The 66385-nt window shown below is 41.2% G+C and overlaps 5 protein-coding genes across 5 annotated transcripts; 3 read left to right on the forward strand and 2 right to left on the reverse strand.

The window, feature by feature from the left end:
* Positions 1 to 1673: 1673 nt before the first annotated feature.
* Positions 1674 to 3725, forward strand: sox17 (SRY-box transcription factor 17). Its single transcript, XM_070852870.1, has 2 exons — positions 1674 to 2134; positions 2517 to 3725. Exons 1-2 carry the CDS (start codon positions 1837 to 1839, stop codon positions 3419 to 3421), a joined length of 1203 nt encoding a protein of 400 aa, XP_070708971.1. The 5' UTR covers positions 1674 to 1836; the 3' UTR covers positions 3422 to 3725.
* Positions 3726 to 19226: 15501 nt separating this feature from the next.
* Positions 19227 to 20612, forward strand: LOC139221421 (oxygen-regulated protein 1-like). Its single transcript, XM_070853347.1, has 2 exons — positions 19227 to 19859; positions 20442 to 20612. Exons 1-2 carry the CDS (start codon positions 19227 to 19229, stop codon positions 20610 to 20612), a joined length of 804 nt encoding a protein of 267 aa, XP_070709448.1.
* Positions 20613 to 21063: 451 nt separating this feature from the next.
* Positions 21064 to 27687, forward strand: LOC139221423 (uro-adherence factor A-like). The gene is made up of 3 exons (XM_070853349.1): positions 21064 to 23140; positions 23192 to 25776; positions 25879 to 27687. The coding sequence occupies exons 1-3, from the start codon at positions 21064 to 21066 to the stop codon at positions 27685 to 27687; spliced, it is 6471 nt and encodes a 2156-aa protein (XP_070709450.1).
* A 1533-nt stretch (positions 27688 to 29220) lies between these two features.
* LOC139221424 (uro-adherence factor A-like) lies at positions 29221 to 42049 on the reverse strand. The gene is made up of 10 exons (XM_070853350.1): positions 42022 to 42049; positions 34580 to 41309; positions 34088 to 34181; positions 33589 to 33670; positions 33393 to 33501; positions 32951 to 33082; positions 32203 to 32292; positions 31582 to 31725; positions 30782 to 30966; positions 29221 to 30690 (listed from the first exon to the last, which is right to left on the reverse strand). Exons 2-10 carry the CDS (start codon positions 41306 to 41308, stop codon positions 30522 to 30524), a joined length of 7734 nt encoding a protein of 2577 aa, XP_070709451.1. The 5' UTR covers position 41309; positions 42022 to 42049; the 3' UTR covers positions 29221 to 30521.
* A 1101-nt stretch (positions 42050 to 43150) lies between these two features.
* vps41 (VPS41 subunit of HOPS complex) lies at positions 43151 to 59752 on the reverse strand. Its single transcript, XM_070853043.1, has 28 exons — positions 59589 to 59752; positions 59204 to 59242; positions 55541 to 55648; positions 54018 to 54095; positions 52696 to 52770; positions 51656 to 51718; positions 51465 to 51530; positions 49668 to 49787; positions 49429 to 49575; positions 49267 to 49333; positions 48564 to 48661; positions 48338 to 48467; positions 48088 to 48203; positions 47872 to 47990; positions 47282 to 47363; positions 47044 to 47136; positions 46819 to 46946; positions 46550 to 46694; positions 46318 to 46359; positions 46183 to 46233; positions 45956 to 46093; positions 45811 to 45865; positions 45240 to 45380; positions 44994 to 45130; positions 44315 to 44414; positions 44180 to 44224; positions 44005 to 44084; positions 43151 to 43808 (listed from the first exon to the last, which is right to left on the reverse strand). The coding sequence occupies exons 1-28, from the start codon at positions 59607 to 59609 to the stop codon at positions 43728 to 43730; spliced, it is 2565 nt and encodes an 854-aa protein (XP_070709144.1). The 5' UTR covers positions 59610 to 59752; the 3' UTR covers positions 43151 to 43727.
* Positions 59753 to 66385: the final 6633 nt, after the last annotated feature.

A 66385-nucleotide genomic window follows, 5' to 3' on the forward strand; every position in this document is an offset into this window, starting at 1 on the left:
CAGCCGCTTTTGACGTGTCAGAGGGACCGTAACCCACAGCGAGATGGGAACAGTCGGAGAAAAGACGGGGCTGACAGGTTGAGGTCTGCTGGCTCTGATAAGAAACCCTCCAGCCTGAGGGTGATGTTTGGATTTCTGGCCACAAACAGGGGCTTCATTTTCTGCTACATAAACACTCCAAGTCTGGGTATTTGAGGTGCAACAGGTTGCTTTAACCTTTCCCCCCATGTATCTCCATCCTGGTCTGGTACAGCTGCTCCAAAAACAAGGAAACACATTCTCACACATTTCTGTAGCTTGCACGTGTGCCACAGAGTTAATAGAGTTTATATTTGACCACCGGCTGACGTCATCTACACATACTCCATGATGTATGATTGCTGCCCGCTGAAGCAGTCTGAACATTTCACCTCAAACTCACAGTAATAGTACATGTTATTTTTGGATAAAACATTTTCTTTGTACAGTGAATTGGCTTTATTTAAACTTTTATCAACTTAAGACGTGGATTATAAAGCACACAATGAAGTGAATGAGCATCTAATGAAGTGTAAAACATTTGATTGAGACATAATAGTTCAGATGTTTTGAGTGAAATGCACCTTAAAGTTTATGTAAGTTGGTGAAAGAGGTATAATAGTTGGGATTGTTCTGAACAAGCTGTCTTATTTTTAGTCATCACAGACTTGGCTTTATTCCCACTGTGTCCCTGGATTATGTCATTCCTGTAAAAATAAGTGATGACAAAGATATTCCGTTTTTTCCACACATCATGTGTTCCCTTCATAAATGTGATACTGGAAAAAAAAGTCATCTTGAGTGTTTTACGCCCTCAAGTTAATTAATCAGGTGATTGTTTGGCTCATCGTCCCACACCGACGTCTAGTCTGGTAAAGACAGTGAATCCACTCGAGAAACTGTTTTGACATTTGCCTGAAACACCAGTATCACAACATTTTACAGGTTTTGTGTCAGAGACCATGTGTGACGGGTGTTTATTTAAGCTTCCTCCGCTCTTATTGATTCCACCTTTAGGACATTTAAGTCCTCAATTAACGCCTTTTGTTCGGCGCTTCTTCATTAGGCTGCAATCAGATACAGTCGTCCATCCATTGAGGCGATCGTGCGTAAAAGTTGCGAATAATGGAGCCATTGACTCCACGCGTAAACCTGATATTCACGATTTTAACGCAGTTAAGCGCCCAATACACAGACCGACCATCAAGTGGTGTCTGAGCATTAGTGTCAGTCTAATGCAAGGGTGAGAAATAAAACTGGACCTCGGGGCTGTCCAAATAAACGTTATTGTGGATTAAAGAGTGCATCAGTTTCACCTCTTTGGCTCCAAAAGTAAAACATGCCCATTTTTAAATCTTGCACTAAAGCCTTGTCTCATATTTTACTGTTTATTCTCGCTATGAAGTTAATTTTAATCTAAACTGTGTTCATACGAGCATAAATTCTTATCATTTACACTTTTACATCACTCTTAAATCTCGCAGCGTTTCTCCTCAGAGGGTCTCTGCTCTTCAAACAAGGGTCGGAGGCGGGGTACTCGAAACTTTTTTACACCTTTGCAGTAGTGGGCACTCCCACCACATGGTGATTGGCTGGCTGTGAGTTTATAGCGCACCAACCTTCCCATCCAGCGCTGAGTAGTCGGAACCGTTCAGCCCAGGCGACTTCTTGAAGTGGCAAATGGATGTGACTAATTATTTTTCCATTCCAGCGTGAAAACCAGCCGTGTAAAGTCCTTTTCATCTGTCTGTAGGCTGTTCTCAGTAGTCGCCTCTGCGGGCTGTCCGGTGGCTCTCCAAATCTCCCAGCTGGACAGAGATGAGCAGTCCCGATGCGGGTTACGCCAGCGACGATCAGACCCAGGCAAGGTGTGCGATGTCAGTCATGATGCCTGGAATGGGACACTGCCAGTGGGCCGACCCTCTCAGTCCTCTTGGGGACACCAAAGTGAAAAACGAGCCGTGCGCCTCCAGCTCCGGCAGCCAGAATCGCGGGAAGAGCGAGCCGCGGATCCGACGGCCCATGAACGCGTTTATGGTCTGGGCGAAGGATGAGCGTAAGAGACTGGCGCAGCAAAACCCGGACCTGCACAACGCGGAGCTGAGCAAAATGTTGGGTAGGTGATTTTTATACTTCATCTAATCGAGCTCATGTTGTTCAGCTGCTTGCTGATCTGTACAGGTTATCATAGAGTGATTCACACGTTATCATTTTCCTCATTACTGTTGAATTCTATGTTCTTCTTTTAGTTTAATGTTTCTATTCTGCTCAGAAACACATGAATGGTTATTTCTCAATCAGTGCAGTGAGAGTTCAGGCAGCAGGCGATGTTACTCTGTTATTAAAAGTTACTGTGTACTGAGTTAAGCTGCACATGCAACCTCCAAAACCTGTCCCTGCCCCCTAAAATGGCAACAAGCTATTTTTGTGTGCATCACCAGGCCGCTTACAGTATGTGCTGACATATCACTGATGTGCGCTCTCCTCTTGACCTGCAGGGAAATCGTGGAAAGCCCTTCCTGTCACAGAAAAGCAGCCCTTTGTGGAGGAGGCCGAGCGGCTGCGGGTTCAGCACATGCAGGATCACCCCAACTACAAGTACCGGCCCCGGCGGCGGAAGCAGGTGAAGAGGATTAAGAGGCTGGACTCCGGCTTTCTAGTTCATGGCGTGTCCGATCACCAGGCCCCGAACATGTCCGGGGACGGCAGAGTGTGCGTGGAGAGTCTGGGCCTGGGCTACCACGAGCATGGCTTCCAGCTTCCTCCCCAGCCGCTCAGCCACTACAGAGATGCTCAGGCTCTCGGGGGCCCCTCTTATGAAACCTACAGCCTCCCAACGCCTGACACCTCTCCTCTGGACGCTGTAGAGTCAGACTCCATGTTCTTCCCTCCACATTCACAAGAGGACTGCCACATGATGCCTGCATATGCGTACCACTCCCAGGCGGCAGAGTACCAGCCCCAGGACACCCTCTCCAACCACCACAGCAACGCCATCCTGCACCGACACGCTGCCTCTGCTCCAGAGCAGCCCCCCCAGTCTGCCGCCCTTCCCCCTTCCTACATGGGATGCCCCAACCCTCTGGCCATGTATTACACCCAGCACTGCAGCCCCAGCCACCCCAAGCGGCATCCCGGTGGGGCAGGACAGCTCTCCCCCCCTCCTGACTCCCACCCTCACTCAGCAGACAGCGTGGAGCAGATGCACCACTCTGAGCTGCTGGCCGAGGTGGACCGCAGCGAGTTCGAGCAGTATTTGAGTTCCTCTTCGGCGCGTGTGGACATGACAGGCTTGCCGTACGGGCCACATGAGGCTGGCATGCAAGGACCCGAAAGCCTCATATCATCGGTGCTGTCAGACGCCAGCACAGCTGTGTATTACTGTAGCTACAACAACTCCTAACCTCCTGCCCGGCTCGTTACCCTGCTGCAAGGACACATGATCTGACCTCAAATCTCTGTTGCTAAATTTGAACAAAAAAGTTTTTCTTTTCTTTTTTTTTTTTTTTTTACAAGCACAGAAGGCCCATGAGATTTTAAAATGAAGCTTTGGAGAAGACTGTTGTACTGTATCTGTCTCAGAAAAGCCATAGAATATTTTAACACGAACACTGGTTTTAACTTTTGTCGTCCTCCCTCGCAGGGATATGAATTCAATATGTGATAATAAATATTGTACAGTCACTATTTTAATGTTTATGTATATACTGAAGGTGTTTTTTATACTTTTTGCACTTTTGAAAAATAAATTTTTTTGCAAATAGACTCATCCTTTCTTGTATTTATTATTTCACATTAATTGACATGTCAGACACTGCACAGAGCTTTCTTTTGTTACAATGCAGGCTCATTTTAAGCACATTATTTTCTATTTTAGGACATGTTTGACTTTCTAAATCACCTAACAGCAGCCACTACTGATTGGTCAGTGATTTTATAATGAAAAAAATTAAAATGATTATAGAACAAATTCACTTTGCAGATGTTTTTCCTCATGGTACAACATTCCCACTGCCTCCGTAGTACATGGCACTATCTCTGTTGGTTTTTCCCATTCCAACGTGGAGCTGAATGGGCTCCCAGCAGCAGCGGTGGCTCACCTGGAAGCAGGGCGGCGACCCGGCTTCCTGGCCCGGACAGAGGAGGTAATCTCAGTGTCTGCGTTACACATGGCGCCTTGTTTTCGCAGCATGGTAGCGCAGTTTATGCTCCGGACATCCTGCCTGCAAATGATTTAGTCTCTTCTGATTAATGGTAGGGGCCATTAAAATTCACTGCGGTCTGCTGCGCCTCTGTTAAACAATGGCGACAACTTATTTTGTGCATTTTCACAGCTGAACATAAGATATAATTCAATATTCATCCTCCAGCTATGCATGATAACATAGCAGTGACATCAGGTTTTATTTCTGTGGGTATACTGATATACCCTGTGACATATTTATCCACTAACGCCAGTCTGGTGCCTCATCATACATCACATTTACCAGGTAAAAACCATTAAGAGGTCAAATCAAACCTTGAGAATAAATTGTAGTATTTATAGCCAAGAAAGAGTCCCATTTTATGAATAGACATTTCCCTATTTTAAAAGGAAGAGGTTCTTCTGTGAGGGGTCAATCACCCTGACCTCGCCATCCATTTTTAGCACTTCAGAGGAAACATGTTTCAGAGGTGTATATGTTCATGCGCTTTGTTCATGCTGAATGTTTTTAAATATTCTCCTATGTAGGAGAAGTACAGGCTGAACCTCAAGGTAAATATCGCTGCTTCTTCCCACGGTCGTAATAATGATGTCAGCTCTTGTTGAAATCAAGAAAATGTAAAGCAAGTGATCAATTACTTTGTCTTATTTATGTCCAAACAGCTTCCAAGTTTTTACTCCAAACAATGATCTGTGTCTGATGTGCGTTAGCTGTTGTTAGGACTTCCCTCGCACACAAACTGATGTATTTCCCTTCGGGCCGTGCATTACAATCCACTGTAATTGGTGTGAATGTGTTTAAATTCAGACTGCAGCTGAGTGGCAGGTTGATCCTCCCTGTTGTTACAGCTAATGGGTGCATAACAACAGGCTCAGGCCACGATCCCCGGGGCATCAACAGAGTGGGTGGGGGTCACCTGCGCAGACTTAGGGAGAGGCAGACCCCCCATGTCAGCCGTGATATTATCTCCGCACGCTAATTGATCTGGGCTAATTGACGAGGAAGAGCACACCAGGTGAATACCTTTAAGACACAGGAAGATGTTAGATGCAAAAAATGTAATATGTTGTACAAAATATTTTGAGACTGTTTGTGTTTAATTACTTTTATTTTAATATTTAAATGTTACAAACATGTGTCACATTTTAGGGCAAACTGAAATCATATTTTGTACCTGCTTAAGTGCAGATATGTGAAAATACAAAGGGACTAAAGCACCATATATAAGAAACTATACGAATGATGTAACTAAATAATATAAAATGTGCAGCTTCTAAACTCATAAACATTATATGAAGAAAGTTCATATATGCCATGGAAATGTTTCCACAGATTTTTATCGACATATACCATACAATTACTGTATGTTTTGCATATGGTAGTTTAGTCACATATATATGTTGTTGGCCAAATGGTTTATATATTATATTCATGTCTAATACAAATCCTATTGTTAATAGTGCAAAAAAAAAGGCTATAATGATGTCAGACACACAAACTTGCATGTTTATATACAAAATATACAATGTGTAATGCACATTTCCTACAATATAACTCAGACCTTTTCATATAAAACCACACAAATTGGATTAATTCTGTGTGTCTGTGTTTGTCATTTACATTTGAACCAAGATGTTTCCATGTAAAAGCAAGAAACTCAGTGAGAGCAGAGAGAGCACAGCCCAAAGCTCAGGAAATCAGGCTTTCATGGTGTTCCCATTGCTGCAGCAGAGTGTGCATTTGTTTGTGTGTCTGTGTGTGTGCATGCAGGTGTGTGTTTGTGTGTGTGTGTGCGTGTGTGTGTGTGTCCTGAGGCCTCGCTGCCAGCAGTCTGCAGAGAGCCACTCAGAGATTACAGCAGGGCGGCCGGCTACATTAACACAGCAGCACTTAATCATGGCACTGCGCTAATCTCATCTCAGGTAGCTGCCTTTCACAAACGCAGCTTCATTTACCCACACAGCCAGCTGCAATGTACTTCAGTCAGCCTCCACTAGCCCATCAATATCAGCTTTATTTGACCAGCGGGTACAAACATAGTGAAGCTCAGTTAGAGTGTTTATTGGTCATTATAATGTCACGTTAGCTGTGGTTGAATGTACTGACCGTACAAATAATGTACCTGCTCTTTATGAGCTGAATCCAGGTGAACGCAATTATGAGTAATTAATTTCTCTTTCTCTTAACTTTACAATGAGAAACAAGGTGAGCAAATAAAAAGTCATTTTAAAGAGTGAATATAATAATACAAGTACAGTGCTGAAAAATTATTTAGGAAAAGCAGCTGAAAGAAAATAAATAGATAATAATAAGGCTCCCTTTATGATGGGTTTATAGAGTGTAACTAATGGACTAATGCGTAAATGGTTAATAAAGACGTCTGTTATGATCTGTGAAAACTCCTTTTGACCGAATGGACCACACGACCTTCTGGAAAATGGCTGCAAAGGATCAGGACAACAATCCATTTATCAACAAGCACTTAATAATGACTTACAAATATCTATTTCCAAAGACAGAGAATAAAAACTGGCAAAAGGAATTTTCCACTGTCCTTCAACTCCAAATTTGCTCCCTTTAATGGTTTATAACTCAGCTATGGATAAATAAATGATTAAATAAATGATTAACCATTCATGAAGCCATTAGTTACAACTAATTATTTGTAAACAGATTCATCAATAAAAAAAATATGATTGCCACGCTAAATCTAAATATTAAACACCTTCAGCAAAAGAAATGCAATAGCAAAAGTGAGTATATTGAGTGATTATTCATGTATTCTTTGCATTAATGCCAACAAATACACAACTGACTTACACCTTGTCTTAAGTTACTATGACAACAAAACACACATGCTCATAAAACAACCTCAATATCTGCATCTGTGTTTGCAAAGTGTTTGGTTTCATCCTAAATGCCACCCAGTAATGCACGCACATAAATAAAAACGCTCTCTGCAAACCCGCAGAGGGCAAGATTCCCTCGTCCAGCTTCAGAGGCAGACGCAGAGAGGCTGCGAGGGCCCAAACTGATTAAGTCATTGATAGCAGATTGCAAATACAGCATGTGAGACAGCTGCAGGAGAGGGTGTGCCCCTCGTCTAAAGCAGGGCTGGTTGTTAGTAATCCCAGGCATATGCTGTCCCTCTCTGGCCTGCTTTTATGGTCTCTGCCTGTCACACCACCGTCCAGTTGTGCTCCCACTATATATAGTGGATCCAGTCAATCTCCACTCAACGGTGTGACTCAATAGTTTATTCTTCTTTTGATTCCAGCTCTGTTTGTGCCACTAGTACAGTTATAAATAGTTGTAATAAAATGAGCAGGTACAACCACTTGTACCTGCACCAAGATGTCAGCTGCTGTGAGCGATTTAGAGATTATTCACAAATGGTTTTTGAAGTATTTCTATTTTGCACGGCTGCAGCGGTACGGTAACAAAAAGGAGCCACACATTTTAACAGCTTTGCATCAATAGTTGTTTTGGATTTCTGATGGAAAATGTTATCTCGTGCACCCTAAAGACCCTTTGGTGAGTCCACGCAGGAAGGCATTTAGTTTTACTTTAAAGTCCAGTCAGTTTGTAATTTAGTTGGTTACTTATTGATCTCTATCTGTCATGTAAAATGTTTCCTCTCCGATGATTTACAAATAAAATCTGCTGCAAAAGAACTCATTAGAAATTGAGGACATTTTAAAAAACAAATGCAGCCACACAATCAAAAACTGAGCGATAAAACATAAAATCAACATCACCAGCCTTATCTAAAACACAAACTGACCCATTTTAATAGTTAATCAAATGTACTTGGACATGACACAAAACACATAGAAATCATTGGGTTTTGGTTCAATTCTGCTTCATATAAAGCTCTACACTGTCGTCTTTAATCAGACAATATGTACGTCATATTGATTTGTACCAAACACCAAAAGACTGTCAGTACATTTAGTATAATTCATATGTCCTCTGAAATAACAAAATGATGCATTAGACAACAAGAGTTCTTTCTTTAATGAAAGGTTGCAACTATAAAAACACTTCTAATGTGTTCACACATATGTGAGGCCTATATGTGTGACTCACCTACAAACATTTAATCTAACTTTGAGAGTTAGAGCTGAGAGTTGAATTGAATTCACGTTTAATAGAAGACTTAATTTAACAAAGAAAAAGGATTCCATTGTGAATAAAAGTGTAAAGTTACATAGTAGATATGATAAACAGTTGCAACACTAATGAGTACAATAAGACAAAGAGAGGCTAGGGGTGATTATAAAATGGTTGCCTGGTGCCAGGGAACATTTTTCAAGCTGGCTGGCACATTTGTTTCACAGTCAGGAATTGAGTCAGGGAGCTGAATCAACTCCAGGCCTCTCCTGATCAGCTCAGCGCTCTCCGTTCTTTTGTTTGAATCCCCTTGTGGCATCCAGGACAATTTTTAGCTCGTGTCCAGGCGGGTAGTGAGTATAAGATGACTACATCAGCAGTCAGTTTCCTCTCTACTGTGTTTTTCTTTGGGAGGCTAAAAGGTGTTGGCTGAGTAAAGCCACACTTTGCTCTGTTTAAGTCTTGTGTCCTCTCATTACAGGATTCTCTGTAGGCTCTGGACCTCCCTTCTGAGGAAAACCATAAGGAAAGTGAGCAATGCTGTTGAGTGGCAAATAACACCGTGCATTGTGACTAAATACATGATTGTTAATGACTCACTTAAGTTCAAAGACATTACCACATGTATGTGCAACCATTGTGGAATACCAGACAGTTTAAATGTGAGTGCAAACATTGAAACCATTAGCTAAACCAAGAGTCATTGAAAATAATCAAAAACACAAAAACAAAGGCTAAAAGTAATTGATGAACAGCTAAATTCATTAGCTTAAGTAATAGGAAAATTGTAAAATGGCTAAAAGTGGTGAAACAGTTGAAATACTTTGCTAAAGTTATTGGGTGTTCTGTTGAAAAAGCTAGCAGTAGCTAACTAATGTTTGTGAAATAGCCAAATAGTGGTTGAAACAGTTTGCTCACATTCATGGAAATGGTTAAAAAGCTAAGATCCAGAAGTTACAGACACAAACCACAGACTGTATATCTTTGTCTTTGGTACCAACAGTTGCAATTAGCTCAAAGAAATGAATATTAGGTGAAATAGCTAATGGTTATCCAGCTGAAATTGAAGTTAAATATGTATACATGGTTGAATAAATTGGCGGTGTGAAATACTTGAGGCATGTCTGATTAAAAACGTTGGGAAACAGATTTATCTGATGAAAGAATAACACCCAATGAATTCAATGACAGTAGAAATACTCCGAGGCTCAGCTGAGGTGCAGTTCACAAGATAAATGTGGACCATTGTCTGTTTGGTGTTTTTTTCTTTCTGTGAATCTTCCCGAGAGCACCTGTCCCCACTTCCTCGTTCCATTGACTCCTGTTTGCTCCATCCATGAAAGATTGGCTGGGAACATCCTCTATCCGAGAGGAAGCCATGCTCCGTGAAATTCACACCACTCACACCATTTTGGGAATCACCGGTAGGACTTCCTAAAAAATAAAAATACATAAAAATATAGTCTAAATAAAGCGGGGAGAGGCCAGAGTGTCGTGACCTGGGTCAACCACCCTTTGTTGTCTCATTGTATTTGTGTGTGTGTGTGTGTGTGTGTGAGCAGCTGGCAGTTTTTTCTTTTCTTATTACTTATTACATCCAATAAAAACACTGCATTTGCTGTTTAGTAGATAAATGACATTAATGTCCAATTGTTGTTAACAGTTTCTCCACCTTTGGGTCAGGATGCCATGTGTTGTTAATAAGGGATAAGGGAAAGTACATTCATAAGATGAATCCACTGACATTTATTCAACATTTTTGATAAAATATTTAACTAAACCATCAATTCTGTGGGACCGTCATGCTTTTGAGTATAAAAAACAAACATTTGTCATCTTAAATTTACATGACAATTATGGGAATTTTCATACCAAAAGGTTGGGTCAGTATCTTATTTTTAGATAAATGTTTAAATTGAGTGAACCTACATGTCTAGACACTGTTTGGTGTTTGTCCTTTTCAATAACACAGTCGGTCTGAGAGCTGTCTCTTAAACAGGAAGTGTATTTGTGCTCATGTTATTGGATTATGAACTTCAAACAAATATCAAACACATTTCTACTGAAATAGCAAACAGTCTACTTCCAGTTCCCCAAAAGCTGACGGCGTGTTCCTCCCTCTGCAGGTCCTGTCTCCTCTCCGTGGACCTGGTGACGAATAACAATCAGCACAAGCTCGCAGAAGACGTTCACTCTTTACATTTATAAAAGTGAAACTCTGATTTAATGTCTTCTTAACCTGGAAGTTTGCTGGAGTGGTTTGGTTTTTCCTGATGCTGTGAAGACGTTAGTTGTACTGTTGGCTGTTGCCACCAGGGGTCAGCTGATCACAGGATTACATGAAGCTCAGTGAGAATAAACCTTTATCAGGTGTGAATTTGTAAAAAAAACTAATAATGCAACAACTGAGAAAGAATAATTATTTTTATACTATTTACTATTTACTACTATTTTTCTAATTATGTAAACTGTAATGTTTATTCTGTGTATGTATGTACACAATAAAACCCCACATAATTTAAAATAAAGTATATTATTACTTTAATTAGCCTTAGTGATTTTGTTACAGGTGTAAACCATCTGGCCCCGATGATACATAAAATACAGACATTTATATATATATATATAAAATAGCAATAGCAAATGTTAATCTATTATTTCTGATATGCTGGCTTATTGATGGAAACTAATTGACTGAAATATATCTAAAAAGTGATGTATAAAGTCTGATTTATCAACAAGCTGGATTACATTGACAGACCATTTAAATGGATCTCTTTCTTGCATTTTGACTAATTGTTATATAATGAGTAATTATTTAATATTAGGTCCCTTTCTTGGAATTCAATATTGTTCTGGTAGGAATCATTAAATGGACGTTTAGCAACCTTTTCTTCTTATCACTCCTACTTAACTTTTAAATTAAATTCAGTTGTAATTATATTTACACATGTTTTTTTATGAACTATAAAGCTGTGACTCCAGCTCCTTTCCTTCCCCTCTAATTACTGGAAACTATTTCTGTGCAAACATTGTTTAGATGTATGCAACGTGAGTAAAAACACTGAAGTAACAACTAGTAGTCCTTTGGGACAATCTAAGAAAGTCAGGTGCACGTGAGCCTGCTGTGCGTTCCATATGGATCCAGGTGAGGGGGTGAGGTGAAGCCCAGTAATCCCTGACAGAAGTCCTGCTGTTGTCACGCACAGCCGCGTATTTCAAGCCCTCTGCCTGCTCTCATTATTACTATTACATGTGGGGTGACACGTCACTGGTGCTCTGCAAGTCATCTTAAACACATGATTGTGTCGCAGTTACATAGCAGGTCCATCATAATGTCATAGTGTGTAATCATGTCGAGCAACAAGATGAGGCAGACAGGCATTTAAAATTTGTAGAAAATGAAATAATACTGAATATAATGTCATTTTAAATATACAGACTCATTCATAAGATTAATATTACAACAGCTTCTGCTATATGATGAACAAAGAGGAATGTTGAGCTTATTATTAAAAGGTGTTATTTAAAGCAGCCTTACAACATGACCAGGCTAATGTCATAATGTATCATATGTGGATTATGACATTTTCTGATGAACCAATAACATAATTATGTAATCATAGTATGCAGTTCACAATGCTCACCCTGCTTTACATTTTGTTTGTCTTTTGTTAGATCTATTTTTCACCCTTTGAGCTATAAACAATGATTATAGGCCCCCTCACAATTATTTTATTTTTATAAAATAAGTACATTACATGTACAACATTATTATGCAGTTACAAAGAGCTTGTGAGGCTCATATAACATATGTGCAGTAACCAATAATTATTTACAGGCAAAATCTTTCCAAATGAGTTATTACTCACTCACACATCCTCATGCTTTTCTAACGCATTTCTTCCTGCAGAGATCCTCTCCAGTGTTGCTATTTTATTAATACACTATCTGAAAAATTGAGTGGCGTGTGTGTATCTATGTGGGTGTGTGTACATATTGTGGCTGCTTCTGATTACTATCTGGTGACAGTCGATCTACAATGAGGAAGTGAGGACGACAGGCAATGCTGCGGTCTGTTAAATGTCTGTTTTTTAATGGATTTGTCATACAAATAGAGCAGTTGATAGAAATGTGGAGTGAACTCCTCCGAACACTGTAAAATGTCCTGCTTTTATACTCCAATGTTTTGCTGAATGCTGTATGAAAAAATAGAGGGAGGTAGTGATCATAAAATAAATTCTTGCACAGTGTTTTGTTAAAATTGTAATCTGTATTGATAATCTATACCATTTACCACGTCCCTTTATGGCTATGAAACTATGTCTGTACCCCAGACACAATATTGTTGATGATTTTTAATTTAAAAAATCCATAATATTAGCCTGAATATTTAACATGCAAATTATTGTGCCCTCAGATTAAAGTAGCTACAATGAGTTTTTAGATGACTGATACTGGGGCAGGGTTAGCAAAGAGACAAAAAAAAAAAAGGACAGTCATTCAACAAATCTGAAAGGATTCAAAACCAATTCTGAATGGGCCCTCTTCCTCCTAGAGACAGGTAGAGAATGTGTCTGTCAGATACATTACAAGATTTAGTTTTATATGAATTCAGATTGGTAGCTAACACAAAGCTAGCTAACACTTTGGCTAATGTCGGTTGAATGTAGCATAAAGTTAACTGAGTTAGTCGAGCAAAGCACGCCAGACCAAGATCTTTACGACGCTCAGTACCGGGAAACACTACCGCCAAAATCAACACAAAAGGAACATATGTATTGTAAATGGACTGTGAATGCTATATGAAAACATTCAACCAATCTCTGTGATCTTCCTGAAAGTAGTACCAATCTTTGAGAACTTAAAAGTGAATCAAAAGATTCCTGATTTGGCTGTAACTGTATATTAATCAGCAGTAGTTAAGTGCAATAATTAAATTAAATAAACAATTAAGTAAAATAATTGCAATAAAGTATAAACAGCACTATTCATCATATAATTTACACAAGATAACTATGATTTGGGTACTTTTCACCCCACTAGAATTCCCTCCAGTATATACAAACAATAGACACCATCTCCATTGAAATTGATGGAGTCAGTAACCTGTTTGTGAACCCTGAACAGCAGGAACACTGATCTTTAACAGCCCACAGAGACAAGTCAAACAGTGGGCGACTCAGATTCACCACATCCTTTTGTTGTTGGGTTGAGCGAAAGTCAAGGTCAGCTCAGTAAGTCTTAACTGGTGTGTGTGTGTGTGTGTGTGTGTGTTTGAGTCAGTCAGTGTATTTGAATAAAAGAGAGGGGAGAAATAATGACTACGTGCACATTCCTGTGTATATGCCCACTGCTAAGTGTGTGTGTGTGTGTGTGTGAATGTGTGTGTTCATACACAGCACAGTGCATGTGCTGTTCACAGCGTCTGGAAAGTCCATTTGTGCGGCGGTCAGGATGCCAGTGTCTCACACAGGGAGGCCGCCTGTCTCGCCCTCTCCACTCCACTCAACTCTGTCGCTCAGTGACTGACCCTTAATCAGAGGAAGGTTGTCTGATGCGAGCACAGACGGATAAATCACTCCTCACCCAGGGCTGCTATCTGGGACGCGCGCAGCCAGGTTGTCCCGTCAGTGGACTGGCCCTCCGCCCGGGCCCTCCAAAGCTAACAGCCATGTGGTATTGAGCCCTTTGGTGAGGAGGACCCTGCCTGCCACTGCCCTCTGGAGAATAATAGTCCACATTCTGCGCATATCAGTATTTATATTGCTGTTGAGAGGCTTGGTTGTTGATATAGTGTATCCTCACAATCTGCAGACGCTTGAAAAGACACTGACTTGACATATCAGTTTTTAATCTGCCATTGTATTCTGTCTTTGTTTCCTTCATATATTTATTTTTTCAGTTCACACTGTTTTGCTCCAGTAGCCTTTATGGTGCTGAAAACGTGCTGTGTTCTTATTGTCTACAAACTGTCCTGCCAATTTGACACAGACACTATTCTGGTAAAATAGGGGTTAAAAGAAAAGAAACAAAAAGATATGAATACAGTCTAACATGTTTGTATAGCTACAGATCAGTCTTAAAATACTGAAAGTGTCAAAATGTGGCTCAAGTAAAAGTAGCAAACATAGAATTAGCAGCAAAATGTAATCAAAGATCTGTTAGTAAATAAAGAATAATAGAATAAAGAATGGCCCCACTTACTATGTTACATCATAAACTACAGAACTTGATTATTATTACTGATGCATTAACATGTAAGCACATGTAAGTGTGGCATAAAATAAAAATAGTCAAATAGTCTCTTAAAAATTAATGTATGAATTAAACTAAGGCTAACCGCTAGCTCACTAAATAATGCTAGTTAACTGGTTAATAGAACATTTTAAAGCTCACAGTAACATGTGCCACAAGCAGCATGTAGTAATAATAGTGTTGTAAAACGGCTTCACAAGTTCGAGACTACTTTTTTTTTTAAATGAATTTAAACACGGCATAGTTGACTAAGATTAGCTGTAGTTAGCCATGATAGCTAGGTGCTACCAGGGTTATCCCTCATTTTACTACCTAATCTCACACGTGTAATATTATTCAAAGTTATGAAAATAAGGTGTATTTGGCCAATGCTGCTTAAAACACAACTTTATCGTTTATAAATGTTGTGTAAACATTTACCGGGTACTTTATAAAGAACACCACAAAGTACATGTCTTCAAATTGTGCTCGTGGACTTTCCAGCACTGACAGCAACAAACATCTCTTAATGTTTGCCGTTAAACCCTGAAAGCAGATGCTGCTAAGAGAGGAAAGAGGTTAAGAAAATGAAATATGTGAAAACAATGGCCGAGCCTCTGATTGTTAAAGAATTGTGGTCAGCTTGAGTGCAGCCTAATTGAATAATGGTCATATCAGTGAACGAGTGGGGGTGCGGAGTGATTTACCGCACAGAGGAGCGTGCTTATCTCTCCCTCTGTCCCATGCAGGAAACACTGGGATGTCACCAGGCAGATTAAAAGCTTGGCACAGCTGATACGGACCGCTCAAAATGGATGGGGTGGGGACCTCTGACTGCTGTGCGAGGGGTTTTGGAGGGGAGGGGACAGGCGGTGGTGTGACCTTATGAGTCCTGTTTGGCAGGGATTCATTCAAAACCTGGGAATTCCACTGGAAGTTACTGTTAGACGGGGAAAAAAAGAGCCTAACATAATGTAACTTGAATGGAATTTTGAATAGTAAGCATATTTTTCGATCAGCGTCTGCCAAGCCTCGTTTTTTGAGCGCACATGAAACTGACCTCAGAGGTTAAAATGGAATCTATCAATCATTACTGTATATACCAGAAAAAAATCTGGTGTTTTTGGATGCAAGAGAAGTTTAAAAGAGATGATATTTGCAGCATTAGTCTTACTGTTAATTGAAGTGAATGTTTAAAACTGTTGTTGGTCACAGTGCAGCTGTATAGTTATAATTGAATTCCTGACAGCTGCAATGCTTGGAAGTTTAACCAGTTCTTACAAGGGCTACAAAATGAGCTGCACATTTTATTCCAAATGCCACTACAGAGGCTAAACGTGGCCCAACATCAGAGCAAACTGCTCTTATTTACTATGCCAGCCACCGATGTTCTTCTGCCCTTTTAAGCAGGAGCTGACTGAGGCCGGCTGAGACTCGTTGCCTCTTGAATTGAGGCAATATAAGCAGACTGAAGAGAGGTGTTTGATGGGAACACAGGCAGACAGATCTGGAGGAGCAGCTGCATGGACGACGCTGGGCCAAATATAGACAGGGGACAAGGGCCAAAACATATCACACATTTTTTCCCATTAACAGCATAGGTTTGAATCTAACTTGGCGCCAATTAGTTGCAGTATAGACTTAAAAATAGAGCATGGCAGGGGTGACAATACACTCGGAACGCAGAGACAGATATCTCTGTCATGGCGGCGTGTGATTTCACATGTAATCATGTGAAGGAAAAATAACAGTATTCATATCACCAGCTGGTTCGTTATAACTGTGACGCGGAAGGTTATGTGACAAATGGAGCTTCAGACATTTGTTGCTATTACCTGTCAAGCTACTTTGAGTGCAGCGCTTCAGCTCAGGCCTATTTTCAGTCTGATTCGGGTGTGTTTGGCAGGATCTGTGCTGCTGTATCAGTGTGACCAGCCGTTTTTACCCGCTTGGTTTCAACATTTGCTTGGCTCTTATCTCTGGGGTGGAGGGCTGGAATGAGGGGCATGCAGGCTTCGGGCCTACCTGTTTACTCTGAGGGCTTCCTCCATTGTCCCCCCCCCCCCCAGCTTCCTTTGAAGGATTTTTCACATTTTTGTGCTCGTTGTTGTTTTGGGAACAGGTCATGGACTAGGCACATGGGAGCCTCCTGTGGCATTCCTGAATCTCTGTCTGGTCGGGCTCAGCAGGAATTCTTTCCTACAGCACATATCGTCTCTTTCATACACACCTGAGATATTTTTACAGCTGCAAACTAAACAGTATGACAGAGTGTCATCACTTTGTCCTTTTATACTGAGCTGAAACCCGATAACTTTTGTATATTCCTTTGATTCCTTACCTTCAGCCCCAGGTTTACTGAGGAATGAAGTTATCCCTTGTTGACTAATCCCTTTCACGACAGGAATAGACTCACTTCAGTCCAGTTTTGGTAGCTGTTACGCAACTCGTGATAGTTCACGGTTAGGCATATACATGACCGGCTAATACCCTCAGTAATACGGTTCAACCTAATCTACTGGGCTCCACTACCCTTCTAAATTTAATTGTATTGCTAGAATGAGTCCTGTTTTTTTTTTTTGTGGTGACTATAAAAGTCTCTAAGCGTGTTTGCTATTAAAGGAATGTCCACTTTATTTTTAAATTTCTTATTTTATACTAACATACACTGTATGTTTTCAGAACACACTGGGTCCAAGTAAATCTCCAAGGAAAAAACTAATGTACAAGACAAAAATTAATTTCTGACTTATTACATGATAATCAGTCTGATTTAAAGTTATTAAGATCACGGCTTTAATCGAAAACAAGTGCTCCTCTTGAAGGGTCCTGCTAGTGAAGGGTCCCTAATCTTATTATCTAACAAGGCCTTCAATGAGATTACAAGCCTGCATGAATATTACAACTGACACGGATTCACCATCTGCTGCCACCGGCGGAGAAAACGCAGCTCTCTTTGTGGTTCATATAATCTTCAACAGGTGCAATGTTCTTCTCTTATTTCAGAGTCAAATAAGAGCAAAACATAAATACAAAAACATTAAAATATGCTTTGATATATTATAGTGCAACAGGCCCAAATCACTCTCAGAAAACTTGTGTCGGTTTAATAGTAACTTCTCTTTCCCTCTTATATTCTCCAGTGACTCGACAGTGAGAGTGTGTGTGTTTTTACATTTTTGATTATGTTAATTTTATTGTTTCAATGTTTTTCCTTTTTTTATGTAGCAAAAGAAGCCCAATTGACAAAATATACGCAGGAAAAAACTTTTATACAAACGTGTTTCAGGCCTATTTAACATATAAAACATATAATTCAAATATTTCAGGTCTGTAGTCCACCTCTTCGCCCTGCTATGAGAGCTCTACATGCATCTGTGTGACACACCTTTCTGAAGAGGATTTCCATGCACTGCACTTGCAGTGGAGATTAACTTTAAGCAAAGATTAAGCAAATTAACCATGATGGTGCCTCCCGAAATAAACTGTTGCTGTGCAGTTAGTTCAACAGCAGTCATCATGTAGAGCATGGAATAACATCTCATGGATCCTTTCAAAACGGCTGGGAATTTCATGATGCCGACGTAGGTGAGTTCACTTAGAAGTACGGAAATTTTGTGCATTCGTTTGCTCACGGAGTTTAACTGGTTTACTGCCTCCAGTTATAATCTGTACTTATGTATTACACTTGCAGCATTAGAAATGCTACGACCATATTTTTTAACCACGTCGTTTTATTTTGTTAATGTTAATGATAATGGTAATATGTTGTCCTGACTATGAAAAAAATGTTGGACTGTTGACAAATAGGCCACTAATACTGCTACTACTAATAATAACACAAACTACTAATGCTAAATAATACATCTAAAATGTGTTTTTATTAACTTCTAAAATATTTTTTTTAATATCAGATTCAATAAAATTATTTAAGAATATTCTGTAATTTATCACTTAAGTTTTCATGTGAAATGCACAATAATTTATGTGGTAAAACATTGGGTGTCTAATTCTTGTTTCTGCAAACATTTCCATATTAAAAGCATAATACTGAAATGTGGTATAAGATTATTCTCAGATCTTAATTTGCTAAAAGAAAAACTGGGTGCAATAAAAACTTGTGAAAGAGAATAATCTGTAACACATTTCTGAATCCTGTGTGTTGCTCTACTGTTGTTGAAATCCAGGGAATCAAATAATTGAGGACGCCATTTGCGTGACACGTTTGCCAGAAGTGAGGTCACGTTACCTGATGGCAACAGTCATACAAAGTAAACAACATATGTCTCAGCTGTTTGTGTGTTGACCCAGTTGCATAAGTCCTATAATGTGCAAATGTCTTTTTTGACATTTTTATCTTCATAAAGTTTCTTCTTAGCATTATTGGTTACTGCATCATTTAAATAAGGAAAAAAAAAAATTTATATCTTTGAAGATTATTGTTTACTGTAAAAAGATTTTGTGTGTAGAAGCATTTTGAAAAACCTTTTCTCGCTCTTCGCCACTGATGATGTGAAGGAAACTTGAAAAACATCTTCATTCAACTGAGAATAACAAAGTGAAGAAAAACAGGACATCTCTATGTTTCCATTAAATGCCTAATTATTTACTTCCCTTTTCTCACCTTCCAGCCAATCAGAGATGATGAACGACATGGGATTTCGGAGGGTCCTCCCTGACCAGTCATCGGGGAGCGGACACACCTTTGGCACCCCCCGCCACCAAAGCATCATCGACCCTATTCCATCAAAGCGGGTCTGCTTCTACAAAAGTGGAGATCCTCAGTTTAATGGTCTACGCATGGTCATCAATAACCGCACCTTCAAAACATTTGATGCGCTCCTGGACAGTCTCTCTAAAAAGGTTCCCTTACCATTTGGGGTGAGGAACATCACCACCCCTCGGGGGGTTCATGCAATCTACTCTTTGAATGAACTGGAAGATGGGAAATCCTACATCTGCTCTGATAGCCGTAAGGTGAAACCTATCAACCTGGCACTGGCCAGGAAGAAGCTACCGCCGTGGTACAACGCCAGGCCTGTTAGTTCCCGCCGTCGGACGGTGCAGCAGGCCAGGTTCTTCCCCGGCCGGAGCATCCATAAACAGGAGTCGATGGCTGTGCGCACACCAAAGAGGCTACTTGTTTTTCGCAATGGGGACCCCACTGTAAAGCACACAGTGTTGCTTCACAAGAGGACTACGCCCACTTTTGAGTCCATCCTGGCATATATCTCAGAACTGATCCATTTTCATGTGGTGAAGTTACACACATCTGATGGCAGACGTGTGAGTGGCCTCTGTCAACCCAACACAAACAGCACAATTCATTTCTAAGAGGAAACTAGGATTTTACAAGCGATACAGATACAGCCTTACCTCACAAAACCATGACCATATTATTACACAACTGCTTTATATAATAAGACTATATTTCAACAGATACATAGATAGACATCTTATCATCTAAATATTTTAGAAACCCTTCATTGACATTGCCCTGTTAGAACATAATGCTAATATACATTTAAGGCTTTGGTAGCATCATTATTGACCCATTAAGAACGGGCTTGAGCCTGGCCTGTAAATAACTGTCACACGAAAAGAGAAAGCGCTAAGCTCCTTTAGCATCTTACCCTAATGCTACGTACATACTGAGGAAAGGCACTCTGGCCCACTGCACTGCCAGGCTCTGGGTCATGGATCTATTGTAAATTCAAGTGCCATTTTAAATTGTAGATTTAATCCAAACTTGTCATACATATACATGAATGTAATTATTTATAATAACACTCCCTAACCTGCATTCTACCCATTCTATCTTGTGCTAAAATGCCATTAGACTGATGAATCCTTTTCTGTCCACTGCAGGTGGATGGTCTCACAGGCTTGATAATGTGCTCTGGCACTGTAGTGGCTGCAGGCAGGGAGCCATTCAGGCCTGCAAACTACGACATACAGAGCTCACCAGCTCCAACAAAGCTGCCGACCAATCGAATGGGTGTCAGAAGACTAAAGGCTTTACACCGTAAGTTTACTTAATAATCAGTTGGTTTTTTATGGTTTTTATTTAGTTGATGAGAGCTTATATACTCATTGATAGAGCTGTATTCTTATGAAGCATAGAGTGTGTCTGCAGTAATCTACCTGCTCTCATGGGATGAAGGCTGGGAAAGTGCTGAGGCCATGATATTACGTATAATACCATAGATGACCTACATACGCCGTCGATGTGGCTGCTGGCTATTGTTCTTCATGAGCTGTGAATAGTTTTGCCATCTTCCTAACGTTTCATTTTTTCTCTTTCTTTTCCTTTCATGCTTCTGGGACTTCCTCTTCAACATTCCTGCCTATCCTCTTCAATCTTTGTCTGAAATCTTTGGATATTTCTATTTTATTTTTCAACATGAACCTTTTTTGTACCTGATTGGCTCTTTTGACTGACTGGACAGGCAAAAAGAAATTACTATCATATACCGCAAAGTCAAGAAAAATGTCCCCCTCATCTGAGAGGTACATCGTGAATCGAATCCATAACTCCATCGCAGAAACTTCATGTGACCTTCCCAGTTACCCCACAAACTCTGTTGACTTTGAGTCTGGTCATGTGCTGGAGTCAGTAACAGAAACTGAGCGGGACACCTGCCTCGGCGATGGCGCTGGAGGCCAGGACTGCTTGCTGCCCACAGAGGATGACATTGAGAAGTCCTTTCGAGTGAACCAAGACGGTAGCATGACAGTGGAGATGAGAGTGCGACTGACAATTAAGGAAGAGGAAACCATCCATTGGACGACCACTCTGACACGCTCAAGTGTGGCCAATCAGCTTAATCTGAACAGTTTACCGGAGCCTGAGGCAGAGGAGGAGAGCATGTCAAAATCAAACTCACCAGACTTACAAAGTCCTGCTGCCTCCATTAACTCCATACAAAGGGACAAAGCTGAGGATAACAATGACGAGGATCCACCATCGCTGGGCAATGGAGCTTTCAGTGAGAGTAGTAATGAAGAGGATGATCTAAACATACAGGCGGACATATTGTCCCCCAGGAGAGCTTCAACACCTGGGCACAAGCAAATTAGAAAAAAGCAAGCCTCTATGGAAAGCATACATTCAGTGACGGCAGAGGGGATTCAGGAAGGATTGGTTGGGTCTTACTACAGAGAGCAGCATGAACATAGAGCCGTGACAGAGCAGTACTGCATGGTCAGACAGAGTAGCACAAGACCGGTGCCCAAACCTAGACAACTTGGCTCTGTGGATGCCAGCAATATACACACCAGAAATGTATCCACATTCAAATCAGCAGGGCTGACTGAAATCCTACAGACTGAATCCAGCAGAGAGGAGGTCACTGAAACTGTCTTACACATATATGAACAGCAGACCTGCCAGGATAATTTCTTTGCAAACCTTTGTGCACAGTCTCCCCCTGGGATTCCTTTTTGCAGGCCAGCTACCTCAGGAACTGGACGACTCAGCTCCAATAATGAGTATGAACCCGAGCCCTGGAGGCCATCAACAGCTTCAGAGTCAATCAGCATCTGGAGAGCTGAGAGCATGTCAGTAACATCTGATTTAACTGTGCCCTCACTGATGACTCGTACAGTTCAAGCAACAAATGCAGAACAACGATTCCCGAAGTCCACTAAAGACAAAAACAACCCCCAAAAAAGAGAGGTCAATAAAGATAAAAGAGTATCCTCGAAACCCAAAGTGATCAACAAACGTGTTGGTCGGCTCATGTCACCAAGGAAAAGACAAAAAGAAAGTTCTGCAGAGGCAACAGAGAAACATAAGAAAGTGAAAACCTTCTCCAGTGCTGGTTTCATTAAGAAAATTTATGGGAATAAATCGAAATCACCAAAAAGCATGACAAAGCCGAAGACGGGATCAATACAAAATGGAGATGGGGATGTTACAGCGAACAGCTCAGAACAGTCGGTAGACACAAACAAATGTAATCTCAAAGACCCAAACACACCAGCAGCATTGAAAGAAAATACAGGTGAGAAAAGAAATTCTTTTGAGAAAAGCAGGCTGAATATTGATTCCAATGAAGAAAGCCAAATGCGGGGAATACTGATGCGGCAGACATCAGTGCATCAAGAGAAAAAGAGCGAGAACGCGTCCTGTGATGCCAGCGAAAACATGTCACTCCCGGCTTTTAACTCCTTCAGCTCTGCTACCAATGAATATGTGGAAAACTGGCTGGAGAAAGCCCATCTTCATGCCACAGCCTACCCAGATGAGGAGAGAAAAAAATTAGAAGGGGTTACTCTAGTGCAAACAGAAAATGTCAGGTGTGGAGAGTCTGAAAATGAGGAGACAGAAATAGAAACACACCAAACTCTCAAAACTGACCTGCTTCCGGAGAGCATGCCAGTGGCTTCAGTCAAACAGAGAATCCAGTCCTTTGAAAACAAATCATCAAGTCCATCATCTGAGAAAAAAACAGTCAATCAGCAAATCCTCCACAGCCATGAAGCCACTACAAACACAGAAGACTGCAAAAGATTAGGTCAAAATAATATAGCTGAGTTAAAGCCTCTCTTGAATCCTGAATCCTGTCCTGAAATAATTCCACCAGTTCAGAATGCCTCAACAGAAATGCCGTTAGGTAGTGAATTGGAAAATAACTCAAGTCCAATCAAAATCTTATTTCAAAAAGCAACATTTTCCAGTTCACTCTCAATGGAGCTGCTACCACCACCACCACCACCTGCTGAAAACACAGAGCTACCAAACACTGAATATTGCGAGATGGATGCATCTCCAGTGGCCAGCAGCCCATTATATAGGCTCTCATCAGCGAGCAGTCAAATGTCAGATAATCTTCCATTATCTATCAGTCCAACATCTGACAAGGTCATATTACCTACCGACCACACAACGGAAATGACAACATCAGTTCAGACTGACATTCCTTCCACGCTGGAGGAAGCACCATTACCAAGAACTCCATCTATTAAAAGGGCCCCTTTGGTCAGTAATACATCTCTTGACAGGAAAATGTCTCTCAGAAAGGCTTGTGTGGACAAATATACTTTATGTAGTGATGCCACATCAGACATTACTACATTATCTTCTCCCATCAACGCTGTGGGTGATAATGTACTGTCAGACGGCATCTGTCCAACAAGGACACAACAACCTGAGGAGACACAGCAATCAAACAACATCTCGAATTTGATAAATAGTCCGTTATGTTCTTCTGCGTCTCCTACTAGTTTAACATCTGAGGGGGGAGTGTCATCAGTCAGTATATCATCAAGCGATCTTCCACTTAAAGAGACAAAAACACGGCTTGCAACTCAAAAAGAGGCATCATCACCTAAACCCCTGGTGAAAAAAGTAAAACCTATGAGCAGCCCGTCTCCAGAGAGAAAACCCCAATCCAAGATATTCTCTCCTGAATCGACTCGTAATTCTCCCAAATTATCATCATTACGTAACCGCTCTCCTGATAAGACTATGTCACCAAACACAGGAATACGAAAGCTTGCAACGCCAAACGCAAGCCCCTCCACTGAGAGAAAGCAGCTTTATAAGCCTCAATCACAAAAGAGATCGTCTCCATATTCTCAGTCTCTGGACATGGTGTCACCGCCAGTCAGACACAAGTCTGGTAGAAAGCTGCTCTCAAGTAATCTTTCCTCAGACAACGCTTCAGAGCCCACAAATAAGACCCAAAGGAAACCATCATCTGAACGAAACCGCCACCAAACGCCACAGTCAATAAAATCAACACCTGATTTGGACCAAACACTAACTTGTAATGCTCTAATGCCACTGGAAGCTGATCAGAGTCATGAGGCAGATGATCTTATCACAGCAGATCAAGAGGAATCCAGGACAGAAACACAAATAATGTCGCAGCCATTAAACATCACAGATCAGCCAAACATGAGACCTGTGCTTGAGAAGATTTGCTACTCAATAAAGTCAATAAGACAAATCACACAGAATAAACGTCCGTCGTGTCTGGAGAAGTCCAACAGCCTGCCTGACTTCTCCTCTCATGTGGCCTCTACATTTGGCTCATCATCTAAAGCTCTCCTCGCTTTCCTGTCTGTCATGACCCTAAAGGAAGGCATCACAAACCGAAACATGGATGAGCTGAACGCAAACCACGTCAGCTGTGCCGAGGCTCTGAAAATGATCTATTCTCTCAAAGAAATAGCGAGCATCGAGGATTCCCACAGGTTAAACGTTAGCTTGTCAAATTTACAGCAATCCGCTTCCAAGCAGCTCCTGCAAAGTTGGAAGGGCTTTCAGGAACTCAGCGACAAGTGCAAGAGTCGCAGCTCAACACCCAATGATTCAGAGCTCGTGCTTGTAACTGAGGCTGGCCCTGACAACGACTGTGGCATTGATGAAAATGTTATTGATGAGCTCATGGAGGATCTTGACATGCCTGAGATGCTCAAGGAGGAATTGGCCTCTCTGTCAGCGGGTGTCAAAAGTGACAGTGACCGTAATAACGATGTCACGGATGTTACGCTAGATGAGAAAGCAAATGTTGATGTGAGTTACATCACTGAAAAATTCACAGACATTAACCAGCCAAAACAATCAAGTACTGGTGGTACAACAGAGACAGTGAAGCACAAAGACAGCCAGCGGGGGGAGGATGGAGTGGCCACATGTCCACCCGCTGAACCTAATAATGAACACACACCTGAAAAAAGGGAGCTTTACGCTCCAGCTCTGGAGGCAAACGTGAATGAAGTAGTCTGCAGCAAGAAAAATCTTGAACAAGACAGTTGTACCTCTGAGGTAGAGGAACAAGATGTGGAAGGTAATCGGCTGCAGACGCACAGTGAGGAGAGCGTGAGTATTCCAGAGAATGAGCTTACCCATGACGACGAATCAGGTTTAGAGCAGGAGGGGCAGAAGATGCCAAGTGCCAGTAAAGATTTAGAGCAGGAGGTGAGCTGTGAGAAAAGAGTTTCTAGCTCAGAAGCAGAAGAGCACGAAGAGATAGAACAGGAGATCGAAGAAAGCAACGACTTGTGTAACCCAGAAAGTCACTCTGAGGAGGAAGAGAACAAGAAACCAAGCTCCAATTACTACGTAGAGCTGAATGTAGGAAGGAAGGCAAGAATATCCAGCCCAGATATTCGAAACACGTCTAAGGAAGAGGAAGAGCAACCGGAGGCTGAATGTCGGGACCTGAGCGACAAAAGTGCTTCATCAAAACCTGTGAGTCAATCTAAGAAAACCAAAATTACACGTAACTCAGATGTGGATGAGGCATCTTCAGACGAAAAGAAGCAATATAAGAAACTCAAGGTTATCGTTGAGGAAGAGCAGGAGAGCGTAGACGAGGAAGAACATTTTGAAGATCCTCCAGATTACGGGAAACAAACAAAAAGAAGAGACTTTAGAGAGTTAAATGCTTTGATAGAAGAGACAGATGAGGACAAAGTCAGCTCAGATGATGAGGACCACCATGGTGATAAACCCCAAATCTGTGATCAGACAAAAAGCCAAAATACTATAGAAGCAGATCCAAGCAATTTGATAGAAAATCAGGATTCATATACAAAAAACAACAAAAGCAGTTTGACAAAGTCTGACAGTTTAGGAAAGCGTTATAGATTTAATGCTGATGAGGATAGTGGGAATGACCACAGCAGCTGTGAGGAACACGTAGAGGTTGAACAACCAAAGTTCGAAGATGAACTAATCAGCACCTCAATTGATGAGGATTTAAGCTACTTTGAGAAAGAATCCAGCTCAGAGGAGGAACATGCAGTTATGAGCAGATACATAGAAGAGAGCTGTGCAGAATACCAGGGAGCTCCGGCATTGGCAGCACAGTCTGAGGTTACAAAATGTGAAAAGGCTGCGGCTGAAGAAATATTATCCCAATCTGTCGCAGAGAGAGTAATTCTTTTGGAAAAGCAAGTTGCTGATGCCCGGAGGAAAAATAATACAACAGATAGTTCGACAATGAAACGCTTCTCACAGAGAAATGCCCCTCCTGAGTCGGAGGGTGAGGATTCTCCTTCTGATTTGCCCACATCTGGATCGGGTCTTAGCTCTCGATCGGCTCCTCAGTCATCGTTATCTTTCAGCTACGATTCCAGTGGCGTTATAACCACAGAGCCTGAAGGCAACAGGGTCAGAGCCATCAGGGAAATGTTCCTGGCAAAGAGTGCCACAGATACCCAGCACGGACATCGGCGTATCCAAAGTTCGAACACTAAGGAGCCATCCGAGTTAAGAGCCGAGACTTCAGCTAGTGCCGGGTATCAGTCTCAGACTTCAAGTGAGCGGTCCAGTGGTGAAGAGGATTCACCGCGGAAATCCATCACTAAAGGCTTTGTGAGGAGAACAATTGAAAGGCTGTATGGCAAGAAAGATGCTCCTGCTGATGAGGAACCGAGTGAAAGGCCTCTATCTGCGTCTAAAGAGAAAAAGAAGGAACATTCAAGCATTTTCTCTCCCTTCCACATAGCCCGGTCCTCTGTGTCTGAGTTGTCTTACTTCAATTCCACTGGTGCCCTGGACAGCTTGAGTGACGCAACACGATGCATAGCTTTCAATGCACAAGTCGGGCCTGAAGACACTGTCCCTTATGATAACGGCCAGTGGCTCCTTAGAGACAACACACTAATCAGAAAGTCTGTCTCAGACCCAGCCGGAATTAGCAAAACCTTCACAAACTCTCCTCAAGGCGAAGGGATGTGTGAGGATACTGAAGAGAACAACCCCAATTCAGTGTGCAGCACAAAGTCTGAAGTGGGAGATAAGAAGAAGTCGTCTTCAGGGAGGTGCACCTACTTCTCTTTGCCGCACGGCAGTGACTCAGACGCGTGTCAAGATGACCTGAGCACAGTTAGCAAGAGCAGCACAGCGGGAGACAGCATCACAGACGCAAAGGACAATTCAGAGGACACCAAAACGAGGAACGGCATGCTGCCTGCTGTTACTGACTTTAAGATGATGGATAACAAAGTGCACCCGCTGGTGGAGCTTCCACCTGATGGGGAGGTTGTAGTTGTGCAGCCTGGGAAAGGTCAGGGGGTTGTGAACAGACGGCTTCAAGAGCCTGATCTGTTGGACTTCCTGTACAATTTTTGTGGACAGAATTGCCCCATCCTGTGAGGACATTTCTTTTGGCTTTTTATCACAGCCACAAAACAAGGACTAAGGACTTTCTTTTGTCTAAAAACGTGTTCAACTGTTGGGCTACAGTATGATATGTTGTCTTTGGTGCCTACACTTTGATGTTGCCATAGCCTTGGCATAATACACTATCATATGTCAACTCATTTGAGCTAACTGTCGAATGTGTAACCGTGTGTGACAGATGCACACAGATTTTACTGCATATGTTAAGACCCTGTGATCAGTTTGTCAGTTTATGCTCCTTGTTTAAAGTAAAATTAGTGAGTGTTTTTGTCGTAACATCTTGATCGTGTATTTGCCATGCACCCTCCAGAGCAGCTCTTTTCTTCTTACAGGTTGTCTGCCAAGAGAACACATGCCCAGAGTATTACTGTAATCTTGTTTTAAAACTCTTAAAACAGATCAGGTACTCACAGATGTCAGGCAACAAGGCCAATCTCCACTGCACTGAGTGAACAGGTCAGTTTGTCCGGTCTGTTCAGGTCAAAACTGTGCTGTTTCTTTTCTTACGGTCAAAAAGCAACTGAATATGACAAAGGTTGTGTGCAGGTTGTAGAAATTGTCAGTAATTACTCAGTCGGATGCTTAAATGTTTTGTATATTGCGTGTCTAAAGTATACATAAGACATCAAGTGATTTTCACCACTAGCTTCTCACCATAGCTCACTACATATTTATCATAAACTAACCTTTGTAGGCAGGATAAATGGTTTAATGGTTTACAATGTGGCAGCTGTGACACTTTTGTCTCTTTAAATTGATGTGTAAGAATAAATTCATGTGTTTACAAATGCTGGTTTTTCTTTTACTTTGTAATGACCGTTAGTTACAGACTGAATTAAATCCAAATCAGCTCCATCAGTCCAAGATTGGAATAAACATACCGTGCTTTTAGTCTCACAGGAAAAATCAGATCGAGATGATCCCAGTGTCAGTAAAAGTCAGCAGGCCAAGGTGACTGCTGGAGATACCTTAGGAAGCTCGGCTCACTTGTTTTCTCCCGCTGATCAGTATCAGAGCTCTGAGGAGGAGCGGAGGCCTCTTGTTTTCTCACTCACTGCCTGAGGAAGTATCCATGTTGTTCTAAGGTTGTTTTGTTTCTCAGAAGTTGCCACCAAGTTAGCCCGTGTTGTGACAGGAGTGTCGAGGAATGCACTAAGAGCGGAGTGTTTACAGCTGCAACTACAAAGAGAAAACATGACAGCCAGACAAGTCCCACATTTGACACTTATCTCAAACATATGCGTTTATATATGCGATTAATAAGTGCAATTTTTATTGGCATTTAACATTTTGGAGATACTGAATAATCTTACATCAAAATAATGCATGGTGAAACCCTTTAGCACACAAACGATTACAGCAATGACCACTAGATGGCAGTGGTGACAAATACAACAATGTCAGACTGAAGAGGGTCTTCCATAGTTCAGGGGTTCAGCAGTAAGTTTAGAGCCCATAATCGCACAGTTACTGATTATTCTGGGAAGAAAACCGAGCGAGCCGAAATGTTTTAAATTGTTTATTATTTAAATAAATATTTACATAACAGCTTCGTATAAATCAAAGTTCTTTTTCTTACACGACACCTTTCTAAACTCAACTGTTTGACGAGAACGAAAGAGAAAATGAGGGATGGATCACGGTGATACTGTAAATCTGTGTTGAGAGGGGCAGAGGTTCATCTCAACCCCTCATGTTGATCACTGAGCAAATATTCCTGTTTGCAAACACAAAGGCTGAACCTGCGTGACATCAAGCAACACTCAAATACGGTTCGACACCTGAGCCTGAAAACCTTGCTCGTCCTTCATTATACGTTTTGTTATAGTATGCATAAATCTACATGATTATTTGATATACATTTTCATTTGTTGTTACTAAGGAATAGGAGGATGATACTCTACACTAACTCAATAAAAAGCCATAACCTATGGCGAGGGAAAAAGAAAAAAACAAATCAACATCTTAAGTCACACATTATTCATTCAGGCACAAACAAAGCAATAGACAGCCTTGGTGAAATTAAAAGACATCACTCGTACAGTATAGGCTACAATGCCCCGCTAAATGGTGTACAGTATATGGCTCAGCTTGGAAAACTAAACATTTCAGGCAAGGTGATCTAAGAAAATTAGAGCACACGATTAAATGCCCAAGCTACAGTTCTAACCCACATTGTTGTCCCTCAATTCACCTGCTTTAGGTGATCAGTTTGAAATGTTACATTAAAACATGACAGTGAAATCTAGGGGGCCAATGTGGAAAAAATGTCAACCTAAAACCGCCCAGTGGGAAACACACAGCATCTCTGTTAACGGTCAATAGATGGACATGATAAAACCCTTCAATGTACACATACTACATCGTGTAAATTACAAAAAAAAATCAAAAACAATGAGGACAAAACTCTAAAATAACCGTTTTATTTGATGCAGTCAGTCGATCTTATGCTTCTCAGGGATCAAAAGGAAAACAATGAAATGCTCTTTGTTTTCTATTGCTGTCAGGTCATGCATGTAAACTCTATATGTCTAATAAAACCAACTGTTAATTAAAAATGTATAAAGAAAATACTCTTTTTTCAAAATACTATTCAGGGAGGGATTAAAGGGTGAATTAATAACATTTTTCAACAACACCTCGTTGTTTTCATCCTGAGATTTAAAACCAATGTGTTTCCTCTCGTAGGAGTAATTTACAAGTTTGTTTTTTTTTTTAAATAAAAAAAGACACTGTTTAGTGACGGTGCATCCCGTTGGGTCAGAGAGCATCTCGGTTAAATCCATTGCTACCTTTCCTGAAGACTGTCATACTGCACCAGTTTTGGGCTGGGACGAGCGTGTCCCACTAACAAAGTTATAAACCAAAAACTGAGAGGTGCCAAAATAATGTGTGGCAAAGAGTTTCCCATCAGGAGTGGGGTCGGAGAAAGCGATCTCATCTTTGCTCAGGTAGGAACCGTACACAAAGTTGTTCCTGTGCAAGAGAACAAAGACAAGTTGAGTGTCGTTCGGTTTGTTGTGAGGTGATATAACATCAAATGGTGGCGGTCTGAAGGCACACTGACCTGAGGCTATCCAGCAGGCGTGAGGCGATGCCCTTGCGCCTCATCATACTGACGACCCAGATGCGGCTGATGCCACAGATGGCAGGCTCCGGTGTGGTGGAGCAGCACCAAGCTCTCTGACGTTCGAACATCACTTTCTCTCCCTCTGAGCCCTCCGGTACGGGCTCCTCGATCACCCTGTACCCCTGTGAGCATTTACTAGGCTCAGTATACTTGTGTAGGAATACTCCAATATTTTCTAATCTGGGCCCTATTTTTATATATATTTCTGGTTCAAAATGACTGATAGATACAAAAATGTTGGAACTGGTCCAGTAAATCTCCTCAGCTGACAGCCAGAAACTGGATGCAATGGCTGTAATGTAATCCTATAAGGTAACTGGGCCCGATAAATGTATGTCCACTAAAAGTGGCTGTTTTTGACTCATATTGTTATTTGAAGTGTCTGACAACATTACGGAAGGGATCCCTACAGAGTTAGACCTATGAGATCCCTTTTACTTAACCAGAAACACCTGTTATAGCTCTCCCTTCAAAGTCGCCAGACTGAAAACAGTAATTTTACCTCATTGAACAAAGTCGTTGCTGGTCTGCTGCTGCCTCAATGGCTTAGTTTGTTCTTATTGTGTGTTAAACAAATATTGACTCCTACTGCAGCCCAGTCTAACGATCGGCATAAAGGTTTAAAGATACAAAAGTTACCTTTTAAACTAATGCAGTCTGCTGTTCTTTGATTTGTTTTATCATAAAAAACATCTGTGAGCAGAAATTTGGGCTGATAGAAGATTGCAGTCTCTTACCTCTTGTATGTGCTCTGCAATAAGGCACCCGCCCACTTTCTTGTCATTGGAGATGAAGAGGAAGGTCTTGGTCTGAGAGGGACACTTGGTCTCCACCTGCTGGAAGCCGAGGTCATTGTCCACCATCTCCCTGATCTCCTCAACCTGAGAAACAAAAGGATTACAAAGAAATAATATGCAGGTGTTTGTCTGCTTAATTTTTCTTTCAGCCAGTTTATAGATGTTTGTAGTCTGAATGTCGTCATATGTGTCATCAATTCCCAGACTGTAAAATATAGGATACTCTTCTTCACTCCATTACAGTGTCCTCAATTTGATTGATTGTGCTGTCCTGTGTTACCTCAGTTGAGTCAAGTTAACTAAACTGAATTTCATGTATACAGCCCAATTCACCAATTTCCTAAAAAGTCCTATAGCATACAGTATATTTGGAATAATAAAACAATAACCGTGTGTTTCTTTTACCATTGTAATTTATCAGAGGGAAGAAGGCAACTACATTTCTACTTACAAAGCACACACACAAAAAACATTTTAATTGGTTTAGTGGAAATGTCCTCATCCCACCAACATTAAATAATCCTTTGATGGCAAAGGTTAGTCTCTGTAAACATGCCGTACCTTCTTCAGAGCATATTTGGGATCATCTGGCAGGACAAGAATGATCTTGCCATCAGGATACTCTCCCAGGATCCTCTCCTTTTTCCATCCCTGTAACAGCAAAAATGGTTTATTTATGGAAGAGGAGCTCGTAAGCAATATTTTCATTGTCCTATGAGCCACTCATGTTCTTTATTTCCTGTGTACGTTAACTTCTTATGTGCAAAAACTTTACAAATATCCCTACCACATTATAATTGATACTCTGACTGTTCAGCAGATATCTTTGCTTCAGACTTTTGGTTCATTAATCCGGTTATATAAAGTGCTGTTATTGTCAGCTATATCTAACACATGTTAAGCTCCATCATTTCATAGCTACATCCTCTTGCATGCTGCTGCAACAACACGGGATAATTGAATGTTAATGAAATGATAGAAATTTGCAAGTGTGTGGAGTATCAGATATCAAAATACTGAACGATGGATACTGGTGCCATCACAAACATCGCAGTTACTGACTCGTTTTTATTAAGTTCTTTTGACTTTAGTGGTGACAGAACAAATCTGTGTCAAACGTGTGCTTCAAAGCCAGTACTGAGGAGGCGCTTCACTCACACTAATACCTGCAGCATGCACCACACACCACACCCTCAGTGTAGTTTTAGAAAAAAACCCACTATACATAGATGCATCTGTGTATCGCCCTTAATGAGTCGATATTGTGAGACAAACAACAGACGTGTCGTTTAAGGAAATTAACTCTCACCACATATTTGACAGCGCTGATGAACTGGTTGTGGAAGAGTAAATGTTGAGATTCATCTTCAGGGTTTGCGGCGGAATAGAGCATCCCACACACACTGCAGGCCACTGCTCCGAAATGCTTCTGTCCTGCATCCTACGAGACAAATAAAACAACGCATCACTCTTTACATCTGAAGACATCCTATAAATAAATACGAGAATTTCTTTAGCTACCCTTGGTGATGGTGAACAGCTCACAAGGCCTCAACCTGCTGTTTCTTTGCTTGCTATTTTCTGATGAACTAAAACAAAAGCAACTTAGATAAAGTCTGATCTCTTATTTTCTTGCTATGCACTGTATAATAAGTGGCAGATGATCTAAAATACTGACTGTAGAAGGACTTGGAGGCACAGAAGGTCTGCAATTTAAACAGGTAGGAAGAGGGAGGTAATAATTCACTCACAATAATGGTTTGGGTGCCGTCTTTGTCAGCCTCCTTTAGTTTCTTGACTTCTTTTTGCAGACAAGCATCAGACAGAGGAGTCCCACCATCTTGCGGCTTCGCTGCTTTCCTGTGATACAAAGCGAACATCACGTTATTTCAGGTTTCTATTGCTACAAGGGAAAACATGTCAAATGACTTAAGAGAAACTTCTTACTCTTGACAAGGTTTTTCAGACGTCTTCTCAGCTGTCGTGGCTGTTCCCGTCTTATTCTCTGGAGACGGATCAGCACCAGTGACTGTAAGAAAAAGTAAGGTTCTGATACACTGGCACAATTTTGTACAAGCAGTCGGAGAAAACATGCCTGCAGTGTCAGAGAAATAATAACGCACGGCCAATTCAAGAATATCACCTCAATTCATTCAGCTCTATGTTGTCAGAAACAACTGTGGCATGATATCCGTTCAACAGTCCTGATAATTAATATCACAATGTATGCTACAGAGCTGTCTGTCAGACATAGAGGAAAGTTTTTCATAGATATTTCATAATCCTGCGATATCAGCGCCAATAATACAAAATGCTTGGGGGCGCAAATGAGAACAACTGCTCATTAAATGATTTTCTGAAGAGAGAATCAGTCATGTATTTAGCAATGTGACAACAACGTGAACACGCTTAAACAAGTCATGCCAACTGCAAAGAATATACATACCTGCAGGCTTTTCTTCATGCTGCTGTGTGCCATCAGACACCCTGGAGCTCTCTTCAGAGGAGGAGGTGGGGGCTGATGAAAGTGGAGCTGTATCCTATGTTTGAGAGAGAAAGAGGGGGGTAAGTAAAATCTTTAGTCAACAATGCCGTTTGGATGAAGGAGTGCATGTGCCAAGGCGTGAGGAAAAAACTATTGAGAGGAAAAAGGGAGATTTTTTATGTCATTATATTGCATTTCGACAATAAAGTTGAAAATTCAGTGTTCGTGACCGGCATGAGAAAAAATAAATCAGAGTTTGTTTTTTTTAAATTTTGCATAAAGTCGAAATGCTGGGATTAAAGTTGAAATAGTTGACATTTTGAGTTTATTCTTGAAATGCCATGAGAAAAAAAAAAAAAAGATCCTCCCCTCATTTCCCCCCTTGTGCCTGGCCTTAATACTCTCCCATATCTTTACAACACACATTGTGGCATTCATTTGTTTTTGAGTTACCTTGCATTTACTCTCTCCAGATGATGGTGGATTTGGGATTTTCTGAGGCACTGAGCCAACATCAACCTTCGGAGGAGCGGCAGCCTTTGTCTCGGATGTGGTCGAAGCAGCCGGCTGAGATGCTGCTGACTGCTTCAGCTGAGCTGTACTTCCACTGCCAGAGGGCTTCACCTGAGGTGAAGCAGAGGCAGCGGGCCTGGGCTGACCTGGAGCTGGAACAGTTTTCAACTGAGGTGTTGTCAAAACAGGGGACAGAGCTTTAGATGACGGAACAGCCTTCGGAGACGCTGCAGCAGCAGCTGTGGCCTTTGGCTGGGCTGTTGTTGCAACAACAGGCTTTGACTGAGCTGTAGCTGCAGCAGTGGGCTTTGACTGACCTGAGATCTGTCCAGCGGGTGTGGTTTGAGCTCTGAGTTTCGCCTGATTGGCTAGATGTAATGAAAGTGTGGGCTTTGACTGAGTTGGGGGTTTAGGTTGAGCTGCAGCATTTGACTGAGCATTTGGTCGTGGTGGCAGCGTGGGCCTTGACTGAGGACTGGGCTTTGTTGGAGCTACTGGTACTGGGTCATCGTCCAGTTCAAAGTCATCAAAGGAATACTTGGGCCTGGGTCTGTATGGCTTGTACTCGACAGGCTTCTGTTTTTGAGCATTAAGTCCGTTGGGCATGGGAGGGGGCACCGCTGGCAGGCTCCTCTTGGCTGCTGATCTGGTCACTTTTGGGGCGGGCCCTGGAGTAGGCGCTGCTTTAGGAGTTTGAGCCTTACTTTGCCTTGTGGACATACGTGTTTCAATAACAGGGGTGACTTCAGTTTTGGCAGGTTCGGGTTTGGTGGGTTCAGTTTCGGAGGCATCGGTTTTTGTAGGTTCAGCATTACTGGTTTCAGCCTTAGGATGGTCATCCTTGGGAACTTCTGCTTTGGGTGTTGCGGGCTTGCTAGCTGAGGAAGGACTTGGGAGAGATGTATTAGATGGACTGGCTGCAGGTGGAGGCGCCGTGGTCACAGGGCTCACTGGAAATGGAGAGGGTGCAGACAGGGGTGCTTGCCAATCTATGTCTGAAAACATCTGATTTGCTTGGTCAGATTTAAGTTTCTTTACGCGTGCCCAAGACATTTTCTCTCTCTGCAGTTCTACCTGTCTGAGTCTTTGATATCTAGTTAGCTTCTTTTTCTCATGGGCCTTTAGTGGCACTGAAACCTGTGTGATGAAGAAACGCCTCTTTGGGGGCTCTTCAGCAGGCTTTGCCTCAGCTGAAGCAGCTGTTGAGGGCTTGGCAGCAGATGCCTTCTCAGCAGGGGACAAAGCAGAGTACCCCTCTGGTCCAGCAGGAGTTGCAACATTAACAGTGTCTGCCTCTTCCGTGTTAACAGGCGGGCTTTCCTTCTTGCTTGCTTCATCCTTGGTTGCGGCTGCCGCTGCTGCTGTGGCGGCGGCGGCGGCAGCGATGGCTGCTGCTGCTGCTGCTGCTGCTGCTGTTGCTGCGGCGGCTGCTGCTGCTGCTTGTTTTTCCTCCTCTATCCTCTTTAACAGCATGCTGTCTGTGGCAATGTCCTCTGCGATTTCCTGACACAAGGCTAAGAGGTTCAGCTGCTGTTTGTTTGCTGTTCTCTTAGAAGCTGCAGCCTTTTGTTCAGCCAGAGCTGCCAGCCGGGCTTTGGTTCTGGCCTGTGTGTTCATCTCTTGTTTCTTGGGTTTTTCTGGCTCCTGTCCCTTTGTATCACCTGCAGTCTTTGCAGCCGTGCTGTTTTGCTTCAAGTTGGCTCCGCAAGTGTCATCTTTATTTTTCTCCTTAACCTCTTTCTTCTGTGTTTCCTGGGGTTTTTCTATGACTGTGATGTCAGTATCTTCCTCATTATCTTCCTCTGCCACTACGATCTCACGACCAATCTCTATTTCCTCCAGAATCTGCACTTCTTGTAGGTCCAAATTACCCTCAGTGTTCTCCATCAGCAGTACACTGCAGTCTTCATTTGTGACTTGAGCATGAGAGTTTGCCATCTCACTTTCAGACATATTAACGTCCATCATGTCGGATGATGACTGCTGGCAATAAGAACTTTGAATAACTTCAACACCTTCCTCAGTTGAAATGTCCGTCCCAAGCCTGAGCTCCTCACTTGATGCCTCGCTTGAATTGGTCACTGTGGCATCTTTAACCTCTTCAGTTGTTTGACATTGCTGCACTTCTGCCTCAGGGAAGACGGTTTGTTGGGAACCATTTAAAATCCTATCACTGTCCGCTTCACCTGCCAAGGCGCTGTCTGGATTCACCTGCTGTGAAAGTGAAACTGACAACCCTGACTCGGCCGCTGCTTGGGTCAGAATATCAAAGTGTATTTGGTTCTCCGGGATTGGTTCCAAGATCACAAACTCACATGTACTATCTGGTATTTCAGCGTTAGCGACAGCTGCAGTGTCCTGCTGCACCTGGTCAGAAACCTCCATGGCACGTGTGCAGTCTGGATACCCATTCCTTTCACTTTTGTCCGTCGCATCTTCTGACTGGCCATCTGGCATGCTGATGTCATCGCTAGAGCTGATTACTGCAACTTGTTTCACATTCACATTCATGTCTTTCTGTTCCAAGTGAGCAGAGACACAACTCTCTGGCACACTGACGCTTTGCACTTCCATTTCAATGTCTTGGCCATCTGAGGCACAAAGTTGTTGCTTAACGTCTTCCTCATTTTCCAGTTGTTGGTTTTCTTCATTAGCAGGCAAATGTCCTTCCATCTGCTGGGTCTCTGTGTTCGTTATGTCCAGTAAAGACACACCAGCGTGGTTCTCTAATGCTGTAGAAATCTCCCTATCATCATTACTCTCTGGGCTACTAATGGGCTCATACACTATCTGGTTTTCAGGAATCTCAACCTCTGACTCTGACTGATCAACCGTCTTAATCTGCTCTTCTGATGCCTGAATTACAACATCAATGTCATCTGGTTGGTCACAAACAAACACTATTACTTCATTGCTTTCAGTTCCTTCTCCATGTCCTTCAGTATTACTGACTGGTTTGTCGGCCTTATCAGAGGAAATGATTACAGGCTCTTCTTTGACCTCATTAATCACTTGCCTCCCCGTTTCCTCTCCTAACGCAGGATCTACCCTTTCTATTGATCCACTTCTTACATCCATATCCGCTTGGATATCCGTGGCACTGGGCGCTGGCTGCATGTTTTCATTACCCTTACTTGCAGAATTAGCAATAGGAAGAGGTTTGTGGATTTCAATTGTTAAGGCCATAGTGGGTTCATCAACTTCCCCGATTCCCTGGTTTTGCTGTTCTGTTGTAGGAGCAGCATTAGAAATCTCCTCTGACGTTGTTGTAGCTTCCACATTTGTTTGAGCCTCTGGAACATTAACATATCCAGCAGTAACCTCCTCTTTGTTTTCCTTATTCTCACAACTTGCAGTCACTAAATCTTTCTGAACTTCTGTGTTGAGTTCACTGACCCCCTGGCTCCCCCAGGTTTGTATTTCCACTGTAGATGGTGGATTAGGAATCTCCTCTGGTGTTGCTGTTGTTTGCACATCCATTTCTATCTGATTCTCAGCGGCATCCACACACTCTGAGATAACCACGTCCTTGTTTTCTTCACTCTCAGTACTGTAAATGATAAAACCTTTTTGTATTTCCATGTCCGTGGAGAGTTCACTGATCTCCTGACCATTGGTGTTTGGTGCTTCTACTGTAGTTGTTGGATTAGAAATGCCCTCTGGTGTTGCTGTTCTTTGCACATCCCTTTCTCTTTGATTCACAGCTGCATTGGCCCATTCTGTGGTTACCTTGTTTTCATTTGTATTACTCGCAGGAGTCTGACTCATGAAACTGACTTGTTGAACTTTATCTGGCATGTTCTCTGCGGGTTTAGTAAATTCTTGGCTCTTCTGGACCTTTGTTTCTACTGTAGGTGCCATGTTAGAGATCTCCTCTGGTGTTGTTTCAGTCTCTATATTCTCTTCATTTAGACTTTTCTGATTTGGGATTTCCACGGGAGGGGCTGGATTACAAATCTGTGATGCTGATATATTCTGCAATTCCATTTTGATTTGATTATCTGGTACTGTCACAGATTCTAAATTCCCTGTGTTTTCATTTTCCATATTTTCAGAATTTTCCACCAGCAGGTCTTTGTGAGCCTGCACAGGTGTGTTTGTAGTACGTTGTTCGCTGCCTTCCTGGCTCGTCTGGCTTTGTATTTCCACTGTAGGTGCAACGTCAGAGATCTCCTCTGATGCCGTTGAAGTCTTTATGTCCACCTCTATTTGAGTCTCAGCAGCAGCAACACATTCGGCATTAACCTGGCCTTCATCAGTGATGCTCTGACAATTTGCAACTGGGCTTATCTGTACTTTATCAGATACGTCTGCGGTGCGTTTACTGGCCTCTGGGCTCTTTTGGCTTTGTTCTTCCACTGTAGATGCAAGATTAGAAATCTCTGATGTCACAGACCGACTCTCAGCCCCACTAGTACATTCAAAGTTCACCTTGTCATCGTTTTCCCTAATTTCAGAGTTTTCAATCATGATATCTCGATGACCCTCGATAGATATGTCTGCAGTAAGTTCACTCACTTCCTGGCTGATCTGGCTTTGTACTTCGAATGTAGGTGCTGCATTAGAGATCTCTGATGTGATTATAGTCTGCATTTCCATTTGGAGTCCACTCACTGGTTCATTAGCACATGCTAAGTCCAGCTTGCCTTCACTTTCCATTATTTTAGAATGTATCTCATGATCCTCATTAAATTCTGTAGATATGTCTGCGGCACGTTCACTGACTCCCTGGTTCTTTCGGCTCTGTGTTTTCACTGTAGTGGCTTGACTAGAAATGTCCTGCTCTGATGTTCCTCTAGCCTGTATTTCCATTTTGATTTGACTATTTGGAGCAGTGGCACATTCAGTGTTCATCTTTTCATTTTCTGCACTTGTAGAATTTCCTTTGTCTTCAACAGGTATTACTGTAGTGTGGTCAATCACTTGGTGGTTCCCCTGGCTTTGTTTATCCTCTTTAGGTATTGAGTCAGACCTCTCCTCTGATGTTATTTTAGTCTGTGTGTCCGTGCCTGTCTGACCCTCTGAGACTGTGACACAATCGGAGAGCACCTCGCTTTGATTTTTCACATGACCAGCCTCATAATCTGGCGTCAATATGTCAGTACAGCTGTCAGTTGTCTTGTCTGTCACGTCTTCACCCAGTTGTAGCTCAGCCAAACACCCTGGACCAGCAACAGTCTGAGTTGACAGGAACTCACCTCCTCTCCTTTCGCTTTCTTCAGACTTTCTGACTATTTTGTTAACGCTGTCACATGAGCTGGTAATAGCATCTGGCACTTCATGGCTCACTCGATCCTGCAGGTGTTCAGATTTTGACTCCTCTTTGAAAGTAACTTGAATTTTGAAACTGAGGTCCGTTTGAGTCTCTGGGTTGCCAACAGACTCTGTTCTTGGTATATTTTGCCCAGTCTGACTCTCAAGATTACTACCTTCTAGCAGGATCTCTTCTGGTGCAGAGTTTGTCTTGCTTGACAATACTTTATCTTCTATACCTTCATCACTACAGCCTGCAGAGGTACTGGCTGCCTCTATCACGCTCTTAACTTCCTTCTCTCCACCCTCACTTTTGCATTTTATGTCCAGTTTTATCTCTTCAGAAACAGACTCTGTGGTCTCCTTTGTTTTAATTTCACTGCTCACATCTGTTTGACTGACAGGAGCTGAGTCTGTTTTTTCATCTGCCCGTCTGTCACCTTCACAGCCTGGCTTTGCCTCTCTCATACTAGAGTATAGTGTTTCCACTGATGGTGCTTGTGTTTCATTATCTGCATCCTTTTGGCTTTTGATGGACTCTGCAAAATACTTCTTTTGATTTTCCCCTGTGTCAGAAATGATGCAAGGAGTACCTGCCGCTGCAGCAGCAGAGTCTAACATTTCTCTACATGATGCTAATTCTTCATTATCTATGAGCTTTTGGCTTTCTAAGTTTTTAAAATCCTCAGTTTTACTTTCATCAGACACTAAATTCTCCTTTGACTCTGCTTGTGTTGCAGAAACTGGAATTTCTTGTCTCTCTCCTTCAATGACAGACTGTGCAGATTGTTTTTCCTCATCCTGATAAGCAACACCCATGCTTGACAAATCTGAAAATCTACCGTAATTGTGGTCCATCTGAACGGGGTCAGCTGGTGCAGACGGTGACCCTTGGCTTGTCTCTTGTGAATCAGACGACAATTCTTCAGCCTTGCGCTTGGCTTTAACTCGATTTGAATACTTTCTGATGCAACGGGCCTTGTCGCCATCATCCCTCTCTCTAAAGAAGTCAGTCTTACTACTATCGCTACTCAATTCATCCTCGGACTCGGTGGAGGCGGTTCGCTTCAGGGAAGCTTTGGAGTTAGATTTCTGTGAGGGAGCTTCTCCGCAGGAGGCACTTGTGGCTTTCAGGAGCTTGGCTTTTTTAGGTGGGTCAGAAATGGTTTTGCTGGAATCCTTTGGAGGGGAACTCTGTTTGGATGACTTGGCTGGTTTATTTCCCCCTTCCGCTGAGGCAGACAGTTTTTTCTTAGTCCGTGGGGCTCCTGTCTTTTCTCGTGTATTTCCTGTTTTAGGGGACCTATCATTGGTAGCTGGTGCAGGTTTGGATGGCAGAGACTCCCCATCCTCATCCAACTTCCTCATCTTGGGCTGAGAATCATGAGGATCTGGTCCTCTCTTTGGGGCTGGCATTCTGTCAAAATATCACACAAAAACAGTTTTATGTAATCACACATAAAAATGATAATGCCATAAAAACACAGCAGACTCAACGTAACTAACCCTTAAATTACTACATAACAAAACTGCCTTGGATTAACACATTTTTTCCTGGCATCCTGTAGTTTATCTTTTCCTCTTGGGTGGAGTAATGACCTGTAATAAACACTCAACTTACACATCTGCGTCCGTATACATGTAAATTTAAGACTAGTGCTACATTAGTATGAACTATAACACTTTCCCAGAAGCATTAACTGTTACCTGGTTCTCCTAACAAGCAACAAGGCAGGCTAACATAAACACAGACAAATCGCAGTTAAACTAGGTGGCTAGCGAGTCACACAACGTACGAGCTACATTTTCTCACCTATTCTCCATCTACATAAATGATCTTATTGACTGTGTAACAGCCGGCAGAGGTTGTTGTCACTATCAGAGGAGCGGGCAGACACAGAAATGGTCAGATAGCTAGCTAGCAGCGGCTAGTGTGCTAGCTGAAGTGCACAGTGGTGGGAGCTAACGTTAGCAGCAGCCAACTCGCAACAAATGAGCGAAACGAGACTCGCTGTTCAAGTCATTAGAAACAGCAGCCAGACAGACGGAGCACAGTCCAGACAGAGGAGTCCTCACGGTACTAGTGTCCGCGACAACATAAAGCCAAGACATTCGTCAATGAAACTCACTTTGATGTTTTCTTTCTCAACAACAGCTGTTTTTTTTTCCTGTGAATAAAAATTAACTGTACTTCCGGAGGGAAACGGCGGATGTGACGTAGCAGCCCTCCAGACACATTAAAAAATACATAGTTTTACTGTTTTTGTTCATAAGAGGAATTAAAACGCACTTAAATGGCATTGTTTTAATGTAAAGGTTCCAGATTTAAACAAATGTATGATTTTTTCTACCTAGTTTGGTATTAAGTTGACTATTAGCTGTATTCATAGACAGTTTGTAATAATATGTATAAGGAAGATCACATAGTAACACATAGAATATATATTTTATACAGGCTTATAGACAGACCTAGATAAAATAATCATTACATGCCAGGTCTCTAAAGTCAGCTCATGTCAGTACTACTAATTAATCAGTATGTGAACTAGTATGTGAATTTAGCCAGTGCTATATTACAAAATATCTAAAACTGGCTCCACATTGATGGACAACAACATCAAAACATTCTTACATGTATTTATTTTACAGTGCCACTCTGCATCGGTACTTTTACTTATGATACTTTTAGGTACATTTTGCTGGTAGTTCCTCTGCACCTTTACTTAAGTAGCATTTTGAATTCAGGGCTTTTGCTTGTAATGGAGTATTTTTAGTCCATGTTATTTCTACTTATACTTAAGTAAAGGATTTGAGTAGTTCTCTATCTGATATGGAGGGAGCAAAGCCGTTACATATTTACAAAATACTAATAGTGCATCTGTATGTTTATATATTTATATATATATATATATAACACAAAATACAAATGAGTCATCCCTTTTCCATCTTTATACACCCCCTTAAAGGGTTTGGGGGTGGTTTTACATCTCTGTGTGCACCAGTTTGAGCTGTGGTATCAGTAATGTAAGGGTGACAAAATGAAATATTAAGTTATTCATATTCATTTTAGCTGCAGTCACATTCCTCTTTACGTTTTCAACATATTTACAGCAGCATCATGATACCACAGTGAAAGGAATACAAACACAAGATACACTTTTTAGCCTGTTGATGAATGAAATAACTGTTGACACATTTTATGTCATTAAACTGTCCTTTTTTGAGATAAAAGTCGGATGAATAAAAAACACTGTCTGATGACTTAAACAGATTATTTATTACATTACAGGCACCCATAAAACACACTCACACACAGTATAGTGTCGGTTTGAAATCATCCCTCCCACCTGCAGAGTCATACAGACGCTGTGTCACAGAGAAGTGAGTGTGTGGGTCTTCTTAGCTCTAATGTCATCTTCTCTAAACACCAAAATCCAGCCAGAACCAGTTTCCAACATGCAAATCTCAAGAAATCGAGTCTCCTGATCTATCTGAGTAGACAGGTTTGACTTGGAGTGGATTACAGAGAAGACATACATAATTATCTAACACAACCACAAGCAGTTTTTATCTGATTTTATTTTTGTCAGACTCTCGGCAGACATTTCATCACCAAATCACATTAGTGGCAGGCAGAACAAGTGCAGCACGTTGTTGTTGTTGGATATAAATATACAGAGACAATCCAATAGAACTGTTTTGCATTTTTGCTAGTGTACAGTTCAGCGACTGAGGGAAAGTGATATTCATTGATCAATGCACTAACAGTAAAGGGAAAGCAACGGGAGAGAAGATAAAAGCATCAATAATAACAGTGTGAGGGCATAAATCCCCGTTACTTTTTCATCTCCAGGATTCCACTTCCTGGGCCGCGCCTCTTCGCACTGCAGATGTTACAAAACTGCAGCCCAGGAATCTGAAATGGGGAAAAAGGGAAAATGTATAGGAGTCGCAATATAAGACAGAAAGTTATGTTTGAGATCCTTTGAGATAAAATACAACAGTGTCTGGGGAAGCACACGATGGGAAGATATGATTCATGTACAGCTCAAGAGCAAACTAAAGGAATGTGATGTGTTAGGAGTGACACAGAGTGCAGAGGCAATACTTACTGTTCCTGAAGATGGCAAACATTCCTTGTGGAACATGTGCCTGCAGTGAAACACCACCACGCTGAAGGGTTTGGCCATGTCTGAAACACAGGTGTGACTCAAAAATGAGCAACAAATAGCTTTCAAATGCAATACAACATGAAAATACTGGGAGACAACCACAAAGAAAACCCACCTGACGGTAATATTGTAGCATGACACGACTCGCAAATGTTCTCCTCTGAAAAGAAAACAAACATTTAGTGTGAGTACAGTTTAAAACGACTTAAATTCCACGTATTCTGCATGAACGCCAAGAAAGTGAACCCACCATCGACCCTGACTCCTCTCATCTGCGTTCTGTGCATCTTCTGGAGCAGAGAGAGGGAGTCGGCCACCAGGATCTTCTTACATCCTTCCCTCAGAAGAATCTTGGAAAAGAAAAAAAAAAAGCTGGTTAATAAACAAACAACACAATGAATAGTTCATGAAACTCATTCTTAAAATGAATGATAAGATACACAAGAATGTTAATCTCCCCAGCTCTCACTATCAAAAATAAAATATATTCATCCTACTTAACATACTTATGTAGTAATATAGTAAGAAACATCAGTAATCTTTGTGTTTGCAAAAAAAAAACCCAGTCAATGTTTTGCTCCACTCAGATGGAACTTGCAGCCAGATATAAAACAGAATAACTTGAGCTCTTTTGTTGATTTTAAAGTATTAATGCAACCCCCCGCTGACTACACTGGTATCTGTGATGGTGAAATTAAGCAATTGTAGATATTTTAGTTTAACTCTTGAGTATTCAATTATTTATTGGTGGTTTGATATCTATCTCTCTATCCTTTCTCTTTTATTTTAACTGAATAAATGCTACACTAGTAGTGAACAGTGTTTACAGCTATACTATTTTACCATCTGTAAGCCAAACAAGAGAAACTGTTAAAATTGATGTCAAGTGAGAAAAACATGTCAACTAATCTAAGAGAAACATGTCCAACCTGCAGATTGTAGTCCTGGAGGATTTTTACTAGTGAATCTCTGAGGTTTGGGATCTCCATGCCCTCTTTAATGCGATGTATGAGCAGGATGGGATCCACATGAGTACCGATGTTATTGAGCAGACCAGTGATGAATGCTGGGAAGGCAATAGCAGTAAAATAGACACAGGACAAAGAATATTACGAGAGTGAGAAAAAAAACGAAGACAGACAGAATAAGTGAGCCAGTGGGAGACTGCATCATACGTGGTTTGTCAATCGAGTAAGAGATGAGATCCTCCCAGAGCTCTGCATCGTCCTGCTCTTTGGCAAACTCTATGGCCTTGTCCACGTCCTCCAGCTCCTCCATGATCATCTGCAGAGCTCGTCTGCAGTTCCCCATCCGGCCTGGAAGCAACATGCTGGATTAATGTCCTCTCAATCATTTCAAACACACTTAAACACATTATTTTTGTGTTATGCAAATATTGTGTTGGATCCAAACGCAACCTTTCAAACACCATAATGACACAAACTAACTAACCGATCGAGCGGCAGACCAGCTACTAACGTGTTCTGAGGTTAAATTACTGTTTTTGTCAATGGAGTCTGGTAGCTTTGAAGGGAGCACTATAACAGCTGTTTCTGGTTTAAAAAAAGAATCTCACAGGTGTATCTCTGCGGGGATCCTTTCTATAATGTTGAATGACACACATGACAAACACATGTTGAATGACAATTTGAGCCGTTCAGTGGTTACATCAAGCACTTTTAATGAACATATTTTGATGGGCACAGTTGCCCCACACCAAAGTTGTCCTTTAATTTGAACACTTACTGAGCAGGAAGACAGTCTCCTCAACAAAGTTCCTCTGCTGACAAATCTCTAGAGCCTGAGAGAAAAACACAGAAATGAGAAGACGAAATAATTCACGTCTTGTAGTTTTGGGAAACTAAGCAGCAAGATAACGTAAAAATTGTACCTTTTCGAGTGGGCAGTGCGTGCTATCTCTCAGGAATGGTAAGAGATTTGGCCGGTCATATTCGGCATACAGGCCTATCTGTCTCTCGTGGTATTTTTGGCCTTTGTGGTGGTCCCGTTTGAACAGTTTATGGAGGTACTGTGGGGAACATGTGAATGAAATCAGTCCCGAATTCAATTTCGAAAGTTACGGTAATTATATTTAAAGTTATACGTATATGAGCCTACCACATGGAGAAGCTCGGGCCTGTCTGCTAGTTCCTCCACCACCCTGTCTGTCTGTTAAAAGAGAAAAGGGTTCAGCGGGCAGCAGATTTTCATCAGATCCTTAATAAAAGATGGAGAGAGGCCAAGTACACTTACCGATATTTTGTCTTCATTGTCGAGAAGCATGTCAACAGCTTTCTGATGACGCACATTTTGAGAACAAATTATTCAGATGGACAAAGACCAGCATGTTACATGTAAGACTGCTGCATTCATCGAGAGAACGTCATACAGTGCTCGTTTCTTTTCACTAAAAACACTTGAAAAAGTAAACATGTGACAATAAGCACGACAACAAAAAGTTTCCAGTCTGTGATCGGACTTTCACCTCTTTGTCGAAGTCCATGAGGAGCACGATCTTGTCCTCTATGGAGGAGAAAAGGTTGTGTTTGTGGATCAGCTGGTAAACATCTTTGTGTCTCAGTCTCAGGTAGATTTCTAAGGCTCGGTCGTACCGCTGGTCGTATGTGTACCTGCAGCAGCATCAAAGACCAACAAGTTACTTCATGCAGTTAGATGAAAACAAGATTAACAAGTAACATTTTTTAAGCTGTTATAATGATAATGTCTGAAGAATTGGTTCAGTAATGCACTCACAGTTCAGCCAGCGTGGTGAGCAAGGTTCTGTTAGTGGGGTCCTTCTTCTGGTGATCAGTGACCGCCTGAACAATGGCCTTGTTATTATACAGCTCTCCAGGCCATTCCCGGATCAGCGTGGCGAAACCCTTTGTGGACAGAGGGACAAACCGTTTGCTGGTGATCAAGCGATGGATTGACACTGGATTTGTTGCAGGATGTCAAGACTTTTGGGGGACGAAGTACCTCATAATCAGTTTTGAGAAATTCATGCAAGATCATTTCATAGATGGCCGGTCTGAGACGCAGATCTCCTCTGGGCAAATACTGACTGATGGCCTGAAATTGGAGGGACGTGGAGCAATATTGATAAAAAAAAAAATACACAAAACTTCATATAAAGAATGCATCTCATTTCATAATTGATCCAATTTCCAACAGAAATTTGTTTTGGCTGAACTCTGCACCAGATATCCTGACCCACCTTCAGCTGTCCGATGGTCTTGAACCTGTACACTTCATTTTCCCATAGTTCCATGTTTTTTCCAAGCACCTTTTGAAACTTCCTGAATTAGAAAAAAAACCCACTTTAATCATTCAGATGAAACAAGATGATTCTGTGTTTTTGGCCTTGTTAGCAGTGGCCACGCTTGTGACTGTAGAGTCACAAAACGTTAATAAGGAATGACCATACAGTATATAAGCTGTGTGCACTGTGTGCTTAAAAGTTCAGTCTTCACCTTGGAAATAGTACATGCTGTTTAAAGCTCTGGAAAAAGTTAGTAAGTGAACCTTGAGTTAATTTTTTTTGTAAAACAATTTGTTTTTGGTTGAATTCCAGGTAAAAATAAAATCTAATCTTATCCATTCAGTAACTGTGGTAGTTTTAGTGAGAATACATCTAGATTATGTTTAAGACACAGGTGAAATATTCTGCTTTTATATAGAGAATCTGAGTCTAGCATTTATAACAGAGGGCCTTTGTAATATGGACCATGGAGAATATAATTCTCCAAATATCTCACACACCCACTCATTGTGAAACATATTAACCTGCAGAACACGTGAGCTTACCTCGCTGCACCGTCATAGTCTCCTTTCTCCACTAAGTGATTGATGTAAGCCATCCCAATTTTCTGAACATCGTGTCTCTTGATGTTCTTGAAGCTGATCTCTGCAGCCATCAGGGCCTCCTGTCACAGTTAAACCACAATAACAGGACATGCAGTTAAAACTATTTAATTGTAGACTGTAACCTTTGCAACGTTCGTAAAATTCAACGGCACCAACCTCGTATTTCTTCTTTTCAAGCAGCCAATCGATATGGTCATCTTGGTCTCGCTCCTTGGCCACGACGATGTCTTTGGGACTGATGATGTAGAAGAGCGACTCTCCCTCTGAATGCTCTGTTAATGAAAATACATTTATGCCTCTGCGTATTGTACATTACAGCTGACATTTGATAGTCGATGCATAATGAAATCAGAGCGCAGTAAAAGGCTGCGTGACATTTCTCCGGGGGCTGTTTTTATAGTCTCACCGAGGCGGTAGTCTCTGCACTCGTTGTCTTGGAAGTTGCGCACAGTCAGCGCGTCTGAGGAGATCTCCTCGCAGCTCTCGGGGTGAGGCTGGATGATGTCGAGACGAGGCCGCGCACGAAACTCCTCGTCCTGCACACACACACACACACACAAACACACACAATCATACCACGTTTGCCCCTCTGACATATTAGTAAAACATATTAATGAAAGAAGTATCATTACCATGTGATCAGTGTTCTCCTTCACAAAGTACAGGGTCACGAGTTGATCTGCCAGCGGTGCCAGGCCACTGATGAAAAACTCGGTCTCAAATGCAGACACTGTTTGAAAAAAAATTCAGAGAAACCAAACAAGAGATGATGAAATACACCATCCTCTTGTTATAATGCATTTAATCTATTTGTAAGTTGTCCACACAACCAGAGTTTTGAAGTCCTGCTCTACTATATCAACCTCTGCTGCTCTCCTTGTTGTTAAAATGCTCCTGCATCATTATCACTAACACTAATTCCTCTACATTTATCACAGACGGCAGAAAAAGCCACTGGCTACACCGGAGCTTAGCTTGACTGCAGGTCATTTGGCTCCCTTGTTTTTAAACACTGTGTTTTAAACCTATCTCACCTACTGTTATTCTAGTTCTTTTTTTATTCATCTATTGTGGTTGCCTGTTCTGTCTTTATGTTATAAAGCACTTGGTAACCTTTGTTTAGAAAAATGCCATATCAATAAAGTTTTTGTTCTGTTCAAACTGTAAATAACTTTAGCATATTCATATCCGCTGCATATGTACATTATTTTGCACTTAATGCTTCTGCACTTCTGTTAGATGCAAGATGTCATTTTGTTGTCTCAGTTCCTGTGCATTTACAATAAAGTTGAACCTATTACATTGTAAATATGTGTATACTATATGTGTTTATACTTATTTCCACATAGCGGCTGGGCAGGTCTCTCATTTCGGTGGGATTTCGCTCTTTTACAACACAAATCTGAGGAGAAAGGAAAAAATAACAGGAAATGTGAAAAACTGGAATTGCTGGTGTCTGTAATGACTAATGAAAATGTAAACAGAAAAGTAGCAAACCTTGATGGAAGTCCCCCAGCCAACTATGAGAGTGGAATTGTCTTTCCAGCACAGGCTGCACGGGTACATGTCGGGCCTCAGGCTGACATTATCACGCAGCACGTTTGTGATCCGCTGTTTCGTACTGAGATCATAGATTTTAACTCCCTAAAAGAAATCAGGAAAACCCAACTTTAGCATTTTCACATTCATTGTTGTACATTTTATTGGGGTCTGCAACTTTTCTTGGGGTCACTCACCACATTGTTGGCCCAGGCAATGAGGTTAGCTCTCCACTGGACATTAGTGATTGAGCCCTCGCCTTCATGAAGAACAGACGTCTTCCAGCGATTCAACCAGTTCCTTTCATACATGAGCAGCTTTGAGAAAGAAAACAGGAGCACATTTAATACTACACAGTTTGCACCTTGAATTAACAGCAGCTCGGGGGTGCAGTGGTGCATCCCTGCCTACAGAGGGCAGTAGATGAACAGCACATCACACAGGGGCAGACAGGCTGGCAGGCAGGCAGGAGCTGCTTCTGGCAGAAGGGTGAAACAGCATTACAGATTTAACTTTAACTGTGGGGAACTTTCTCATTCACGCTGCTAATGATGAGCTAAAATCTGATTTTTTTCCCCTCATATGAAGATCTTAATTCCACTTCAGTGCATTTAGGCACAAAGACAATGAAGACAGATTGCTCATTAGACTCCATCTAAGTGGGAATGCTTCACATTAGCTTCACATTCGGTGGAGGAAGAAGTAATTTTACAGTTTCACACGGTTGACGTAATTTCCAAGTAGAAGATGGTGTGAAAGCCATAAAGAAAGGGCTGAAAAACTTGATGCATTACAAGCATGATTTCATACATCCTTCTTCCTCTCATCATAATAGTTACGGCTTCTTTAGGACACGCACCATTTGTTGTAGTCACAGTGGGTTAGGTGAAGTACAGAAACAAGTATTTAAACACGTTCCGTTTTCACGCCATACATATGTAGTGTATTGTCTTCTCTTGTGTGGAAGCTCAGCAACAGTATGGTGTGAAGATAACCACAATGCAATGCAGCATCAAGACGGCCACAGATCTCTTTCAGAAACTGTAGTTTAATGTTCAGGCCTTGTATTGTATATGCCGTAGAGGACAAAGCCTGTCATTCACATTCCTGACATTGTTACTGTCCTTACTATATAAAAGTGATATGAAAAACACCTTCTAAAAGTCCATAATATTACCAAGGATGCAGAGAGAAGGTTGTATAGGCTCTTTAATTCAGCGGTTGGGCTATGTTAATAAACAGTTTGCTATACAAAGAGATGATATGACAAAAGAGCTGTGGCGACAAAATTGAATTTCCTTTGACAGGATGTGGCTCCCGTTGAGGCTTATTGATTTTCATCACAGTCACATTGTGGAGGCCTTCGCAACTTGGAACTGAGAGGAATCAGTGCCAATTGAAAGAAAATGGCAAAGTAACACTAACAATGGGGTTTCATAAAAAAGTTGTTTTTCCTCACCCCTGTTGTATAAATGTCAGTATACTTTATTTATGGGTGGTTTTGCCATGACGCTACTCCCGAGCAGTCCACAGTGGTGTAATTGGCATGTGGTAATAGGTAGGTGGTTTTACTTCCGAAAAACACAACAACAAATCTGATGTCTAAGATGCTTTTCACCTTTCCTTGTGACATACCTCCCCGAGACAACTTTCAGGAAAGAGATCACTGTATGCGCCCGGAAATCTGAAGACTATGTACCCTCTTGATAATGACATCTACTTGCTGTGCTTGTGAAGCATTGCCTTTCAAACACTGTTGAGCGAACAGCACTTTGTGAAAATGGGCAGCTCTCCCAAGAGCACTCCAGCAAAGAGACAGAAGAGTAAGAGCCTTTCACACCAGACAAAGGCCTGTGCATCGCCTTCAGCCGAGCCAAAGTAAGGAGGTTTGCAGGATTCGGTTTCACCCGGACACAATCAAGATGAATTGGCAGGAAAAGTCTAAAACTGTATATATAATGACTGCAAAAGCAAATACTACTACTCAGACCTACCTTGTTGCCCCCAGTGACAAACTGTTTGTAGTTTGATCTGGTGAACTGAGGGTGTAATGCCACCACCTGCAAAACACAAAGGACAGATTAGACTACGTAGTTTTTATATGGGATTTTTCGTTGTATTCAGGTAATGGTAAGAGCTGCATGCCAAGACACGTAAGTTTTCAGAGAATTTGGTTTCAGCTTACTTTGACGGGACAGTCAAAGTTATCATGGAAGCCCTCTCTTGTATAGAGACCAAACACTTGAACCTGAAACAGAGACGAGACGGCAGAACGGCAAGAAAAGGTGAATAACTCAAAAATTTCTCCTTTAATTGCTGCCTCTGCAACTATCTGAGGCCAGCGGGGGGAATTGTGGTCAGAGAAGACTTTGATTGGCTCCCTATTTCTCCGCTGGGTCACCAATTAGTGGACAAGTTGATTCTTTGAACCCTGCAGGGTTTAGAAACATGAGTCCTCATCTTGGACTTGACCAGGGCTTCAGTCAGCTACAACAAACCCTAATGTACCATTAGAGTACATGACACCCAGTTTCTCTTTATCTGAGGCCCAAAGAGGAAGATGCTTTTTTTTTTTTAAAGTAGGGGAATAATATAAAACTCTGATGCAATCTCTTTTTTTGAACCGCACCAGCGATTAAGGATTAAGTTAGATTTTCAAAGGATTAACAGCCAACTGAATTGGTTGAGGGCAAACAATTGCTGTAGCATTGATTTTAATTGTCTGCTCCACTTTTTGTGCGACAAGATCTTGTTTTTGCCACCAGAGTGCTAGAAGTAAGGGGGAGGGTGATATCAGAGAGCATATCTTGACTGCGAAATCCATGAAGGATGGTGGTAATGATGAGAAGAGACAAGATAACAGCAAGGTGGAGAACATGGAGAGGGTATCCATAGACGGCTGATGGCTGACTGACAGCTCAGCGGATCTGAGTGCAATCCGTTCCCCTACTCTTCAAAATTGGTACAAGCTTTTTATAAATTCCCGCATCATGAAAAAAATATGCGCTTATGAGTAGATGTGGCGAAGATAAAAGTTTGGGTTAATGCTCCAACCGTGGAAGAACTGCCTTCTAAAAATTCACCACCAAACACCTCAAGTTCCACATCATTAGCATAAAGTTTAACACTGATAAGGTGAGTTTTATATGAATCTGAGGATGAATTATGAAAGATGCTGCAGGCCCAGGGATCAGTAACCAGCGGTGATGAGCAGAGAGATCTCACCTTCCCATCCTCGGAGCAGATGCCCACATGCTCTCCACTTTCATCCAGACTGATCTGGTTGATCTTCACTGAGCTCTGCGGAGACACAATATCAAGGCATCTTTTTTTTAGAGGCGGGCGAATATCTTTGTGGCTGGCCAAATGTTGCTGGCTGACATTTTACCCCACTAAGTGAAATGCCAGAAAAAGCAAAAAAGGCAAAAATTTGAGTATGTAATGGATGCATAGTCCCATATGTGTCAATGCATAGAGCGTGGCATTAACACTGTGAAGGTTAGGGGGTCCCAATTCACTGCTGATGCTTTTAAATTTTAGACATTCATGACACTATAGGGCTCTTTAGATAAAAGGATCAACCAAATGGCATAAATTACAGCAAATGTCACTTAAAAACCATCCCTAAAGGGTTGACTGTGTAGACTAAAGGGGAAAAAGTTTTTTGCTTATCATATATTTACAATTTCTCAAGTGCATTAGGTTCACCTGGGTGTTTGGTACGCATATTAAATCCATTTCTGTTTTTCACTGTATTCTTACCCATTTATTTTACAACCTACGTCACAAATCCATCAGCCAGAGCGCAGCGGTGTTCTTCTGTTCAGTAAAACACCTTCCTTGTTTTTCCCAGGCAATGACTGATAACTGGCAGTAAGTTCTTTAGGTGAGTAGCACTTGAATCAATGTGCTCAGCAGGGACACTACGGTCAGAAGCATGAGTGCAGGTAAACTAATGTAAAACTGCCCCTTTGTGTCGGACAAATCAGCCTTGATTACTGAATGTTTTTGACTTGCAAATTAAATTACTGTTCGGAACCCATTCCCTCCAAAACAAGTGAGGAGACACGCATGCAGGAAGTAAAATAGTAGGACTAAATCAGATTTGTAAGATTAAAGGAAGAGTTCATGTTTGGGAAATATGTTTATCTTCTTTGTTGCAAATAGTTAGATGAGAAGATTCAAATTAAAATTTTGACCTGATGATGGCACTAGATGAAAAGTCAGGGGATCATAAAAGTGATAACAATTCATCTTGAAGGAGACATTTTTTTTTTTTTTTATTACCAAATGTAGATAATTTCATGGCAATCCATCCAATAATTGAGATATTTCACTAAAAACTATAAATGTGAGCTTGCTGGTGGCACTATAGGAAAACTCAGGGGATCACGAGTTATTAGAAATATTTATTGTTAATATTCCGATAATATATCATATGATATTATTATCAGCATTAGTCTTTAACATTGGTAAAAAGTTAATCACATGTACCAGCAGGCCTACAGAATTTCATCATTGTAATCTAAAGGATTTATTGTACTCACAATTTCAAACTTCTGAGTTACATTTCCTTGGATGTCCAGCAGGAAAACCTTTCCAAAATGGGTACCTAGGGCAAGAAACTGAACAGGGACAAATGTAATGTAAATCAAACCAGAAAACACTTGAAACAAATTCACGACTTTGGAAGAAATCTTATGCCTGATGAAGGCTGTGGAAGAGGATAAAAAAAATACTTCCTGGAGCTGGAGCGACATGGGCAGAGTGGGGATTGGGTGGGCTTGGAGGCAAAACTGTGAAATTGCAGGGGGTGGAAAAGCCCTATTTATTAAAGCATACTGTGTGAAATGGCATTTTTTTTTTCTCAAATTAAAATGCTTAAGCATAATAAATGCACTGTACATCTGACTTCTTCCCATGCTCCCCATGCAACCCAATCACCTCCCTGCCCAGCACAGAGCTATTATTTCTACTGAGCAGCAACTGGTTTCTGTGTTTTGTGCTTCAACAAAAGTGCATATGTGAATGTGCGTGTGTGTGTGTGTGTGTGTACGTGAGTCCACTGGGACAAAAAAATTATAGAAACTGGGGGCTTTTGGCATTAGATTAAGTGTGTGTTCTTCCACCCCAGCCCCTGCTCCATGCCCTCCTCCTAATCCCCCTCCCTCCTAGACCAGCATGTGGATGTGCGGCGAGCCCACCATGCTTCAGTGCAGTCTATAATGAAATGCTTATATTTACAGGCACAGCTGAGCATGTCAGACAGAGCCCCTGCAATCTCCCCAAATAAAATAACCAAAAATAAATAAATAAAGGGTTCAACCTTGTGAGGCGGAGCGACTTTTAAAGGGATTTATCAGAATGGAATTGTTCAAATGAAATTCCGATTCAGACACTTAAAATATGAGGCAACATAGGGCAATATGTGCCGTCGGTGGCTTTAAGGCTGTGGGAGTTTGCAACGGCGGAGGAGGCTGGTGTGACCACACAGGTAGCTGGATGGCAGAAGGTACACAAGCACACAAATCCCAGGAAGAAAGACAGTCAGATCAAATTTAGAATTTCAGCAAAGCAATGTCTCTCACTGTGGCATGCTTGCTATTTTGAGGTTTAAAAAAAAAAGAGGGGACCAAATCCTCAAAGTAAAAATAAATAAATGAAAATCAATAGCGGTTAATAAAACATCAGGTGAGGAGACATAACTGGGTATGACTTTCGCTCTGCTCAGGCGTGCATGTGTGCTGCTGGTGCCACAACGATTAACCATCTCGCTGAGAGGGGCCCTCTTAAAAATATCAGCATTCAGCAAACAACGGAGAGGAGCGAAAAATATGTAAGAGTGGGAATAAAAAGAGGAGAAGACAATGGCGTCTGGTGTCTTTTGATGTACCTCCCTGAGAGGAAAAGCAGGGGAAGGTGAGAAAAGAATGGGCTGCCTTTACAGATTGAACAGAGGGGATGAAAACCAAGTTTGAAGACTCTCAAATGTGTACATAAACAATGTGAAAACTGTACTTGAGATTGGTAGAGTGAAATGCCCTTGTGGATGGTGGATTATAACCTCTACCTTGTCATGGACGGTCATACAGCTGGCTGCATCCTTCTGGAGGATTTCTGTCACCCCGTTTGAGAGCCTCTCATACTTCAGCTTGGGCTCCTCCTCGCTGTCCTCCTCCTGGCAGAGAACGTAGCCTTGTGAGATGGGCTCTCACAATAACATTGATCACGACATTGATTACAACAGCACTGTGTCCTCTCACAAACGGCACAGTTCACAATGAAAGCTACAGACAAAATCATTCATGCAGTAAGCTGAAAAATGGAAAATGTCCACCTCAGTTTATTTAAATCCAACGCTCTGACTTAAAATATGATCTTTTTTAAATTAAGTGAGATGAGGTTCAACAAGATGGTGGCATGAGTTCATATGCTGCCACTGCAGCTCAACTTAAAGGTGCCCTGTGGAGATTTTGGCCACTAGTGGCGCTACTGAGCAATGTTTTTTTCAAAGAAACACTGAATGTAAACAGAACTTTGTTCACAATATAAATTCCACTGGTCAGTCACACAAGACTAAGCTTGATAAACATATTTGAAAAGAGAGTCAAACATGAGTAGAAAAATCAAAACTAGAAACTAAAAAAAGATCAAAATTAAATTGACTTGATGTCCAATGCATTTAATTGTCCTCCTCTGTTCAGATCAAAGCCTGTATATAAAGATGGATGACATGACATCCATCTTTCTGTACAGTGTATGGCTCAGACAGAACTCTTCACAAACACTCTTGTGTTTTCACTACATTTCACTACAACATGAGAATTATCAATGTAGCTCCTTCAAGTTCATTCTTGAAAAGGATGAGCCCTCATTAGGATATTCTAGTAATTATGTTTATTACCGATTAAAGAGCATACACTTATTCATTTTGTCCATAAAGTGGCTTAAAATAGTGAAAATTGTCCATTATAGTATCCAAGAAGCCACCATGAAAAATATCTTGTATTCCTGACAAAGAGTTCAAAACCCATCTATACAGTATCTGCAGCTAATCATCTTAAATGGCAATGAAAAATGTCAAATCTTCATTTTTTTGTTTGAAAAAAATCCCTGAAAGGATGAATCATCAATATAGTTGCTGGACAATTGAAGCTAATTGTTTCAGCACTACATATACACACACACATAATACCACTGTATAAAAGAAGATGATAAACAGGGGGGTTATTCTTAGTCTTCAGCAGCATCCCTACAACAATCTGCAGCAAAAAGTAACATAACCAATACATTTTGGTTTTACATCCACGACGCCCACAATCACTGCTGCAGTGTCACTGAGCAAGACAATGAACCCAGCAGGATCACACCAATGACCAATCCTACATGCACTCAGGCGTCCCAATAGAAATTCATTTGTCTTGCATGTGCGTATCAGGACATATATGCACAAAGACAAATTTTCATTACCTTGCGCGAAATGCAGCATTAAGTTATGTTTTCATGAGACCGTGCATCCCCAGTGGCAAACATGAATTTAGTCATTTCATAAAGCAAACTTAAGGTATTCTACTGTGTTGCACTTTCCAGTGTGAGCCAACATTTGCGGCCAGTCACAGCCTGAATATTACTCATAATTCAGTTTATAACCAATGCTGCACAGTCTGTGGCTGCCCAGAGGGTGCATCAACTCAAAACATTGTCTGCCATTATGTGCTACTGGGTTGGAGGTGGGGGACAATAGCGTGGAAAAAATGTTATTTTCAAAAACAATCCTTTCCCACTCAACAACGCCATATCTAGGCTATTTCCTGTGTATTCTGGTTGTGAGATTTCTGATGCGAGGGCATTTGTCACGGGTTTCAAAGGTGTATCAAACAACAAAGGCAAACTTCATCCCCGGAGAGAAACTACTCATTTTTAAACTTTTGCCATCTCTTGTAAGTTGTCTTTTGGTTTGTCAACTACTGAGCTGGCCTCTCTGCTGAAGCCATTTATGCCATTTTCTTTGTCTTTTGGCAGCTAAGATACACATAAGACACATATAACATTCTCCTTTAACTTTAGCATAGAAAGGAGGACGTGTCCTCTTCAGTAATAAGAACATTCTTTTTTCTGTCTCTAACACAATGTACCGCTGGGTGACAAATAACAGCAAATCTTGAATAAATGAGTAGAGAAGCTTGACAAATGCAGGTGCTTCTGCAGTGAACGGTTTGATGACAATAATGTGAAATGAAGTGAATTAACAGTCATCTAACCTCATCTAGAAGTCCAACAATTGGTCGATTAATCGATCAGTTGGCAACTATCAAAATAATCTCCAACTATTTTGATGATCGATTAATCATTTTTGCACAAATTCTCAGATTTTCAAATGTGCATATTTTCTGGTTTCTTTACTCCTCGATGAAAGTAAACTGACTAATTTTGGTACAAAATAAGACTTCATAGGGTGTCATCTTCGTGATGACTTGTCTTTTTCATGTCCTTTTACTCAGTGCCGGTCTCTTTTATTCACTCATTTGTTCACTCATTTTTTTATTGCTTATATACTTATTTTTGCATGTAGGTATTTACATTCTCATTATTATCTCTCTTTATTTTCTTCTTGTTCGACTTGACTGTCAAATTAATCTGATTATTTTGTTTCAGAGCTTAAGTGAAGAAGAGAGAATAGGTGCTATAGGTCTATTTTTTTAATCAACTGTCCTTGTAAGTTAAAATGAAACCTATTTCCATGACTATATGAATTGTTCAGGCATCAGGCATCGAAACTACACTCACAGTCAGGCTTATTACTGCATTATGTCATCATACGAATCAGACCAGTCTGGCCAAATTACTAAAGTAGTGAAGAGAACAAACTGTTACCCTCCTCCTACTTATTTCTTCTGGGTGTAGCAGAGTGTAGAGCGAGCAGGCCCTCAGTGCCGTCATCCAGTGAGGCTGCTGTCAACCAGCCAACAGCAGCAACAGATATCAAGCAAGCTACATTATATTGCACTATTAAGTAAATAATCAGCTGCACGCAGCCACTTGGTGGAGGCACACCATCCCACAGTCCCAAAAAGTTTCCCTGTGGGTGTTTGTGTCCGACAGTACTGGACAGACTGTGCACAGACATCAGAAAACAGGATGTAGCTCTGTCTATTTACAAGTCTGGAATTTTTCCCTTTCTCTTTCGCACCCTCTTAACTGTTTTCTTCTGAGAGGTGCAAGTGTCTGCTGTAGCCTTTCCCTGATATTTCATTCTATTCTCTACTTCCTTTAAAGACCATCTCCCCTTCCTGCCAGGCTGATGTGTATAGCTATGTTTTATTTAGTCTACTTGTGATTCTCAGAAGCACAAGTGTACTGTAACATGCCGAAGCTCAGTCATAATATTGATGGATCCAGACAGCTATCTGTAATTCATGAGTGTTTGACACCTCTCAAAATCTGACAAAGTTCCTTTTGGGATTAGGCTGGGTTGATAAAGGCTGGCTGTGTATTATAGCAAGTTTTATTTGAGTTACAGAATCACCCTTGCTTGACAGAAATATGCAGTCCTGTCACTGACAATATGCTGCTTTTAATGCATTTCTAAATGGCCATACTGGTGTAACAGCATTGCATTGTAGGTGTAATTTGTTACCAAAATGTTTTAGCTCTATATAAACTTCCTCTCCCTCTTGATCTTTCTGCAGGACAAAAAGAGAGGGCACCACAGTGTTGGTCATGTGTTTCTTACCTCAGACTCATCTGTGAATTCCTCACTTTGTTTTCTTCTCTGAATGGAGAGACATTTTGAAAAGATTTCAACGATTTGTCTTATACATATTAAAGCACCAAAGCATAACCTAGTGCCACATAAAATGTAACTCAAACACACACTGGAGATGAGGCAGGGCACAACAGCTACCATGTTTTACTTGCAGAAGGCAGCATAAAGATATCAAACCAATGTAAAGCTATTATCACATCACAAATGTACGCTTCCCAAGAGACACAAACAATTGACTAAGAAGCTGAATCAAATCAAAACGCAGCTGACATTATTCCCCGATCACATTTATTTCTCATTTTGACGCATAAATGTATAAAACGTCAACATTAGCCGTTAGCATGCTGCTTACCTGCTCCTCTACTTCCGCCATCGTTATCAGCTGTAACGTAATCCAAACAGAATAGTTCTAATATCTCAATATGCGTTAAGAAAATACATATTAAAGGTCCACGATGCCGCTATTAGATTTGCTTCCTGTGAAATATACAACAAAGTGATGTTTGTTGTCGATGCTTCTCTGTCATCAGTTAAATCACATGACTGACACAAAGCCGCGAAGCATCATGGGTGTTGAAGTCTTTCTGTCGCCAACCGTTGAGAGGAGGACAAGTGACACTAATTAACAACATTGAACAGGTAAGACCGTAAATGTGTTTTATACCGTGATATTTATGTTTATCTAAAGCTCTTCTTCCTATGAAAGTAGTTTTTGCTCGGTTTGGAATGTGTTCTTTCTCTTGTGTTCGTATTTGGGACAGTTAACCTAACAATCAGCTCTGTGGAGAACTGTCCATTATTAAGCTAACTGTTAGCTAACAGTGTTTTTTTTTCTTTGGGATGACATTTAAATTCAAGGTCTCACCCTCAAAAGGTCTGAAACTGCTCAAACTACTGGCAGGAAATTTAATCAACCACAAATCATATCATCACAGAGGTTTTATTACACCAACTTTAACAATTTGAACAGGTGCCAAATCAAATGAATTAATGCAATAAATTAACAACTATTAATAAAACAGTTGACCGCTGTGATGGAGGAAGTTTTCGGATCGTTAAGTGGTGGAAAAGTAACTCAATACATTTAAGATACTGAATTACTTGATTATTTTCATGTCATGGTACTTTATCCTTCTTCTCCACTACATTTCAGTCTCATTTATGGCATTTTTTCTCCAGTAACGTTACTTTTATTTACAGAGAGCAATAGTTGGTGGTGACTTTGGGGATTTTCCATACAAAACATATCATAAGATATAATCATCTAAATGAAATACTATTAGAATAGAATAAAGAGTAGTATAAAGTAGTTTAAAACAGCACTACACCAGCCAACTAAACATTAAAATACAACTTGCATATTAGTCATATAATATTAGAATTAACCACCCTCAGGGGTACTTTTACTTTGGATGCACTGATTGAATTTATGTTGGTAATGGAGCATCTTTACATCATTGTATTGCCACTTCAGTCAAAGTAAAGGATCTGAATACTTCATCTGCCACTGAGAAGAAATTGTAAAGCAATGTTGAAATATTTTACTGCAGAGAAGTTGTAAGCAAAACCTACCAAACATAAAAGTAGATAATGTAGAGTGGCCCCTTTCAGAGTGTGTTATGATATTATTATACTTTTCAGTTATTGCTGATGCATTTTCATGTATGCACCATTCATTTTGCAGCTGGTAAAAATTGAGCTGTTCTTTAAAGATGATCAGGTTTTGTATTTGATATCTGATTCTGCAAAGGGGAACAGTCAGATAGTAACTTGCAGCAATGTTATACACTACAGAACTTGAATAAATGCACTTAGTTACTTTCCAACACTGGATAGCTGTCACAGTTTTTCTGAACTTGTCTCCTATGCATCCTGTGATAACAACAGGATCATTTTTTTAATGGTTATAATGTCCGGATGAGAGATCAAAAACGTAACAATAGAACTATATAACCATCTGTTCATGCATGTTGTAAACACAGTCAGTTAATCTGTTGGTTTTATATATTCCCAGGCATTCCTGGACTTGGTGGCCAAATGAATCCCTCAGTTATTAGTCGACTCTCCCGGTCCTCCGTCACCCAGCTGACAGCTGCTTGCCAGAGTCCAGACGAATGCCAAAGGTATGATTTGCCTCTTCTTTATTGAGATTGTCTCACACCCCCATCTTGCCTCATCCATCCTCAGGAGAATCCTAATGCACTGATACCAAGGGGAAATAATTTTTTTTTCTTTACAATCTACTTAGCAATGATTTATTGATTGTGGCTTCCACCCTCACAGAGAATTACCGATCCTTTTTGGGAAATCAGATTTTCACACCTTTCATGAGTGTGTATGTGGTGCGGGTCTCCAGAGACAGTGTGAGGGGAAACTGACTTTGAGGAGCAGCGGTGTGTGAATCTCTGCAGTGTCACTCCACTGCTGCCAATGGTATGCCCAACGGACGGCCCTGTGATTTTCTGCTGCTCCCCAACTCTCTCTATAGTTTTGCATTATTTATTGCTTGATAAAAACGGTGTCCAAGCTTGATTTCAATATGTTTTCATCCCCTTTCAAACCTTTAAAACGCATAGTTTGCCCATTCACATATCATAAGCATGCAGGAGCCTCTCTGAGATATAAGCATTTCATTGGGAAAAAAAAGGATAATAATAAAAACAACCCTTGCCCTCATAGGAGGAGTCAGATTAGTGTGTTGAAAGCTTTGATGCTCCAGAATGTCAGCTCCGTGGATCGATCCAGCAAAAAACACACACACACCTGACCAATCAGGAGCGTCTATCTGTTGTGGACCTGCTGGGCACCATGGTTTACAAGCTTCAAAGAGCTCCTTTTAATACACTGCTTTGATAGCCCTCAGCCTTCACTGACCCGCCGACCATCCACTGGGGAGCATTTTAGCTTTAGTGAAGTAGAGAGGGATAACTGCTGATCATATTAATGAGGGTGGAAAAAAAATCACCTCAAATCTTGACTACTTATACCACTGGCCTGCTATTGTAGTGTATACAGAGGAAGTAGATTAGCTGGTAATACTACAGATGAATTAATACAAACCTACTGCATTTTTCATGGGTAAATTACAGAACTCATTAATAGCAGTAGAGGACATTTGCATGCATAAAGAACGCACATGCATAAAGACTTACACAAAGATCCATTTACCATGAAAGAGGGGGACAGTTTGGTTAATAACCCTAAGGGGGAGACAAATCATCATCTACCATACTACATTAGACACTGAGGTCTGGGGATGTTACAATACAGACACAGCTGAACACTTGTTCAAAAAAATCCCTTTTTATAGTATTACATTGCAGTTTTTAGTTTTTTTAAAGGTTAAAAGGTCAAATCAACACTATGACTGTGAGAAGGAAAAGGTTTCACTTATTTTAACATGCAGTCTTACATGCTTACAATAATCTTTGGTGTAAAACATTTCTTAAATACGTGACAGGGCTCAATAAACCTTAAATTTTTATTTTGTTTCTGGAAAACTAAATAAAAGAGTGACTGAAAAGTTGAGAAATGTCACTGATTTTACTGTAGCATTGACAACAAGTTTTTAATAGCTGATATCTGATATTACTCAGGTCATTATGAGGAATAATAAGTCATCAGGTTCCAGCAGAAAAACAAATCAGCTAATTACAGTCTGAATTTAAACCACCCAGAACAGTGATAATGAGTTTAGAATAAGTCTGCTGTAGATAGACTGGACGATAAATGATTTTATGGTGCTTGGACTACATTTGTTATTTCATGAAGTCATATAACCTGACAAAACAAACGCATGATTTGACCTGACAGAGAGTGGGGTATACTTTAGGCAGATTTTAAACCTCATTCTTTAATGTTTTTAACACCGGTTTATCTAGTCCAGGGCTAAAGGTGTGCTGAAACCTATCCCTGCATGCATCATGCACAATGCAAATCGCCAGTGCATTAGGGAGATTACATTAAATCATAAACTGTGTCCCAGTTCCATACTACATATTAATGCTGAGCAGGGTTAGAATATGGAGTGTGTGTCACTGGGAAAGTGAAAAAAGGAAAATTAATCAAACACATAAACCACAGCAAGGATAATAAAAATGATTTTTGAGTATAATGTCATTGTGCAGTCCATTGTATGAAGGAAAAGGACTAAAGGGGCTAAATATTACACAAATGCCACCTGGCAGTGACATAAATTGAGGGTCATATTGGAAAACAAAATATATATTTATATTAAATCTTTGTGTGAACTTTAATCACTTGGACTCCAAAGTCAGTTTGTGTAAGGGAAGTTTTTTTGGGCGATTGTTTTCATTAATGATTAATCTGCCCCCAATTTTTTTCACTTTATCAATTTATCATTTTGTTTGTAGAATGTGAAAAATGCCCTTTGCAATATCTCATTGGTGTATTCACTTTACTTGTTCCATTTGATTATCAGTCAAAAATATTCAATTCCCTATCATGTATGACAAACAAAAGGATCAAATTGTCACATTTACATCAATTATCAAAATAGTTGCTGATTAAATTTCTGTAAATCAACTAATCGATAAATCAAGTGATCATCGCATCTCTGCTGGCATGTAACTATGTAGCTCTCTTCAGCTCCCCGTGGGGCCTTGCCGTTATCTTCACCCTATGACATCCAGCACCAAGACCAGACATCTGTTCATCCATTTTAATATCACCATTAATAATTTCTTCAACAGACAGTCGGTGGATGTATTACATCATGTCCTGTGAGTACAAAACTGTGAAGTACATTATTGTTTTGTATACTAACTGCAAACGTAGTGCATTTGAACACAGCTGAAGCTTCTCCTCCAGCTGTTGGGGCAGTCCATGTTGAATACTGGTTACTTTTTTGTGAAGAAGATAAAACAGAGTTATGGCAGTTATGATGAGCATTGATTATTTTTTTCTCTGTTCAGTAACCAGAGGATTTGGAGTGAGGTGTGCCGGTCTCAGGCTGAAACCATTCTCCCAGTGTCCCTCAAACTGGGACAGCACTGGTAGGACCACTAGCCATTAGCATGGATATCTGATGACACTTGGGACTCTCTGCTAACCACTCATTATTCGGCCAATGGGGGTGTTTGGCGAGCAGGAGGTGGGGGGGATTGGGGGGGGGGGGGGGGGGGGGGGGATCAAGTGCTTTTTCTTGTTCCTTCAACCTGTTCCTGAGCTGTGGTCAGACTAAGAGAACAGAAAAGAAATGAGACTAACCTTCTCCCTCATGTCTGCTCCCGCCAACCCTCTCTCTCTCACGTACACACACACACATGCACAAACTCGCATTACTGTTTTAACCAGAGGTCTGAGGGTTACTTTAAAAAATGAAGCTAATCCGTTACACAGCCACTGCTTAGAATCAGTAATGTAATTTCTTATGGTAATTTTTTAAATATCCCTTTTTTATTACGGATTTTCACAATAAGATTACTGTTATCCCATTACGTGTAATTGCATTGCTCCCTGATCCTAAATTAATAAACACGCCCAATTTGGTGGCATGATTGCAAATAGGCAGAGCTAGCTGTTTTGAAATGAAGTAATTAACAGCTGTGTAAGATGGTGAGAGATGTGTTGCCCCCTTATCCTCGAGCCTCAGAGGCCAGGGGAAGATTAGAGCTCTGATCTCATTCCCGGCACTTGTTTGGAGTCTGTCAGGAAGAGAAATGCCAGCATTAGAGAGGTACCGCCACACTCCTGATATGATGAAATAAGGAGAAAAGGGGAAAGGGAAAAAGATGGAGGGATGGACAGAAAGGACCCTGCCCTTCTCTGAAGTGTCAGTAGCGTGTTTATTCTATTTTTCATCGTAGCTGCTGGGGCGAAGATTCCCATTTTTCCTTTATTTTTTTTTCCCCACCTCGTAACAAAAACCACTGCTCTCATTTTTTATAGGTCTTGCAAACTCTCATGCCCCAGTGAAAATTACATTGTGAAACGGTAGAAATTTCAGGGCTGCCTGTGCTCTGCCCTGTCCCTCTGAGCTTTCAAACAGTCAACAGACTGTGAAGAATAAATAATAAAAAACTATTGATTATTTTGATGACTGCAAGATTCAATTAGGTATTAATTTTGCCCTCCAGTGGACCTATCAAGCAACTCAAAGGAGAGGAGGTAGGAGGTGGGGGTGGACCCAAATGCATGCAGAGTGTGGCCAGGCTCAGACAGAGGGGAAAATGTGTTTACCTCGGCGGGGAGAGAGGTGCATTGATGCGCAGTGTCCCACATTTAAGTGCTCCACAAATGAAGCCCTGATGACTAGTGACATTGTTACTAGGGATATGAGTATTGACCAGCCGCCTCACATTTTTAACGACAGCTTAAACTATTTCTATTGATTAACATTTTCATAGATTATCATGTGTCATATCAAAGAGGACTGATTCCCGTGATGAGCACATTAAAAAGGCCCCTCTGGGCAGGAACTCATCGACCACCCTGATGGGGGGGTGTTGATGGGTGCGGGGGCAAGATAAGACTCGCCGTCCTTTTTTTCCTCTCTGTGCCTATGTACTGGTCACCTGTCCTTAGCTCAGATATATTTAGGTTGGACTTGATTCATAAATAAGGAAGAGGGCCGTAGTCCTGCTGCTCTGTGTCTGTGTCTCAGAGCCTGAGGTGGGGTGAACACTGTCTGAGGAGCTCTCCAGTCAAAGGACACAAGGGGGAAGAGACAGAGGGAGCAAGGGCGGGAGGGAGTGTGTGTGTGAGAGGGAGAGGGAGAGGGGGGGGAGGGAGGTGACATCTCCAGTGCCTGTCTTAGGAAGCAACCTCAGGCTTGAACCTGTGGTGGCCATTCAGATACACAAAGGTTGCAGAGGCTGCTTCTGGTTCAGTAGAAAGCATGTACTAGCTGGTCTCTGCGCTGTGCTGCCGTGTTTTAGCTGCTGTGTGACTGACTTCAACATTTGGACTTTCTGAAAACTTTTTTTTTTTTTTTTTTTTGAAATTTACTTTTTTCTTCTGGAGCTTTGTTTAGGTAAGAACAGCTTTTCAGAAACTTTGCTTTAAAGTAAGTAAAAGTCCCAAAAATCTCAGTAGACTGTGTTGTAATAATTGTGCGCACATGTTAGATCCTAAGGAGACATAAGGAGGCCTTTAAACCTCTGATGGCATTCATAAAATGCTCTTAAA

The sequence above is a fragment of the Pempheris klunzingeri genome, chromosome 21 (assembly GCF_042242105.1).
Source record: "Pempheris klunzingeri isolate RE-2024b chromosome 21, fPemKlu1.hap1, whole genome shotgun sequence".
NCBI lineage: Eukaryota > Metazoa > Chordata > Actinopteri > Acropomatiformes > Pempheridae > Pempheris > Pempheris klunzingeri.

Coding starts and splice junctions, on each gene's coding strand:
- sox17 (XM_070852870.1), top strand. CDS start 1,837: ATGAGCAGTCCCGATGCGGGTTACGCCAGCGACGATCAGACCCAGGCA. Junction 2,135..2,516: donor GGAGCTGAGCAAAATGTTGG/GTAGGTGATTTT, acceptor CTTGACCTGCAG/GGAAATCGTGGAAAGCCCTT.
- LOC139221421 (XM_070853347.1), top strand. CDS start 19,227: ATGGGATTTCGGAGGGTCCTCCCTGACCAGTCATCGGGGAGCGGACAC. Junction 19,860..20,441: donor ACACATCTGATGGCAGACGT/GTGAGTGGCCTC, acceptor TGTCCACTGCAG/GTGGATGGTCTCACAGGCTT.
- LOC139221423 (XM_070853349.1), top strand. CDS start 21,064: ATGTCCCCCTCATCTGAGAGGTACATCGTGAATCGAATCCATAACTCC. Junction 23,141..23,191: donor TCTCTTGAATCCTGAATCCT/GTCCTGAAATAA, acceptor AAATGCCGTTAG/GTAGTGAATTGGAAAATAAC. Junction 25,777..25,878: donor AAAGTGCTTCATCAAAACCT/GTGAGTCAATCT, acceptor GTTATCGTTGAG/GAAGAGCAGGAGAGCGTAGA.
- LOC139221424 (XM_070853350.1), bottom strand. CDS start 41,308: ATGCCAGCCCCAAAGAGAGGACCAGATCCTCATGATTCTCAGCCCAAG. Junction 33,083..33,392: donor ACGGCACCCAAACCATTATT/GTGAGTGAATTA, acceptor TTTGTCTCGTAG/GATGCAGGACAGAAGCATTT. Junction 31,726..32,202: donor CCAAATATGCTCTGAAGAAG/GTACGGCATGTT, acceptor TTTGTTTCTCAG/GTTGAGGAGATCAGGGAGAT.
- vps41 (XM_070853043.1), bottom strand. CDS start 59,609: ATGGCGGAAGTAGAGGAGCAG. Junction 55,649..59,203: donor AATTCACAGATGAGTCTGAG/GTAAGAAACACA, acceptor GTTCTCTGCCAG/GAGGAGGACAGCGAGGAGGA. Junction 52,771..54,017: donor TAACTCAGAAGTTTGAAATT/GTGAGTACAATA, acceptor GTGTCTCCGCAG/AGCTCAGTGAAGATCAACCA.